Source organism: Vitis vinifera, chromosome 13 (genome assembly GCF_030704535.1).
Source record: "Vitis vinifera cultivar Pinot Noir 40024 chromosome 13, ASM3070453v1".
NCBI classification, from domain to species: domain Eukaryota; kingdom Viridiplantae; phylum Streptophyta; class Magnoliopsida; order Vitales; family Vitaceae; genus Vitis; species Vitis vinifera.
Window position 1 is genome coordinate 8,718,230 of NC_081817.1, and position 57,600 is coordinate 8,775,829.

The window sequence follows — 57,600 nt, forward strand, 5'->3', positions numbered from 1 at the left end:
CACGCCAATCAAAGTAACCCTCGTCACCCATGGCTGACGATCGACTTCTGGAGGGTGTTGACATTTTTGTTATGTTTCCTACAGATGGCGCCAATGTTGATACCTTGTCAGCAGATGATGGATTCCTCTTTCGAGGCGGTAGTGAAAGCTCCTGTTTAGATGCTGGAATCTGGGCTTCTTGCTTCCCTGCACCTAGATGTCTGGACGGGTTGTCGGATACGCTTTCCGAAGCTTAAGTTAGATTAGAAACCCTTAGAGAGAAAGAAAGAGAGAGAGAATTGGTGAGATAACTCACCGTCTCCCCCTCGTGTTCTATTACAATAGGGTTTTTATAATGTTTCGTGGTGAAGAAAAGCTTAGAAGTGCTAAGTTGGCCCTTGTAATGAAGATTGTGCAGTAGTGGCAGGGCAATCATCACATTTGCAGGGCAGTTGAAGGTTGTGTCAGGCTATGCGTTATGATACAGTTTGCCGCTCCTCCAACCTTGCACCTACTGAAGCAGACGTAAGGATGGGAAGAGTCCCATCAGTCAATTTGGTGTCAATTGGGCAGGGTCTCGCATATTAGGATAGATTTGAGGCTATGGAGGAGGTGATGGCTGCTCGGCAGCTCAAATAATCTGGATAGGATGCTCTCGGGCACCTTGAAGGTCGTCCGAACAGTGATGAAAGATGTGACACGTGGCCTAGTTGGAAGGATGCCACGTGGACAGACACATAGAAGTATTTGTGGGTGGACACGTGGGATAAGGCCCCTACAGTTATTATAAGGGTAATAAGTTTTATTATGCATAAATGTAATTGTAAGGATGATAACTGTTTACCTCATTTGATGAATCACTATGTTAAACATGCATCTACAATCCTACAAGAACGTATTGAATTTAATTTTGATATCAAATCAGCACTATTGTGGTATCGATTTTGAACCACTGGGACCTTATTCTTTTAAAGTGGTATCAAATTAAACGGAAATTCAGTAGCATATGGTATCAAAATTCATTGTTGATTAAGATTATTGGTTTTTCAATTTAAATCAATAAGCAAAATGATATGGTAGAGGTATCAAGGTTATCAAAGTTGTACTGAAATAAACATATTCTAAGAATTTTTGGTATTGAAATGAAATTGATACAAGGGATTGCATCATGATGTATCGCAATAATATATATATGTATGTATGTATATGTATGTTTATATATGTAGATGTATCTTTGTGTGTGTGTTAGAGATCATTCGTATTTTGTATGACACTACAACACACCTTGTTTCTTTGCATATTTGCTCAAGAGCTATGGGTTTTGTAACTCTACTCCTTTATTTCTTGCCTTTACGACCAAGTGTGTATATTACTTTCCTATCATCTCAAGTTTCATTTTTTTTTTTTTTTTTCATTTTCATTAGATTTTGTTTTGGGTCTCTTTATTTCATTCAATTTACATAAGGTTACTCATTTTTCGTTTTAACTAGTTGCTATATTCAAGCTACATTCTTAGTTTAGCTTTGTTATTGTTTTCTAGAGAAAATATCTGCTTTCACTTAACGCTTGGTACTTTGAATAGTGTACAGTGCGGAACTATGGGGAAAGACAAGGGTAAGGCTGTTATGGTAGAGCAAACAGATTCTTTAGATTCCAATTAGGATGCACCTATCAATAAGAGAATGAAACAAATGTTGGCTAGTCCACTTTCTAAGTTACAGTCAACGCTAGTGATTTCTGACACACCCAAGACTCGATCATTTGCTAGGACCATTGGTACTCCAACTGCTTTTGCAGCTAAGTCTTCGGCCAAGAAACTACTTATTAAGAAGACAACTACTACACCAAAATAGTTAGCACCTCAAGTTGATTTGTTTGCAACTGCAAACTTGTTTGAAGTTATTCAATTAGCTAAGCACATTGATACTTCAGCAACCAAGTCAAAGGAAAAAAAGAAAATTGCACTTAAGAAAACTACTAAATCACTTGCTTCTAGGAAGCCAGGAGCCATGTATAAAGATAAACTGCATTTTTGGTCAAGCTTGAGCATGTTAAGGTGGACTTTTCCTATTTTCGGAATACTATTTGTGCTTCTACACTATTGCTGAAAATGGAGTCAAACCATATATGAAACTTTTGTCATACTTCTATCCAGATGGAGTTTGTGATTTTTATGCTACCTTGACATGGGGCAGAGATATGAGTAACAGTCTACAGTTTATTATTTTAGGTTGGTCTGATATGATTGATAAGATCATTTTTGTTGAGATATTTGGTCTTCCTATTTTGATGCTAGATGAAAGGAGTTTTCTACCATTTAATCATATTAATTTTCCAATGATGATAGTAACACTATGCAACAAGGGTCATAGTTCATATATTGTAATCTACCATTTAGAGATGCATTTGGACTATTGGTTTATTGATCAGGTTTTAGGACAAAGTTCTTACCCTATCGACATGTTACTGAGTATCGAGACTTAACTTTGGAGGTTGTCTATTGTGTGTTCACTAGCCAGTGGTGTTCACTCAGGTTGATCGCGGAAACTTTGCTCTATTTTGTACATAAGCTGAAGGAAAAGAAGACCAAGTCGAGTAAGCGTAGTCAGGGATGGAACATATTAAGAAGAAAATGACTAGAGCCATGTTACTAATAGATAGTGAGGTCTCCCTTAACTTCTCTAACTTCTACTTCCCCATCACCGATGATTGATCCCTCTACTACACCACCAACTCATTCAGATTTCTTTACTCTTAGTGATATTGCACCGACTCATATTCGACACCTATTATTAATTGCTTTTGTTTGGCCACCACCATCATTGTCAGTTCCTAACTGTACTATTGCGTTATTGACTGCTGCTTTTTCATTAGACACTCTAATGCAGATTACTTTATATAATTTCTTGTCAGCACATCAATATGAGAATTGCATTTGTCTATTCCATCTATGGAGCATATTTTTCCTCAAGTTTCACTACCTAAGACTAGGCATTCAATAGACCCAACTTCTAATTTACCTGATCCCATAATTGTTTAGCCTAACCTTCTAGCTACTACAGATGCTCTTGTGGATGTTACAAAGGCTACTGTGGATGTTACTGCAACTACCATGGATGCTAATGAGGAAAGCATTAAGAATGGTATTGAGGAGGTTATTCCACTATGGAGTTATTCAACTATAGGATACCACTATGGATGCTCCTAAGCAGATTGATTGTCAGATTTCGCCTTCTATGGTTCACTAGGACAGTATTCCACATTCTACCCAAATTCCTACTTATAATGATGACCTGACCATTAGTCAGCTGATTCGTACTCTAGTAAAACCTTCAATTGATATCATCACTATTAAGAGTGATGACACTGATACTGAGATAAATGTACTTGAGGCTACTCTTCCTTCTCAAGTGAAAGAAGAACTTGAGGGTAGTATTCCTTTCGACATTGATGAGGGAGTAACCATTGGGGAGTTGTTGGGCTCCAAATGTTGAGAAACATGCTGAGCTTTAAACAAGAGAAGAAAGTATATCAGAGAAGAAAAGGTTCTCGATCTGTGTTGTCATTACATCTACAGCCTGTGTTGTCATTACATCTACAGTGATTTTTCTTTATATACATTTCACAACAACAAAAGAAAAACAATAAACACTCGTTATCCTACACACACCACTCTTTTATTTTGTTGACATTCAGTTGCACGTACTACTAACAGATTCCATGATCCAGAGCAGCAGCCCCCAGACAGGCCTTAAAAAAAAACACGCTCAGACTTAATAATCAAGGAGTTCATTCCAAACCATCAGTGTCTGGAAGATATCAGCCTAAAGTTCAGAGGGATTACCTTCAATTATCTTTGTTAGCTTGCTGATAGCCACATCTTACGATATCATTACATGCAAAACTCAAGTACCAGAGGTACCCTGCTAATAACCACATCTTATTTGAGTCTTTTTGGGAATTTGAGACTATGTGAGACCACACTGGCTAATGCATCCTCATTTATTGGACCCTTTCAAGGTTTTCTTACCATATAAATAGCTTTTGCACAAAGGATGATCTAGAGGGAATTTATACTTTTCAGTACATTAACATTACCTAATCATATTGTGTTACCCATCAAAAGCCATAGTTTTTCAGCTTTCTAAAGTTAATGAATTTTAGTTCCAATCATCATTCTACCTTCCTCTCCTGTTTCAAATAGTGTCAACTCCCTACTCCTCGGTGTCTTTATGTAACACCATTCAGGTTATGCCTCTGAAGCTCAAAAGGAAATTTCTGATTCTTATTGTGTTGATTTCATCAATTTGATCGACCCTGTTAATGAAGTTAAAGTAGCTAGGGTCCATGACTATTAGCTGCTACCTAACTTATTGACATCAAAAGGACTGCAACTGATGTCCAAATCTAAAACTCCTAATTTTGATGTCATCTTTCTGCCTTTCTCTCATATCAGTTTCAAACAGTGTTAGATCCCTACTTTTTAGTGCATGTGTTTCATATATATTAGACTATCTCAATTTTTTTCAATTGTAATCAAAACCTTTGTCCTTCACATAGTATTTTCACAATATTCCTAAGTCATAAATCTTAACCTCTATACATCTCCTTTAAACTCTCAATCTATTTCATATCATCCTTTTCAATCTCTCTCTTTTATTATTGATAGTTCCCAAAATTGTAAGCATAAAAGTAGAGAAAAAAAAGTCATTATGAGGCATATGTTAGTAATAAACTCTTTCCTAATGTCCAATCTTGATTCAGGCTCTCACTAGGCTTGCAATTTATGCAACTCTAGTTGTGCATCTATTTTCCTCACAAACATAAACCTTTATAATTTGCAAATAACAATAGAGCTCATATATAAACTATTAATTAATTTAAATCAAAAGTGCCTTATTTGCTTATTAAATTATCAAACAAAGCAAGATTGACTACAATCAAGTTTTTGCCCTTACTACTACAAGCTTATATAACTTTTGTGAGCAGGTGGAAACATGATCAATACAAGAATGGTGCATTGTGTATTTAACAAGAATAAGTTTACAATGATAACATTACATGGAATTAATTAAACACAAAGAAAACAAAGAAAATAATCCACTCCTAATAAAAAGCGTAGGAGCAAATTTTTTATGACAAATTTTAAGCACGCGTTATGGAAATAAAAGTCTTGTAATTAGTGAAATCTTGTTGGTTTAACGAGGGAGGAAGCTAATACTCGTTCTTTATAATGTTGCATTGAGAAGCCAGATGAACTAGGTAGGCATTAGAACCCTTTTCCAAATACAAATCCTGAAGTCAATACATATGAGACTGATTGGGGACATGTAAATGATTTGCTTCTAGCCAAAAGTAATAGATGTGTTCAAGCCCAGATATTCATCAAAGATTTTACTACAAGCACACCCCAATAAAACTTTTTCCAGATGTAATTCAGACCAACAAGAAGCTCAGTGGTTATTGCCTCTGTTCTTTCCTGATTTGTAAAGTAAAGAGTTTGTACTAAAAGCACATTTCTCTTTGAAATTAACTTTGCTTTTGGATCTAGGTAGTTACAATTGTTCAGTTTTCCCATAAAAGATTCTTTTGCAGTGGGATATTAAGTTTCTGTGGCCTTTTTTCAATACTTCCAAGTAAGGAATTTCCAAATACTATTCAATGATCATCAATTAAACCACTATATATCTTAATGATTTTGTTAGGACCCTTCCCTTTCTTTTGAGTTCTCTGCAGAGGTCTTTAGATTACAATAAAACTCATTAGTTTTATTTATTTTAATAAAATAGAAAATATCTGATAGGAGATAAAATAAAACAATGATAAACTATTAGAATGAATCGATAAAAGGATTCACTTCAATATGTAGCTATTCAAGGAAAAAAAAAACTAGTCAAGAAAAATGTCTGCAAACAAACAAGATCTTATGCCTTGGCAAATAGGAATGGATCTTAGGCAACCCTAGGATTTCTAAATGTACACCTACTTACACATCTAAAATGTGATTCAGGCTTTAGGAAACGGTAAACTAGGAGCAGTAGAAATTGTTGGTTTTATTTATTCTCAATTCTTTATACAAAAATCACCTAAGATTGACCGTGCTTAGAATTGAATTATTTCACCTAAACTGGAAAAATCCTTCTTTATATTTAATAAAAGATTTACATATGGACTGTTCTTATACAAACTTTTGTCCTGTCCTAGTAGTCAAATTCCCAATTAGACAACTTTAAAATTGACCCAGTATGAACATATCTGGTAATTGCATAGAGACGCAATTTGCAATAGTAAATACACTTACTTTGCATGTCCCTGATATCCATATCAACTATCCAGGATGCCCCTTAATGAACGATTCCTAGGATCATCTTGTAGTCTTCTCTTTACAAGAGTGAAACCCAACTTGGACTTGATTCGAAAATACCAGAGCTGCACCGTTTCATCTTCACTCATGCTATTCCTCCATACAACCGAATTCCAATTAGTCACCAACACATACATTGAGCTAGAATTTTCGGAAGCTTTCTTCATGTCCCACTTCCTCAAGCTGATGGTTTCCCGATGAAGGGAGGGCTCAATCAACATCACTTCCATATCTGCACATTTTTTTCCGTTTCTTCCTGAGTTCAACCTCTCACTCTCTTCAGGTGTGAGGAAACTTTTTTGGATCTGGTTTACGGGTATGGACAGACGGTTGTGACCGGTACTCACATCAATCTTGAAAAGAGGTTTCTCGATTACAAACATGACATCAGAACCCCCCAAAGCCTTGATCTGATTCCTGAGAATGACAGGGAGCTCTGGTGTTGCATGGGGAGACGGAAACCTTGCCTTATCCATTATCTTCTTCATCCTTCGCTTCTTTTTCTCCTGAACACACCCGCCCTCATCATCATCATGGCACCATGGGGCTCGCTTCTTGATCCTGATCGATTCTTGCGGACACTGATCACCGTCATCTTCAAATTTGTCGATCGTTTCTTGAAGAGCCTGATCGCCTTCATCTTCAAATTTGTTGGTCGTTTCTTCGAGAACCTGGTCGTGTTTCTTCTCATCTTTTACAACAAAATCCATTGTAGCTCTTCGATCACAGAATGCGCAAACTATATAGCTTCAGTGGTTTCTTGGTCTTCTTGGGATGGCAAGATGATGACCTAGAGAGAAGTCTTTCAATTTGGAAAGTTACAAGTGGTTTCTTGTTCTTGTTGGTATGGCAGGAGAGAGCTTATATATAGATAAAGTCCCTAGGAGACGAGTCTTTCAATTTGGAAAGTTACTAAATCCTAATCAAATACTACAACCTCCCTATATTTTCGGAAACTTGGATCGACCATTGGCCTCCAAATTCTATTTCTTTTAGTGTTTAAACAAGTCCAATTATCTCCTTTTTTTTTCTTTGTCTTTTTTTTGTTTGTTAAGAACAACAAAAATTAGAACTTACCAAACATGTTGAATTGAAAAACTTTTATGTTTCTCATTTTTAAAATTATTGTAAATGGAAGAGCATCCAATGCCACCTCATAAGTCTTTTTTAAAATGTATTAAAAATTTATCATTACCCCAAAATTTAAAAATTTTAAATAATTATAAAAGCATAATAATTCCTACATTTTATTTAGAATCTACTATTTTTAAAAGGCAATATACAGATCTTTAAAAATTCAAGGAAAAATAAAGAAGAAATCTGGAAGAAAAGAAAATGTTAAAATAAAATAAAAATTGATTTAAATTTCAAAAAAATTGAATTATCCTCCCCAAATTTTTTATTTTTTGAAAACATTTATACAATTTGTTATGAACTACACTCTTTTGATTATTTATTTATTTATTTAAATGTGAAATTTATTGTAACCTAGTATTTATTTGGAATCTTTAAATATCAATTTTCCTTATAATTTCCTATTGGAATATTTCCTTCAAATTATTAAAATTTTTAGAATGAAATGTATAGTTGAGTAAGAAGTCAAATGATTAATGATAGTCTTGATAATATTTAATGGAAATAATAAATGATGATAAGATCAAAATATAAAGGATAATAGAAGTACAAATATGTAATTTCCACCTACTGCCTACTTCCAAACCTGCATGCAAAGGATAAGGCTTTGTTTGAAACATGACAACTTTTGAAACTTCCAGGTGATATTTGATACATTGGAATAAGAATGACTATGTTGTTTCCATTTCCATGTCCCCTTGAATATGAATAAATTTGGTGATTCTATTTTTTTTTGTATATGCTAAGAATGTAAGGTTGGAATAATATTTTGTTTTCATTTCAATATTAAGTAAAATTAGAAATGAAAATAAAAATAAATAAATTGATAATAATATGTGTACTTATAGTTTAAAATAATTTTTTATTTTATTTTTTAAAAGAAAAATTCTCACACTCTTTAAAATATCTTTTTATTTTCATTTAAAAAAATCCTTGAGAGTTTTTTTTGTTAAATGATAAAAACCTATTTGGGTGTGTGGTTAAAAAAAAAAATTGATTTTAAAATTTTAAACCATTGTTTAGTTGTTTTCTAGAAGCAATTTTTAAAAACAAAGTAAAATAGAGAATTGTTCTTCCAATTTTTTTTTCACTAAAGAAAATGAATTTCAAATCAAATAAGACTTTGTATTGAATTTATTAATAAGTTTAATAACGGTATAAAATAATTTAAAATTCAAATATATATATATATATATATATAATAAACATAATTAATGCTTTAAATTCTTTAATAAATCTTGTAATTTTAAGAATAATTTGAAATTTAAAAAATTGATTAATTAATTATAGATTAACAAAATAATTCAAAGTGTCATCTTCGTAATTGAGTAATAAATATATGCATATAATGAAAATTTTGACTAATTTATACCTTAAAAATTAGATTTGATTTTTTTAAAATTGATTTAAAATATAATAGTATTAGCTATTATTAATTTTGAATAATTATTCTTTATTTTTGACAAAATAAATTAATTATGTTTTTATAAGATGTCAATATCCATATTTTAATAATATTTATGAAATATATAAAATAGTATTAGAAAATATTAATTTCGAATTGTGATTATTTATTTTTAACAAAATAAATCAATTAATGTTAATATCTATAACATTTATTAAAAATATAATTTATAATTTTATTATATTATTAATTTTCATATTTTATTAAAAACTATTTATTTTTTAATTTATTTGGAATTATAAAATTAATTTTATTTTTAATAAGACATGAATTAAATTAAGGTTATATTACATAAATTGAATTTACAATTTCAAAATTAAAAAAAAAATTAAAAATAACTTATCTAAAAATGTTTTTAGTTGTGTAATTTTTAAAAACTATTTTTAAAAATAGGGACTGTCAAAAGCTAACTTATTAGCCTGACAAAATCTAATAGCACCCCAAAGAAATGGCATTTTTCCTTCCATGGAAATGATGCCTTAATTATCATTCTGTCTCTGTTTCCATTTAAAATGAATACAAAGAGAGGCAGGTGAGGAATAGACCTTCTTTCTCCTTTCTTGCAATAGCATCAGCAGCAGTAGAAATCATCCAAGGTAGAACAAGCTCCACTTGTCTCCAATATGTCAATTCCGGATGAATAACTCAACTCCCCATTCATTAACCAATAAAGGCTTGTCTTCTTCGCGATTGGAGGTTACATCCTGCTGCAATGCACTCTGGATTGACTTCAAGCACAGAATGAGAAACTTTGACGGATAATCCCACCCTTCCCTGGCAGAAGAATCTTACCTTTTTCTGATTTCTCTTCCACATTGTCAAAGGATGGAAGAACCTCTTTCTGCTCATTCTTTATAGTTTTGACATGCATTTTCAGTTCTTGATGATTTACATTTACATGATTCCCATCCAGAGTTCTATTCTTCAGAGCAGTATTGTTCCCATTGCATTTGAATTAATTCTTTTCCCAAATTTTTAAACAAGAAAAATGGAGTTTCGAAATGTACAAGTTTTTCTCTAATTTCCATTATATCTTCAAAATTTACACACGCTTACACATGTAAAATGTGATTCAGGCTTTAGGAATGGTAAATTAGGAGCAATAGAATCAGATCAGTCATGCGAGAATAGCCAGAGAAATGTCAAAAACAATAAACATAGCAATGAGAGCTTAATTGTGCTCACATGCTGGAGCCGAACACTCTGTCCACCACAGCTTCTTGCTAATTTTATTGGTTCATATTGGGCCTGATTTTGTTGTAGAGACCTGGATAGAAACTGTTGGTTTTATTCATTCTTAAGATTGGTCCTGACCTAGTAGCAAATTCCCAAAGGGGTCTCAAGCAAATCTAGCTCCACTATTCTAAGATGAATGAACTGAAGATAGCATTATTGCAGAAACTGACAGGCTGTGTATTTTTAGTTACAGCAAGGGTGAAAAATCTCAAGACTTCAGAAAAGACGCTCAAACCATCTGGAGAGAGTTTCAGCTAGAACAGCTCAAACTCCACACACTTTGTTGTGTCCTTCAAGTCCTTATAATCAAACTTAGCACTCTCCTTTTTCTGCACACTAATTGCAGTGCTACCAATTCCAGCATCACAGAAATTAGGCAATTCCAAGGGTACTGCACTGTGTATTAGAGCCCAATTCAAGCCTTTAAAGGGAGTGTTTCTTCATATCTACCCTTTAAATGTTTCTAACCAATCCTCTGGCTCCTTTACTAACAGCCCCCTGGTCAAATCTCTTGCATGAAAACTAACCATAGGGTTATGTGATACCACACTGGCTAATGTATCTTCATTTCCTGAACCCTTCAAGGTTTTCTTACCATATAAAAATTTTGCACAAAGGATGATCTTGACGGGATTGATACTTTTTAGTACATGATCATTATTCAATCATATTATGCTACCCATTAAAAACCATAGTTTTTCAGTTTCCTCAAATTATTGATAGTATCAACTCCCTACTTCTAAGTGTCTTTGTTCCATATATTTAGACTACCTATGGGCTTTTTCATCTACTATCTAAACCTTATTTTTATAGTATCTTCACACCATTCCCAACTCATAAATCTTAACCTCTATATATCTCCTTTAAATCCTCATTCCATTTCATATGATCCATTTCAGTCTCTCTCTTTATTATTGACAGTTCCCAAAATTGTAAACATAGAAGTAGAGAAAAAAAGGCCACTTTGAGGTATATCTTAGTAACCAACATGAAGCTCAATGGTTATTGCCTCTGTTCTTTCTTGATTTGCAAAGTAAATAGTTTGTACTAGAAGCAAATTTGTCTTTGAAACCAAGTTTTTATTTTTTTGGACCTAGGTAGTTTTACATCTGTTCAGTTTTGTCATAAAAGATTCTCTTTGTAGTAGGATATTAAGTTTCCGTGGCCTTTTTTCAACACTTCCAAGTGAGGAATTTCCAAATCTGTTCAATGTCATCAATTAAATCACTATATATCCTAATGATTTTGTTAGGGACCCTTCCTCTTCTTTTGAGATCTTTGCATAGGTCTATGGATTACACTAGATGGTATGGTAAACATCTAAATGATGCAACGAAATTGACTATGACGAATGCAAATTATTGCTTCTTGCTAATTTTATCGGTTCCAGATGTTGAGCCTGATTCTGTTGCAGTAGAGGACCTCAATAGATATTGTTGGTTTTATTGATCCTCAAGATTGGTCTTGCCCTAGTAGTCAAATTCCCATGTGGACAACTTTAGAATTGACTCTGTATAAACATATCTGGTATTTGCAATTAGTTAATACACTATTAGTAGATAAGCAATATATATAAACAGACACTCTGTTTCTTGGAGTGATATGATAGATAGATAAATGAATTTTTTTAAAAAAATATAAATCATATTATAATTAAAAAATGAAAAATAGCAATAGAGAAAGGGAGATAGAAGGGAATGGCAATGTTTCTATTAACATTCAACCAAAATTAAAATTCTACATTAGCGGGGAAAAAAAAAAGGAAAATCAATTTAGTGACAATTATTATCCAAGGAGATTTATCATCTTCTACTAAATAGTAAATACATCTACCTTGTCCCTAATATCCATATCAGCTATCCAGGGTACCCCTTAATGAACAATTCCTAGGATCATCTTGTAGTCTTCTCTTTACAAGAGCGAAACCCAACTTGGACTTGATTCGAAAAGACCAGAGCTGCACCGTTTCATCTTCCTTCATGTTATTCCTTTCCGTAACCGATTTCCAATTAGTCACCAACACATACATTGAGGTAGAATTTCCGGAAGCTTTCTTCATGTTCCACTTCCTCAGACTGATGGTTTCCCGATGAAGGGAGGGCTTAATCAACATCACTTCCATATCTACACATTTTTTTCCGTTTCCTCCTGAGTTCAACCTCTCGTTCTCTTCAGGTGTGAGGAAACTTTGTCGTATCTGGTTCAAGGGTATGGATAGTCGATTGTGACCGGGACTCACATCAGTCTTGAAGAGAGGCTTCTAGATTACAAAAGTGACATTAGAACCCCCCCCCCCCCCCCCCTCCCCCAGAGCCTTGATCCGATTCCTGAGGATGACAGGGAGCTCTGGTGTTGCATGGAGAGACGGACACCTTGCCCTATCCATCATCTTCTTCATCCTCAGCTTCTTTTTCTCCTGAACACACCCCCCATCACCATCTTCATTGTCGTCATCATCATGGCACCGTGGTGGCCGTTTTTTAATCTTGATCGTTTTTTGAAGACACCGATCACCTCCATCTTCGAATATCTTCATCGTTTCTTCAAGACGCTGATCGTGTTTCTTCTCATCATCATGGCACCGTGGTGGCCGCTTCTTGATCTTGATCGTTTTTTGAAGACACCGATCACCTCCATATTCAAATATCTTCATCGTTTCTTCAAGACGTTGATCGTGTTTCTTCTCATCTTCTACCACATAATCCATTGAAGTGAATGCGCAAACTATATAGCTACGGGGGTTTCTTGATCTTGGTAAAGAAGGAAGTGGTTTCTTGGTCTTCTTGGTATGGCAAGATGATGAGCCAGAGAGAAGTCTTTCAATTTGGAAAGTTACAAGTGGGTTCTTGTTCTTGTTGGTATGGCCAGAAGAGAGCTTATATATAGATGACGACCCTAAGAAACAAGTCTTTCAATTTGGAAAGTTACTAAATCCTAATCAAATCCTACAACCGCCCCATATATTCGGAAACTTGGACTGTTGGCCTCCAAATTCTATTTCTTTTATTGTTTTAAAATTTAAACAAGTCCAATTATCCCCATATGTTTTTTTTTTTCTTTTTGTTAAGAGAAACCAAAATTACAAGTTACCAAACATGTTGAATTGTTTATTATTTTGAAATTACTATATATAGAAGAGCATCCAATGTCATCAAATTCTTTTTTGAAATGTATTAAAAATTTATTTTTCCCTCAAATTTTAAAAATAATAACAAAATATTAATTAATACTATTATACTAAAATATAAAAATAACAAAACTTATCTGATGAAATCTCTCTTCCAAATTCTATTTCTTTTCCTTCTTCAAAAGTGGCGGTGCATTTCTTTCCCTTCTAATGTGAGCTTAGCTTATCATTAGGATATTTTGTCAAACAATATTATGAGATGAGTTTGAGTCATTCTTTAAAGAAATGCTTCTGCATTATACTTTAATGCTTTGATACAACTCTCGAACATAATAAGCACTTCTTATGGTGGGTGGGCACAAGAAGAAATATCTATTGCAATCTTGTTTAACATTTCATCTTTTGCATCTTCTTGCTATTGAATTCCCTTCAAGATGGAAGTGTTGTTTGAGTATTGAATTCTAATTTAGTATGCGAAAATGTGGAGTGGGAATGAACATCTCATTTCTTTCCTCATTCATTCTTATGTTTAGATAACTAAAATACTTATGGGAATAAAATTAAGAATGATTCCAAAGGAAATGAAATCCTTTGTAAGAGGTATTTTGATTCTCTAGAGTAAGTTATTTCAAAATAACTTGCACTAGAGAATGATATTTTGTTTCCATTTTAATGTCAAGTAAAAATGGGAATGAAAATGAAAAAAAAAAAGAAAGAAATAAATTGAGAATAATATCTATAAATATAGTTATATATATATATATATATAAACTCTCACATTCCACATAGTTTAAAATAATTTTTTTTATTTAAAAAATTCCTTTTTTTTTTATAAAAATAAAACCCTATTTGGGTGTGTGATTTAAAAATAAAATTGCTTTTAAAAATTTATACCGCTATTTGGTTGTTATTTTTTAGAAATAATTTTTAAAAATAGTAAAACAGAGAACTATACTCCCGAATTTTTTTTTCACTAAAGAAAATGAATTTCAAATTAAGTGAGCCTTTGTTTTGAATTTATTAATAAGTTAATAATTTAAAAAAATAATTTAAAACTCAATATATATAATGACTATAAAAAATAATAGACATAACTAATACTTTAAATCCTTTAATAAATCTTGAAGTTTTTAAGAATAATTTGAAATTTTAAAAATTGATTAATTAATTATAGATTAATAAAATAATTCAAAATATCATCTCTAATTGAGTGATAAATGTATACATGTAATGAAAAATTTAACCTTAAAAATTTAAATTTGATTTTTTAAATTGATTTAAAATATAATAGTATTAGCCATTATTAATTTTAAATAACTATTCTTCATTAATTTTAACAAAATAAATTAATTATGTTTTTATAAGATGTTAATATCCATATTTTTATAATATTTATAAAATATATAAAATCATATAAAATAGTATTAGAAATTATTAATTTTGGATTATTATTATTATTATTAACAAAATAAATCAATTAATGTTAATATCCATATTTTTAAATATTTATTAAAAATATTATTTATGATTTTATTATATTATTAATATTCATATTTTATAATAAAAACTATTTATTTTTAAATTTAAGAGGTGGTGCACTACAATCTCTACTAGATTGACCAAATGCATGAATCGACTATGGACAAACCTATGACTTGTATCTTCTATGCAACTCTTAATGCACACAAGTCATGTACAATGTAAGAGACATGAGTTGAATGTTCAAATCAATGTCAATACACCAAAATGATAGGAAATAGATAGTTAAGTCTTACTTTATTACAGCATATCTTGCTTTTAGGGGTTCAATCCCAACATAAATGGTATCAGAATCCCCTATTTTGTATCAAAATGCTTCTTCCTTCCTTCTTTCATCTCCTCTTATGCATCTAGGCTTCTCCATTTTGTTTCCATCATTTTTGTTTCGTTAAGTTGCCATGCACTCACATTTGCACCCATTTTATTGTCTCTTTGCTGCATTCTCCACTATATGTAAACATTAGTCCAACAATAAAGGCTAATGTATATTTAAGTTAAAATGGTAGGGTTGAGGTCATCAACGGCTTTGAACCTACAAATAAGACCCTAAGGTGTCATATATTTCCTTTCAATTAGGTCACTTATGACTAAGGCATGTAACAATAGGTATTCTTAAGATAGACACTCTAATATTGTTGGAAATTATGGATTGCTTTGTTTCTCGACCTTAGATCGGATAACAAGCATGCATCTATCCTTAGGTTTCTCTTGATCCAATCAAAGTGGTTATCAAAACCAATAAGATTAATTGATCTAGAGAAAAATAGCTCATACATATGATCTAGATGTTCTTAAATCAATTCTAGTGAAGTTGTCTAAGAAGTCGTAAGTCTTGTTTACCTAGTGTCCTTCTACCTAATCTCTCATCACATGGATCCAAACATGAAAGAGAAGTGTGTGCTTCTCTTTCTTCTTGAGGGTGGTTAGGGTTTTCCTGTAGAAAATCTTTTTTGAAAGAAAAAGTGTCAAAAGTCTTAACCCTAAACCTTTAAGGGGATTTATATAGGGTTCCTTATAAGTTTAAGTGATTGAGCCTAAATTGGGTTGGGGTCACCTAATCCATCCCACTTGGGTCCTAATTAATTAATTAGTGATATTAGGTTTCAATTAATTAATTAATTAGCTCAGTCTAAAAAAATAATTCGTAAGATCTAATGCAACCTTCACTTTTACTAAAACACTCGTATACACACTTATAAATCAAAAACCCAAATCTCTCCAAATTTACATGTTATATATCTCAAACCCATGAGATATCATAGTGTCTATCTTAAGTATACTTGTTGCCACCAACTTCTACCAATAGTGATCAAATCCATAGAGAATATATGATCACCTTAGGGTCTTATTCATATGTCAAAGTCATTGAAGACTTTAGCACTAATTCAGTATCCTTTCATGGTTGAGAGCTCATATAGTATAACAACTTAGTGATATCATAATTACTGATAGTTAATGTTATGACCCACTGTAGATCTTGTCCAATATGTAATCATATACATTAGTACACTCACCATAAGAATCATATCCTGATGACCAAGACTCTTCATCCCTTCAATTAGAAAGTAGTGCACTACAATCTCAATGGATTGCCTAAGTCCATGAGCAAGTTGTGAACCAATCATTTATTTGCAAGAAACTCATGACTTGGATCTGTCATACATCTCCTAATGTACCTAACTCATGTACAATGTAGAAGGTGCCAGGCTTAAATGCTAAGAGAGTATAATACTTGAATAGGATAGAAGAAACTAGGAAATTGGAATCATATCATTAAATAATAAATATTACATCATGTCATACTTTTAAATGTTCTATCCTAACAGTGTAATCATATACACTAATGCAATCATCATGAAAAACTTATTTTAATGACCATAACAAGTCATCCTTCTAATTAGAAGGTAGTATAATACAATTTCCAATAAATTACCTAAATCCATGAACCAGTTATTAACAACTCATCAACTTGCAAGAAATCTATAATTTTGATATTCTGTATAGCTCCTAATGCACCTAAGTCATGTGCAATGCAATTGATGTAGACCCAAATGCTTAAATAAATATTAATGCAAATATAGATGAAATAGTGAAAATAAAAATCATAGTATATATATTAATGAAATCTTATTTAGTTACATTATATCATGTTTTTAAGGGTTATATCCCAACACTTTGCATTATTTAATTGCTTAAACCTTTGGTTTTGTCCCTCAAAGGCACTAAGATGGTTCTCATATGTCTTTTTAGTTTCAATAAGCTCCAAAACATTCCACATGGAAATAAAAGTCTCCTACCTTCCCTTTAACTTAAAAGTATTTCTTACATTTTGTAAGAATATTTTGTAATATAAGTCACCTACATAAAAAAATGTGAGGAGGTTGGAAACACATTCTATAGTTCATTCATAAGAGCAGGTTCCCTCTCCCCATCAATGACAAGTACTCTTGGAAAGAAGTCTTCATGCATCAAATTTCTCAAATTTTGTAGACTCATATGTACTTATCCTCTTTTTCACCCCCAAGATATGTAAAGGCAATATCAAATATCTTATCCATTGATGTTATACCAACTATCTCATGCAAAAGCATTCAATACCTATTCATCTTGTAGGCAAAATCCATGATCAACAGCATCGAAAAGGTTAACAACAAATAAATGGATATTGACTAACATTAAGTTTATAATATAGTCATTTTGTTCATCCCTTCTATGTCATTCGATGTAGCTCAACTCCATTAATTTATGCATCAATTGTTGCATTTATGACCTCTCACCATATTCATTTACTTTATGTTTATAATTTGCATTATATATTATCCCAATGTGCTACAATTGAGTTCATTCCTCTCCTTTAAACTATTTATTATCTTCTTTGGCTTAATGTCACTCTTTAGTATTTTTATTAAGATACTCATTTCTTCTTAATTTAAATGATTAGCACAAGAATATCCTTTAAGATATTGTGCTTTAGCGTAATTATGTCTTCCACATTTAACAGCCAATATCTAATCATCATTAGTTAGTAGTTTTATACCCTTAAGAGTAAATGGACACCCACATTTCTTTGTTTCTATCAATCTCCTTTTCTTTCTTTTTACTCTCATATTCAAAATTAGCCTTTCTTGAATCCCTATATACTCCATTTCATTCTCAAGTAAAAGTAATCCTAGGCTTTTGTCCATGAAGTTCCCAAATATATCCTTTACTAATTATAATAACCATTTCATTTCTTTTACCGATCTTTAATATCCATTTGATTAATGCTTTCCTAGTACAATTAATTATATATGTTGTGAAAACAATCGAGTAGTTTATCATTGTTGAAGCTTATAAATGCTCTATCCTATATAAAAAAATTTAATAAAATTCAATTTTCTTTTAGATAAGAAATAAAGAAAAGGTTGTTGGAATGTATGGTGTTGGAAGTCTTTATGAGTGTCCCTTAGGAATTCCTTAAGATTGTTTAGAACTATACTTCTGGATGCACATTAGGGCGTCCAGGGGTATAGTTCTAAACATTTTAAGGATGTTTGAAATTATAGGATTAAACAATTGTAAGTCATCAAACCCTTGCAACTTTGAACACCTTTAGCAATACCTCATTCTTCTAGTTCCAAGAAATCCAAAAAATATTGTAAAAGGCTCTACCCTTGTAGGATCATCAAAGATGATCATTTTGCTTATTCATTGGTAAAACCCATAACTTTCTTTCAAAAAATTTGTTAAGATTATGGAGAGATTAGAAAATAAAGAATGGAGGAAGAAGGTGATGAATGTGTATTTCTCCTTAAGAATAATGTAGTTATTTCATTAAGGATTAAGGACAATTTTTTATCCTAAAAAAGTTCATTATTTATATGGATGCGAAAAGAAATCCGGTGGGTGGAAATATATGTTTTGTTTGGAAAGTGTTTTTGAAAATAGTTTTTGAAGACTATTCATGTTTTATAGAACAAAAGTTAGAAACTCAAAATGTTTTAAATATATTTTTTATGTTTCCAGGCATTTTAAAAATAATTTTTATTTGTATATTTGTATACCATAAAAAACAAGTGAATACAATGTAAACTGTTTTTAAATGTTATCTAAAGATACATTATGCTATTTTTCTATTTTGAAGAATAAAAAACTGGTATTAATATGTTTATTTATTTATTTATGTTTTGAAGAATTGTTTTAAAAAAACATTTGAGAAGTGTGATATAGGACCTATTTGAGAATTGTTTTTTAGAACAATTCTATGTTCTCTATAATAAAAAACACTAAAAACACTTTTGATAATAAAAAATTGTTTTTTATTTTTAGTTTTTAAAAACAAAAAACACGTCTTTTAACAAAACATCTTTTAGTTATTTTTTATTATTTTATCTTTTTTTTCGAGGATTGTTTGAAAAAATAACAGACATATAGAATGATTAAAAATAAAATACGAAATTAAAAAATTATTTTTAAAAATAGTAAAAATAGGTTAAAAATATTTTATATTTTCAAACAACTTTTATTTTATGAATATCAGAAAATAGTTTAAAAAAATTATTGTTTAAAACTATTTTTCAAAATTATTTTCGAAAATTAGCATCCAAAACCGTAATTTCTCATTTGTTGTTTCCAAACACGCCCTCGCACTCCATAAACCTCAAGTATACTTCGAACCCTCCACTCCCAATAAGAAAGTACCGCCATTTTCCAAGGCATTCACGCCCTCACGGCCAACAGCCGCCTTAGATCCTAGGAGTCTTCTCTTTCTCGCAAACGCTTCTCTTCTCTTGGGTGTGGTTCTGATGGCGAAGGGTGACGATGCAATACAAAGAAAGAAGAACAAATCGAATCGGAAGAAACTCCACAAGGACTCATCCTCCTCTGCTGTCTCTGCTCGTGTTGCCGCCATTATCGCCTCCAAGAAGCGTCGCAAATCCGGAAAACGCCGCATCTGCGAGGTAGTCTTCCGTTAATGCTTGATGCGCTTTCTGGGTCTTTTAGGACAAATTGACTCTTTTTATGCGCTGTTTGTTTTCTGAGAAAAAAAAGTGAAAAGAGAGCAAAAAAAGAGAAATTTAAGTGTATGTCTTTCTTTTGGGTTAGTTACTTGCGATAATGGAAAAAGTTCAAATAAAAAATAAAAAATCATAGTAGTAGTCTAAAGAAAGGCTAGTTGATCGATTAAATCCTAATTAAGTACTGGACAAATATTTTACATTGGAGCAATTTCTACGAGAACAAGCAACGTAATGGATTGTAATGTGACCCATGGACCATATCTGGTGCTTTGAATAATCATTCATAATCAGTTGTGCAAAATATCATGTTCTTTAAATGAGAATTTTAATTGAGATTGAGCCTAATGGAAGTTTGGATTGATTTCAGTGAACATAAACCCTCGAAGTAATATGGAGTCAGGGGGATTTGCTCACTGAATCGCTTAATCTTATACAAGGATGAGTATTTGTTTTGACTTAATTGGCTTTACAAAAGTGTCCTATTTTCTGAAATTATTTTTCAGAATATTTTATATCTTAGAAAATCCTTTTTAAAATAATAATATTCTTATGTTATGAAAGATTTGCCTCCAGGTTTGTTTGCCTATAAATAAGAGTCATGTGAACTTGTTTTGTGCAACTCTTCCATCTGCATTAAGAGTTGATAATTATTGGAGTTTTGTTTTTTTTCTTTTTTTTGTTTCTTTTAAGAATTACTATGTTCATGCATGCTATGTGTTGATTTCTGAAAGTTTTGAAAATTCTTATTGTTTTATAATTATTTCATCGTTTGATTTGCTTCTGGTGGATTATGTGAAACGTGCTTTTGGTGGATCCCATGAATGATTGACAGTCTGAAGGGAGATTGCTTATCCATGGTGGCTTGTGAACTTGTTGCTTGGATGTAGGATGCATTTTGAAGAATAATATGCAGTTATTTACTTATTTAATGTTGAAACCTCAAGATAATTACTACCAAATCATTTAGTAATTGGACAGTCCTGTGGATTTTGACTCGAATAGTGGTTGGTGATTGGTATTTGGGGTTTTCAAGTAAAAAGGGAAAACAATTAGGTGCTTTTTTTTTATTATTATTATTTATGTTTCCACATTATATATTTTTTTGCTGGTCTGGAAGCCAATGAATAGTATTGCTTTGTTTTGGATGGTTAATTAAATTAAAATAAAATTGAAAAAAGCTGGAAAAAAATATAGATGAGTCCATTTCAACCCTCTCTAGATCTATTTTTAATGTCGTTCTTTTATAGGATTGCTAAGTTTGAGACAATCAAGGAAGAATGAGGTATTTTGGAAATAACTCATGAGTTTTGTATTGCTATTAAAATTTTTAAGTTTCAAAATTTTACCGTTAAATTTGAAATAATAGTTAGAAAATTTTCTTATATCTTGAACCAGGAGGTTCTCAAGTGATTGATATTAAGAAGAAATAGAACATTCATTTTCTAAAACTTGAGGAATTAGTAGGTTCCCCCTAACTTTTGAAATGACCTTTCCACCATCTATGAGTTGTAAAGTAGCTGCATCTTCTTAATACATTATGCTTATTAACCTACCAAAAATCACAAAGAAAAAGAAAAAGAAAAAGAAGAAAGAAAAAAGGAGTTCAAGGGAACTCTAATAAACAAAATAATAAAAACTACAAAAATATGGGTGATCTCAAATAGAAGAAAACACATCCTAGAGGAACAAAGAAAGAAAAGTCACTCATAAGATATACTTGGTTTGGGTGTTAAAATTGTCACAAGTAGGAGATTATCTTTGGATTGTCTTTTTTTTGATAAATATATATCTTTGGATTGTCTTAATAAGCAAGTGAAAAGGAAAAAGATTATTATTGTGACTTTCTTTCAGTTTTTTCCCGTTTGACCTTTTAACTATGCTTTGGGTTTCTTAGGTGATGACATGGTCATTTCAAAAGTTTGGAGTGAATCAACCAACTTCTTTATTATTTGGAAGTCAATATTCTTAGTTACTTCAATGGCATTCAGTTTAGGTGTGGACCTCCTTGTTATTGTTCTAAGGTGTTCTCTAACAATTCTAGATTCATGAATTCTCTCTTAAGTTGTGGCATAAATTGATAAGTATCACATGATTATGCCCTTAAATAAATGTGATTTGAGTTGTTTAAAGGTTATCCTCTCTTTGTGAATCCATTCTACCAACCGTATGTTCAAGCATCACTCAGATTTTTAAGCCTTTGTATGAATCTACTAATGCTCTGGTAGGAATAGAAAAACACATTTGGTGGTTTATTTAACTTTTTTTTAGGTTTTTTTCAGTTTAATTTAATTTAATTAATTGCCCAAAATAAGTAATTTGTATTCAATTCAATCCAACCAAACAAAAAATATGAAGTGCAGAAACATAAATAACAAAGAGAGACACAAGATCCTTCTTTATGAGAAAACAACTTGATGGGGAAAAGCCTTTTAAAGTTTATTCAAGGAAGAAAGGGAAGACCTAAGTAAACTTTAAGTAGGATTAATATAATTAGAATTTGAGTCATGATAGGTTATTAAAGTCCTAGTAGAATAGGTTATTAGAGTCCTAGTAGACTAGGTTATTAGAGTCCTAGTAGAATAGGTTACTAGAGTCCTAGTAGACTTTGGATTTCTTAGAGAAGCCTATAAATAGGCTAATCAATGTAAATCAAAGGAATGAATTTTGATGAATAATATTATACTTTCTTTCATTGCAAGGTTGCAACCCTCAATGGTGAGACTCCATTGATTTTCTTCTAGGTGAGACTCCTAGAAGGCCTTAGTGAGACTCTAAGGTTTTCCATCTTTTCTTCATTGTTTCTTCTTTCTCTCTATTTCTTATCTTATAATTTTCTCTACCATAAAGTTTATTCCTTTTTTCCTCTCCTTACACCCTAAAAATAAAACCCTAGCCCACCTACCCTTGAGTGTAGACAACCATCCTAGGGTTGTCCTACATCACAACTATTCATGGAGAAAACCATAGGACTATCTAGTCCACTAAATTGTCTATTAGAAGTTATTTGAAGTGCCAGGAATGTTGAACAAGTTCTTCTCCGCATGCAATCTATATGCACAACCTTACTCTTCAATAATCCTCCTACCTGCAAACATTGAATCCATAAAGTGTCAGAAATGAATTAGAAATTGCCTTTCAGCATTTGCTCAATACTTCAAAATCCACCTGAAGCGTTATTCATGGAATCCATTTTTTTTTATATAAGTAAAAAGGAAGTATATTAATCAAAAAGCGGAAACACCAAAAGCCAATGCCCTCAAAGTATATAGGGAGTATACACACCGCCTTCCCTTACTAAGAGTCTATCCAGTGTACAAAACTTACAAGAGAAGAAGGGCTCAAAACTAAGAAAACCCTGACCCAAGACCAAAGATTACATACAAAAGAATATTTCAATCTTTGAAGCAAAAGCTCTTCATTCCTGAAAGCTAATTTATTCCTCTCCTTCCAAACTAACCATAATATACATAGAGGAGCCATTTGCCAAGCATTATTCATGGAATCCATTAGATTCAGAGAATGGATTAATTTTGAACATGATTAGTTTTGAAAGAAAAAATTTGCCTAGAATTTTCAATTCTTAATGCAGGAGAGAATCATTGCAGAAAAACAACTCGTCTTTTATTTATATGCAAACAGAACTTCAGGGTCAGGTTTTCACCTGGTAGAAATTTTCTTACTTACCAAAGAAAATCTGGTCACAACCCTCTATGGTTTATTTGATCTCAGTGCAAATCCTTAGATTTATTGAACTCGCACTTTAGATTGATCTAAGGGTTAATTTTACTGGTACCAATCCAGAATTCACTTGTGATAAGTCTTAGGTCAAATTTTTTGTCAAAAATAATTTTAATGTTTTGTAAAACTAAAATTAAAATTTTGGAAAACCCATTTTAATGTCCAATGTTCATATTTCGTCCATGGATTTTATTACCCTGTATAAGTTTTCCTCTGAAGAAATTTCTCTGAAACTGATTTTTTCTAATTCAATGGAGAATTGATCTCAAATGACTACAATTACTTTGCATTGAATTCCCAACTACTATTGTGGACACAAAATCTTTCACATTCAAATTGTTTGAAATAAAAAATGTAAAAATAAAATCTTAAGTTGGTTTATCTGTTCAATATTTGGTTATTTGTGTTGTTAAGCATGCATCTTTAATTAGGATATATTCCTTGGAAACAAGGAGTTAGGGGTTGTAAATTTAATTCTTAAAAAGGGGAATTTGAAAACCCAATATACAGTTAGTTTGTCTAATTCTTATAAATTGTTGGATTGTTGTTGGTGGTACTCATAACTAGGAGTTATATTTGTGAATTTATTGTAAAAAGAAGTGTTGCTGGTGGGGCCCATATCTTTACCTATCATAGTTAAGGTATTTTTCTGCTCTCTTGGTCTGTGTGTGTTGGCTCTTTCATGCACGTGTTTTCTTTGTTTTTCAAGTTCTAGTAATATGTAAATTGAGATCATTGTTAAATCAACCAGTGTATGAAGTTGCAAACTGAGAAACAATGTTGCTCTTCATTTCTTTATCTTTTCAGTTGGAATTAGTGATTTTATTTTTGCCCCTGGTTCGTTCACTTATACAACATTGTTATTGCAATAACAGCTTGATGTTGATCTCTTTCTAGTTTCATGATTTTATTTGAAGTGTTTTTGTTAATGTGCACAATTTCATTTCTTTGGTTTCCTGAACTTGTTGGCACCCTCTAGTGCTATAGTGTGCTTTGAACTGTGTGCTTTTTGCCAAGGAATTTGTTATATGTGAATCTATCTTGACTTGTACAGGGAATGTGTTTTAGCCTTCCTACTCCTGAGGATCCATTCAATGAGAGACATGAGAAAAAGGATAGTAAAAGACAAAAAACAAAGAAGCTTGTGCCTTCACGGCAAGATGGTGGACTTTCCTCCAATGGGACCAATACAGCTCTGACGAATGGAACTCTGGATGGGAATCATGTAAATGTAGATCATCAAGAACTGAAAAGGCATGTCAAAAATATAAAGAATGAGCAGAAAGAGGTTCTTCCGTCCATTGATAATGTGGGAGGGAAATCAGAAAAAGGTAAGATTCCTCTGCCAGGGAAGGGTAGGATTGTCCATGGTCAACAACAACAGTCCTGTGAAAACTCAGATTGTCCATCAAAGTTTCTCATTCTGTGCTTGAAGTCAATCCAGAGTGCATTGCAGCAGGATGTTATCTTCAATTTCAAAGAAGACAAGCCTTTATTTGTTAATGAATGGGGAGTTGAGTTCTGGAAGTGTTATTCATCCGGTATTAATATATTGGAGACAAGTGGAGCTTGTTCTACCTTGGAGCAAATTGCTTGGATGATTTCTACTGCTGCTGATACTATTGCAAGAAAGGAGAAAGAAGGTCTATTCCTCACTAGCCCCTTTCTTCTATTCCTTGTACCATCCCAAGAGAAAGCTGCCAAGGTTTGTAAGACTTGTACATTCTTTTTATATGCTGCTTCATTATTGTTATCTTGTTTTGACTCTTCAGACTCATTTACTTAGAATTACTTTTATATTATGCCTGCCCAAATACTTTTGAAGCTTAATTCAGTTTAGAGGGCACTCAATATCTGTGTGAATGGAATAATTCCATCATGCTTTTCATAGTATTTGAAAGCATAGTATGTGTCCTTAAGAATTGAGTCACTGCACATAAGAAATGTAGTTTATCGCAGAAAATTTGAAACTATCCTCACTTGATCCTACTCATATTTTGGAACATCCTTCGCTTTAATAATATGAAGAAAGGGCAACTCACCTGCCTCCCTTCGTTTAATAAATATTTGCATTTTAATTAAAAAAAATTCAAAGTGGACTCATTTTAAATGCAAATAGAGACAAAATGATGAGTCGTCATTTCCATGGAAGGAAAAATGCCATTTCTTTGAATTCTTATTCATTTTTTTGAGCAACAAAGAGAATACTTTTAACTTATCTTCCTTTGAGTGCTATTAGATTTTCTCAGGCCAGTAAGTTAGCTGTTGACAGTCATCTTTTATTATGCTCAGGTCCGTGCAGTGTGCAAGCCTTTGAAGGCTCTGGGAATACATACAGTGAGTTTACATCCTGGTGCCTCCTTGGATCACCAGATTCATGGGTAAATATAGACTTTTAATATTTGTATATTTTATTTGTTATTTTAAATCTTGACCTCTATATCTTTCACACACATGTGCACATGCACACATGCTAATGCTAACACTACTAGATGTGTTTGGTGAAGGTAGAAAAATCTAATGTATGGTCAAGTTTGCCCATGCATCGGTAAAAAGGTACTAATAAAAAATAAAATCCTGTGTAAAGATCATAATTTTTGTTCTTGGGTCAGAAGGACACCATTGCTCTTGCATTATAAAGTTAGCCTTTACCAACTTGATGTTTTCTTAGCCCTTTGTGGTAGTCTTTTGGGGGATTTTTCCCTTTATTATTTCTTCAGATATTTTCTTCTCTTTAAAAGAGCTTCTTACGTGCTCTTGCATCCATTCCTTTTCCCCTTTACTGAAGTTGCTTTTAGGTTTCCATCTGATAATAATAGTTGTATTTTGTTCCTGGACTTCTTTAGCAGTGTCTGGAGTGCATACTGTACTTTACTGTGCCACTTCATTGATTTTGTTATGAAGTATCTATTCCAACGTCTATGATGAATGTGTCAGGTTGGCTTTTGGTTTTGTGTCATGTGCATTGTGTTAGAGAGCCTAAAAACTGGAATACTTTTTCTTATCATTTTAACAATTGCATTTGGCATTATGTACACTCAATTATAATGAAGAAAGAAGAGAGTAGAATATCAAGGTTAATTTCTTCCTAAGTAGCTTAATCGGATGCGTTCCTAAGCAAATCATTCAACTGTTGCCATACATAAATGGAGAGAAGAAATACAAGCAAATAAATCAGTATACATGGAAACAAATTAACAACTAATTTAGGAATATTTTGACACTCCCCCTCAAGTTGGTTCAAAGATATTTTCCATTCCTAGCTTGCTCACCATAAACTTGAATGTAGACTTGAAGTACCCTTTGTTTCTTTGTTAGAATAAAGGGTGTGCATATTTGTCCACTCTCAAATTTTCCTTACTAAAATGTTGTTCTAGTTTAACATGCTTAGTTCTATCAAGTTGTACTGAATTTTGTGCAATGCTAATTATTGTCCTATTATCATCATGTATCCTCATAGGTTACTTGAGAAGAATCTTGGGCCACAATAACTCATATATTCCAAGAGCCATTGCATGAAATTCAGATTTTGTACTCAATCTTGCCACTGCAAGATAGTTTTTGTTTCTCCAAGTGACTAAATTTCCTTGTATAAATGTGCAATATCCTGTCATTGACCTATTGTTTGTAATGGACCTTGCATGATCTGCATCCATGTAAGCTTTAACCTACAAATTATTGTTCTTTAAGAATAATTAATCTTTATAGATATGGACTTAAGGTGTCTTAGGATCCTTTGAACAACCTCTATGTGACACTCTAAGGGTGAATGCATTAACTGACTTATCAAGTTCATATCATAGACTATTTTAGGTATTGTGTGTGAAAGGTGGATTAACTTTCCAACAAGTCTTTGGTATCTCCCTTTTCCGCTGACACTCCATCTATGATAGCTCCTAATTAATGATTTGGGTCAATAGGAGTATCTTCTAGTTTACAACTCTTCATTTTGGTCTCATTGAGCAAATCCAAAACATACTTCATTTATGAAATAAATATTCCTTTATTAAACCTTGGCACTTCCATCCCAAAAAGTATCTTAAAGTCTCAAGTCTTTTATTTTCAAATTCCTTTACCAGAAGATTCTTTAGATCCTTCATTTCTTCCACATCATCGCCTTTCAAAATTATATCATACACTTAGACAAAAAGTGTTGTAATTTTGTGTGATTCCATTGGCTTTGACAATACCCAAATTTAAGAATGGACTTGGTGAACCTATCGAACCATGCTCTAGGAGACTATTTCAAACCATACAAAGATTTTCTCAACTTATAAACCTTCCCATAATTTAAGTTGTCTTCATAACTAGGTGGTAAATCCATGTGAACTTCCTCTTCTAGGGAGCCATGCAAAAAAACATTCTTTACATCAAATTGTTGTAGTGGTCAATTTAAATTTCCTACCAAAGATAAGAGAATCCTAATGAAATTAATTTTTGCATCATTTGCAAAGGTTTCTTGATAGTCAATTCCGTTGGTTTGTTTGTACCCCTTGGCTAGTAATCTAGCCTTGTGTCTCTCTATTGAACTACCAGTTTTGTAGTTAATGGTGAAACCCCGTTTACATTCAACTATTCTTTTCCCTTTAGGTAAATCCACAATTTCCTATGTATCATTCTTATACAAAGCTCTCATTTCTTCAAATAGCCTCTTTCCACTTAGGATTTTTTTTCAAGCATTTGATATGTTTTGTGGGACAAAATCAGAGGGAAAATTAGTTTTAAAACCTTTATAATTGAGACTAAGTCTATGGAAAGACAACAAATTTGAGAGAGGACATTTAGTACAGGTTCTCATTCCTTTTCTAATGACAATAGGAATATGCAAATCTATATCACACATTGGGTTAGAAAAAGGAGAGGGAAGAGAGTCAGAATTAACTAATTCCGGGATTGATGACTGGTTGTGCTTGAGAGAGATGGGACCTTTTAACTTCTGCTGCTTCTTCCCTGAGTAAGCCAACAGATCTGGTCTATTACCAGCTGCTGGCAGATTTGCAACCATTTTCCTTGGCCTTGACTTGATTTTCTGACTCAATTCCTTGCAACAAACTTTGTCCCCAGCCTGGCTATTGCTTTGGTCATAACGCTTGCTGGTATCATTTAGGATTGGAAGAGGGAGTGGGCTATTTGTCTCCCATAACTGATCTTTGTTATAACTCTTCTAACCTTGAAGATCAGCCATTGGAAAGTTTTCTTCATCTTCAGAGACTAACATCCATAGAGACAAGCACTTTTGAGGAAAGTATTGCAAGACAATGCACTTTAGAGCTTTAGGAACAAGTTTGTCCTCTTTTTACGGTGGATATGAAAAAAGCCAACTCACTCAAATATTCTTGGTGAAAGGGATCCAATGATATGTAAATGAGGGAAATAATGTTTCAAGGTGTTAATAGGGATTTGGAAATTCAAAATCTTTAAAGGCATTCGATTTATTAGGTATGCAGCCTTAAGAATTGAATTCTGCCTAATAGTGTTTAGGGACATTTCTAGAAAATATCAATGCCTAACAAGGGCTTTTTTATGTTTTTTTTTTTTTTCTTCCTATTACCCCATTTTGTTGGGGTGTATCAATATAAGAAGTTTAATGCACGATCCCATTTGTAAGGAAATATGAACCAAGGGTGTTGCTAGGATATTTCCATCCATTATCAAATCTCAACACTTAAAATTTTTGCATGAAATTGGTTTTCAATCATTTTATGAAAATGTTTGAAGGTGGTGGTAGGATCGGGTTTATCCTTGAGGAGATAGATCCAAGTATCATGAGTACAATCATCAATGAAATTAATGAACCACTTAAACCCTGAAAGACAAATAACTCTTAAGGGACCCCAAAAGTCATTGGGCACCATAAAGGAAGGAGTTTCAGAATTACTTGGAGAAATCTCTTATCACTTGGAGAAAAGGACACCTGGTGATTTTTGGACACAAGCTTCACATTTAAACATAGACAGACTAGGCTTGAGAACATTTTGGGATACAATGCTTTTGATGACATAAAATTGGGATGACCAAGTCTTTGATGTAAGTAACCAAACCTCTCCCTCTTAATCCCTACAATTCCTTGTTTGATAAACTTGCATATGATTATTTGCCTTTGGCTCTAAGTAGTAAAGTCCCTCTCTCTCTTTAGCATTGCCAATCATCTTCCATATAACTAGGTCCTCAAAAATACAACAATTGAAAAAAGACTGTTATTAAGCAATTTTAAGACTTTGTTAATTTATTGATGGACAACAAGTTACATGAGATATTTGGCATATGAATAATAGAAGGAAGAGTTATAAAAGGTGAAACAACAACCAAACCTTTGCCACTAATAGGGGTTATACACCCATTAGCAACTTTAACTTTTTCTTTTTCTGAACAAATGGTATAAGTTGTGAACAAATTTGACTCCTTTGTCATGTGATCAGTGGCCCTTGAATCAATGATCCAAGGACTTCAAGATGATAAAACATTAAGGGCTACATGAGTTTTACTTGATTGTGTTAAGATACAAGAAGAGGAGGAAGGAACCTCAGATTTGCCTATCAATTTGTACAAGAGGTCTAGCTGTTCCTTGGTGAAAATAGGCCTTTCTGAAATGGAGGCAAGGACTGGTTTTTCCTCAAACGCAGTTTCCATGGAAGCTCCTTGGTAGGCCTTGCTATTTCTATTAGCTAGTTTGTTTCCCTTTCCTCCATATTATGGTTTTCCATGCAACTTCTATCAAGTCTCCTTAGTGTGTCTTGGTTTGTTACAATTACCATACCAAAGAGTCTTTTTTTCTTCATTCTTTATTGATCCAAACTTTTGTGATCTAATAATGGAGTTTCCTTGAATGGTGTTTAGGGTTGAATTCTCTTGTGAAGGAGGCCCTAACATCTACTTTCTTCGCAATGAACACGTGCATGCACTTTTTGTAGAGATGAAAGGGATCTAAACAAAGGATTTGAGCCCTAACCTGGTCCGGCTCTGAATGAAGATTATCTATAAACTCAAATATCCTTTCTTGCTCCATCCACCTGCTTAGCTTTAAAGTGTCTTCATCATATTCCATTTCAGAGTGTTGATAATGGCCAAGCTCCTGTCATAGACTTTGAATTTTGTTGTAGTAAGCTGTCATTGAAGATTCCCTTTGCTTTGTGTAATGGATCATATTTTGCAAACCATAAATCTGGGTAATATTCCGCAGATTTGAATACATTTAAATCACCTCATCTCAAACCTCCTTGGCTGTCGAGAGAAACAAGCAAGTCCTGCTGGTTTCTGATTGCATAGAATTCAGCAACCAAGACATGATCTTGGAGTTTGCTTCATACCATCATTTGAAATCTGGATCCACAGATTTTGGTCCTTCACAGTAGTGAGAAATCACCCCATTTTCCCTCTACTTTTGCTGAACAAATTTATGGATTGAGATCACTCTAGGAAGTTTTGTCCATTGAGTTTCTGTGGTAATTTGAAGAGTAGAGTTGTCACCATGAGCTAAAGTTCATGATTGGCCCATGGCCTTCACTAATTGACTATTTTGAGACACTTCCTGACATTGTTTCATGTGAAAGAAGGCTCAACAAAGGGCAAAAACAAGAAAAAGATCTCTGAGACTTAGCAATGAAGGCCAATGAGAACTTTATACCAATTTAGGTTTCAACAATGAATGCTGAAAGAAGTTAGTGCCCTGATACCATGTTGGAGAAATTAAAAATTGGAGTACTTTTTCTTACCAATTTCAACAATCACATTTGTATTTATATAAACTCAGTCATAAACAAGAAAAAGGAAAGTAGTCTATTGAAGTTAACTCTCCTGATGTTGGATAATTGGTATGTGGAAGGTAGTTGTGACCATTGGAATGGAAGGCTCATTAGGGGATTATATCATTAGGAGTTAGAAATGGTAGAACCCTTTTTCACTCGTCTCCAAAATGTGCTTGTGCATGTATGTAATGAGGATAATTTAACATGAAAATATGCTAATGATGGAAGATTATAGGGTATTGAGTGCATATTGTAATCTCCCTTTCTCATATAGAAAGGTCTGGGGTTCACCAGCCTGCATATTCTTTTGTTTGGGAAATGATTCTTACTTAATGCAAAAGAGAAGGGCTTTAGTCCAGAAGTGTTGTTAGGGTAAACAGGAAGAAGAATGGGCCAAGCACTTATCCATTTTATGAAGGTATAGAGTTCATGGTATTTTATCATTCTCAACTTTAGGTATTATTTGGGTGCTTCTTGATACAATTAAGAATACCTTAACTAGTTGGCATGCAGGGATTGTGAGGAAGGAGAAAAATGGAAGTATGGCCTTGCAGCTCCATTATGTTTATTTTGGTGTATGTGGAAAAAATGAAATAGAAGGTCTTTAATGGCATAGATTGGTTAGAATTGTAGGTGAAAAATGTTTGTATGGATTCTTTAGTTGAATGGACTGGAAGATCATTAGGAGATGAAAGACTTCCTTTTATAGACTTCATTGATGTTCTGGGTAGTAAAGGAGTGAATGATATCTTTCATTCTGTTTTCATTTGTCTTCTTGGTCTGTGTATATAACATGTGTCCAAGGGTTGACCCACTCCTTAAGTGCTTATTGTTTAAAATTTTACATATCAAAAAGAAAAAAAAAAAAAAAAAGAATTTAGGCTAGATTTTTGTCTTTGCCTGCTTTTTCCTACTCTTATAAACAACTGTTTATTGTTCTACAGCCTAAAAAGTTGTGAGCCTGAATTCCTTGTGGCCACACCTGAGAGACTTTTGGAGCTTATTTCCTTGAAGGCCATTGACATATCTGGTGTCTCCTTATTGGTAAGCATTTTACCCTTTTCATAACTACAAGTTTCTTATCTTGCTTGCTTTTAATTCTCATAAATGTATTTGACTTATTTCTTTTACGATTTACATTTTCAGTTGTGCCTATTATTTTGGAGTCTTGACATTTAAAAGGGCAGACTTAAATAATGTATAGGCCAAAATATTTCACTTGTTTAATGGACATTTTGATTTAAGAGGAAACTATAATAAAGTGCATATCAAAATATTTCACTTTTGTGTTACAGATTCTGAATTTGTTATCTACTAGTTCTCATAAAAATAACAAGAGGAATACAGGACTTACCGTTTATGAAGGTCCTCTGATGCTTTCTTGCAAATTTGTCCTTGGTTGTTGATTATCTGTTTATTCTATTCTACTGGTACTGACCATTAATGTCTGATCATGCTTTTGAATATCATAAATATACAATTTACTCTCTGAACATCATTGACATATATTTAGGTCTATCTGCTTCTTAAGATGTTATGAAGAATTTTATAGATCTTTATCTGGGAAGCTCCTGTTATTTACTATATCAAGTTTTCGTTATGGATGGACATGCTTCACGTCACTACATTTCCTAGGCTCACCTAGATAACTACTTCTCATTTTAATGTGTGCTGATGTAGGACAACCCTAGGATGGTTGCCTACACTCAAGGGTAGGTGGACTAGGGTTTTATTTTTTAGGGTGTAAGGAGAGGAACAAAGAATAAATTTTATGGTAGAGAAAATTATAAGATAAGAAATAGAGAGAAAGAAGAAACAATGAAGAAAAGATGGAAAACCTTAAAGTCTCACTAAGGCCTTCTAGGAGTCTCACAATTGAGAGTTGCAACCTTGCAATGAAAGAAAATATAATATTATTCATCATATCAATTCATCCCTTTGATTTACATTGATTAACCTATTATAGGCTTCTCTAAGAAATCCAAAGTCTCCTACGACTCTAATAACCTATTATGATTCTAATTATAATTATAACATCCAAAGTCTACTAGGACTCTAATAACCTGTCATGACTCAAATTCTAATTGTATTATAACCTAACTAGCTAATCCTAATTAGACTCCAACAGATATTAATCCTAATTTAATTCCAAGTAATATTAATCATAATTTACATTTTCAGTTGTGCCTATTATTTTGGATGGACATGATTCACGTCACTACATTTCCTAGGCTCACCTAGATAACTACTTCTCATTTTAATATGTTCTGATGTAGGACAACCCTAGGATGGTTGCCTACACTCAAGGGTAGGTGGACTAGGGTTTTATTTTTTAGGGTATAAGGAGAGGAACAAAGAATAAATTATATGGTAGAGAAAATTATAAGATAAGAAATAGAGAGAAAAAGAAACAATGAAGAAAAGATGGAAAATCTTAGAGTTTCATTAAGGTCTTCTAGGAGTCTTACTTAGAAGAAGATCAATGGAGTCTCACCATTGAGAGTTGCAACCTTGCAATGAAAGAAAATGTAATATTATTCATATCAATTCATCCCTTTGATTTACATTGATTAGCCTATTTATAGGCTTCTCTAAGAAATCCAAAGTCTACTACAACTCTAATAACCTATTATGATTCTAATTCTAATTATAACATCCAAAATCTACTAGGACTCTAATAACCTATCATGACTCAAATTCTAATTATATTATAAATTAACTAACTAATCCTAATTAGACTCTAACAAATATTAATCCTACTTTAATTACAACTAATACTAATTCCCTTTCTTGATATATATCTTGAAGATTCATCCTTATCATGTGCATTAGTCCTTTTTCAGTGATTTGTCTGAAATATGAGCTATTAGATAGCTGTTAGTTGGCATCTTTTATATTAGTGCTCACATTTTTCATAGGTTTGTTACTTTTGGCATCATTACTTTCTGATTCATTTTTGACATTTAAATAGGTTGTTGACGGACTGGACACTCTCTGTAAAGGAGGCTACCTTGATATGATTAAATCTATTAGGCAGTCAATTTCTGGAAATCCCCATGCGGTTGTTTTCAGTGAACGCTCAAGCTGTACCTCTGTTCCAGGTGTAGAAGATCTCCTTAGAGGATCATACTGTAGATTACCTCTTAAAGGTTCAATTAATAATCAAAGTGCTTGCATTGCTCAGTCTATACATGCGTGAAGAAAAACTACTAAAGGTATGCTTATCACTTGGTTTTTATGCAAAAATTGTATGATCAAATTTTGACAGCAGAACAACTCAGCCGTTGGTGATTGATTCAGAGCACATGAGCACCACCTAGAATAGTTCGTGATCTTGACTTCAAATTGGCCATATCCAATTCTCGCAGAGATGGGCGGCTGCACTTTCAATTGTTTGTTACATAGCTGTTTTTATAGCAAGAGAAGATGTTGCACCACTTGCAGGACCATGGATTGATATTGTGAATGAGTGCAGGAAGCTCTATCTGACTGAAGCCCCCGGGATATTTATGACACTCCACATCATGGCTTTTGAGATGCTGGAGTTACAATTCTCTTTAAGAATGTTGTATCATTCGCATTTTTGCCTGAAAATGCAATTAGATCAAATATCATGAACCCTTATATTTTGTTTTTCTGCATCATGACCCTTCCTAACGTCACTGACCGGGCTAAATTTTGTTTACAATTTTGGCATTGTGCGACTTCAGGTATGTCTCCTGTAACACACAATCTCAGCATCCACATGAAGATAGTGAGTATTAGTGCTATTGTGTAATTTATAATGTTTTCAGAACCAAGAATTGATAAAGTTCATGATTCATTATTCGGATCCGTGATTGAATTACGGTTGAATCTTCGTTGTCATAATTATATAATTTTTATATTTGATATATTAAATTAACTTATATAAATATATTAATATTTTAAAATTTATTAAATAGAAAATGTATAATATTTACGTATGAAGATATGTTTAAGATAAAAAAAAAAAAATCATAGTATTTGATTTGATTTTTTTGTCTCTGTATTTTATTATTTTCATAATTATTATTATAAAAATAAGTATGAATATAAATATTTATATTTGTTCAAAAACTTTTATACGGAAAGTTTAAGGGCATATGAAGAAACCCATTAAACTATGAAATGAGACGTTACTGATTTCTGTTACACATCCACACAGGAATCCCTGCAATGAAGAATACCAAACGCTCATATTTGGAAAAAAAATGACGTCGTTTCAACATTTTTGAAGCATTTTTATTTTCTTTTTCAAGCTTGGGACATTTTCTCCGTTTGGTTGCTGAGAAAAATGGACCCATTTCCATCCAGTGTTTTGTTCGGTTCCATTATTTTCCCGAGAACCAAACAGAGAAAAGATGATAGCTTTACCGGATCCGGCGAACCCGATAACGAAAGACAGCGGGGGGCGAGCGTAATCGATGACGAGTTTGAAAGGCTTGGTTTTGGGGGGTGAGAAGAAATGATCGAGAGTCCATTCGAGAGCGTAGAAGCTGTGAGAGCTGTCATCGATGTCGATCACTAGCACAGGTCTCTCTGTGGTCTCTATGGAAGAAAGCAAAAATGCTTGAAAAGGACTCGTTCCCAAAAACGACGGCGTTTTAAGAATCGCTGAACATTGATCGTCTCTAGGAGACTGGTTTCCGTATTTTAAGTTGCGCCCCACGTGATGTTTGGTAAGTTTCCGAATATATGGGGAGGTTGTAGGATTTGATTAGGATTTAGTAACTTTCCAAATTGAAAGACTCGTCTCCCAGGGAACTCATCTATATATAAGCCTCTCCTGCCATACCAACGAGAACAACAAACCATTTGTAACTTTTCCAAATTGAAAGACTCGTCCCCCAAGTTTCCGAATATATGGGGAGGTTGTACGATTTGATTAGGATTTAGTAACTTTCCAAATTGAAAGACTCGTCTCTCAAGGACCTCATCTCTATATAAGCTCTCTCCTGCCATACCAACGAGAACAAGAAACCATTTGTAACTTTTCCAAATTGAAAGACCTCTCCGGGCCATCATCTTGCCATACCAAGAAGAGCAAGAAACCACTTCCTTCCTAACCAAGATCAAGAAACCCCCGAAGCTATATACTTTGCGCATTCGCTTCAATGGATTCTGTGGTAAAAGATGAGAAGAAACACGATCAGCGTCTTGAAGAAACGATGAAGATATTTGAAGATGGAGGTGATCAACGTCTCCAAAAAGATAATCAAGATCAAGAAGCGGCCACCACGATGCCATGATGATGATGATGATGATGAGGGGGGAAGTGTTCAGGAGAAAAAGAAGCAGAGATGATCAATGTCTTCAAAAAACGATCAAGATCAAGAAGCGGCCACCATGGTGCCATGACAATGACGACGACGATGATGATGAGGGGGGTGTGTTTAGGAGAAAAAGAAGCTGAAGATGAATAAGATAATGGATAAGGCAAGGTGCTCGTCTCCCCATGCAACGCCAGAGCTCCCTGTCATCCTCAGGAATCGGATCAGGGCTCTAGGAGGTTCTGATGTCACTTTTGTAATCCAGAAGCCTCTCTTCAAGACTGATGTGAGTTCCGGTCACAACCGTCTGTCCATACCGTCGAACCATATACAACAAAGTTTCCTCACACCTGAAGAGAGCGAGAGGTTGAACTCGGAAGGAAACGGAAAAAAAATGTGCAGATATGAAAGTGATGTTGATTAAGCCCTCCCTTCATCGGGAAACCATCAGTCTGAGGAAGTGGAACATGAAGAAAGCTTCCGGAAATTCTACCTCAATGTATGTGTTGGTGACTAATCGGAAATCGGTTACGGAAAGGAATAGCATGAAGGAAGATGAAACGGTGCAGCTTTGGTCTTTTTGAATCAAGTCCAAGTTGGGTTTCGCTCTTGTAAAGAGAAGACTACAAGATGATCCTAGGAATCATTCATTAAGGGGCATCCTGGATAGCTGATATGGATATCAGGGACAGACAGGGTAGGTGTATTTACTATTTAGTAGAAGATGGTAAACCTCCCTGGATAATAATTGTCACTAAATTGATTTTCCTTTTTTTTTTTTTTTTTTTCCGATTACGTAGAATTTTAATTTTGATTGAATGTTAATAGAAACATTGTCATTCCCTTCTATATCCCTGGGTAGCACAATATGATTGAATAATGATCATGTACTAAAAAGATTAGCAAGAAGCTGTGGTGGACAGACCGGCAAGAGCAAGGATGATCTACTAAGTTACGAATCTTTAACAGAAAATCATTCATTCCTAAAGTCTCTTTCTTAATTTTCTGAAGTTGAGTCTTGTATTGATTTACCTTGGCTTGATTTTGTGCCACAGTATTGTTGCAGTGTTTTCCAAATCTGAGTTGTTGTATCACAATTAACCATTCTAGAAAGAATTGTTTCAGTCATTGATGACAAAATCCAAGATACAAGAAGTTGATCTTGTTGTTTCCAATCCAGAAAATCTGGATTTGTCCATTCTAGAAAGAATTTACTCATGGAGCTAATCAATCAACTTTTGTACTTCTATGTCATTGCTTCTTGTTACTAAAATATCATCAGCATAGACTAAGATAAAAAAAACCGTGAAATCACCTTTTTAAATAAAATTGCAAAATTACTTTTTTAGATAAATATTTCCTTTTAATAAAAATTGCAATTTAAAAAAAAAATAAAAGTTTTAAAAATCTTTAAATTGACTTACAACATTACTTTTGTAAAAACCCATTTTTTAATTATTATTATTATTTTAAAAAAAATCACATTTTCTATATAAAAGTTATGTGGAAACATTCTTTTACAAATAAAATAATAAACTTGACATCCATCCTCCAACTTAAGAGAGTGTATTAAAAAATTATTGCAACGCTTATGTAGCGTAAAGCGTTGTATATTTCCTAAAAAATTAAAAATTATTGCAATAAGTAAAAAATGTTTCAACTCTCTAAAAGCTAGTTTACATTATCATTTTACTTTTATTTTATTAGGTAGATGATAAAATTTATAGTGGGGTTTTTATCTACTCATGCCTTAATTTATTACTTAAATTTTCTTAAGTGATATTAATCTTAAAATATAATCAAATATCAAATAATTTTTTATTAATATTTTTCATTAAAAAAATTGAAAAAAAAAACAACTATATTATATAAAAATTCATATATTTGTCGCATGGGTTTCTCTATCCATTTTTAAAAAACTTCTAATAGAATGTCTTATTTGTTATTAATAATTTAGTTTTAACATTGTTGAAAAAATTAGGGTCTAAATTTAACATGGTGGAAGTATGAATTAATGTATAAGTTATTCTATTTATTTATTAAATAGAAAAGGAGTGGAGTTTGGCAAGTGAATGTTTTAGTACTTGTATGGGCAAATATTGGGTTGGTTAAGAGGAAATAAAATTTTGGAGAATATATTTAGAAATAGGGTATATAAGTATATATAAAACTCCTCATATAAAATATGAATTTTTAAATATAAAAATAAAAATAACCTTCATAAAGGTTTTTTTTTTATGCCCGTATCACCGTAGAGAACCTTATGAAAAATGGGGGGAAGGACAAATAAAAACAAGGGACGCTAATGTGTAATTGAGGTTTAATTTTCAAAAAGTGAATTATTTTTATGAATAGTCTTAGTCTTTTTGTCTAAATATTTTAATAAAAAAATTTAAATTTAATAAAACAAATTGACACATTTCTTCATTAAAAAAAAAAAAAAAGATTTTAAAGCTACTTTATACTTATTCTTTTGTTTCCTCTTATTTTGTAGAGCATGAGACTAAAAATAGTTACCAATTAAAATAAGTCTAGATGTCACCTACACTTCAATTTAAAGCTACTTTAAATCTTTTTTCAGTCCTTGAATTAAAAGTGAAGAAAATAAAAAGGAAATATAGAATGGAATAATTAATTATTTATAAAAAAAATCGAGAAAAAAAGTCAATGCCTAAAGGGGCATTGGGAAAAAAAAATTATTTTTTGAAATCTCTCATTGAGGATTTGGATTTGGCTTAACTCTATTCAAATATTTTCTATTTTTATTTTTAAAAATTAAAAAAATAATTACAATTTTCATATAAAAATAATAAACCTTTTTACAAAAATTCTAACCGAGCTTATATCCTTAAAATATTGAAACAATGATAAATCACATTAGCACAAAAAACAATACTCTATTTACAAAAATAAAAAATAAAATAAAATACAAACAGAAGGGATAATTGAACTTGTTTAAATTTTAAAAGAAATAGAATTTGGAGGCCAACGGTCCAAGTTTCCGAATATTTGGGGAGGTTGTAGGATCTGATTAGGATTTAGTAACCTTCCAAATTCAAAGACTCGTCCCCCAAATTTCCCAATATATGGGGAGGTTGTAAGATTTGATCAGGACTTAGTAACTTTCCAAATTGAAAGACTCGTCTCCCAGGGAACTCATCTATATATAAGCCTCTCCTGCCATACCAACGAGAACAACAAACCATTCGTAACTTTTCCAAATTGAAAGACTTCTCTCTGGGTCATCATCTTGCCATCCCAAGAAGACCAAGAAACCACTTCCTTCCTTACCAAGAACAAGAAACCACCGAAGCTATATAGTTTGCGCATTCTGTGATCGAAGAGCTACAATGGATTCTGTTGTAGAAGATGAGAAGAAACACGATCAGGTTCTCGAAGAAACGACCAACAAATTTGAAGATGAAGGTGATCAGGCTCTTCAAGAAACGATCGACAAATTTGAAGATGACGGTGATCAGTATCCTCAAGAATCGATCAGGATCAAGAAGCGACCACCACGGTGCCATGATGATGATGAGGGCGGGTGTGTTCAGGAGAAAAAGAAGCGAATGATGAAGAAGATGATGGAGAAGGCAAGGTACCCATCTCCCCATGCAACGCCGGAGCTCCCTGTCATCCTCAGGAATCGGATCAGGGCTCTGGGGGGTTCTGATGTCACTTTTGTAATCCAGAAGCCTCTCTTCAAGACTGATGTGAGTTCCGGTCACAACCGTCTGTCCATACCGTTGAACCAGGTACAACAAAGTTTCCTCACACCTGAAGAGACCGAGAGGTTGAACTCGGGGGGAAACGGAAAAAAATGTGCAGCTATGGAAGTGATGTTGATTGAGCCCTCCCTTCATCGGGAAACCATCAGTCTGAGGAAGTGGAACATGAAGAAAGCTTCCGGAAATTCTACCTCAATGTATGTGTTGGTGACTAATTGGAAATCGGTTACGGAAAGGAATAGCATGAAGGAAGATGAAACGGTGCAGCTCTGGTCTTTTCGAATCAAGTCCAAGTTGGGTTTCGCTCTTGTAAAGAGAAGACTACAAGATGATCCTAGGAATCGTTCATTAAGGGGCATCCTGGATAGCTGATATGGATATCAGGGCAGGGGAGGTGTATTTACTATTTAGTAGAAGATGATAAACCTCCCTAGATAATGATTGTCACTAAGTTGATTTTCCCTTTTTTTTTTGTATTTGATTTTTTCTGATTGTGTAGAATTTTAATTTTGATTGAATTTTAATTGTGAAAATAATTAATTCAAATTCAGTCATTCTGTTTTTTTTTTCCATTCTTTGTTTTCCCCATAGTTTCTATAAACCAAAGGGTTAGAATGTTGTCCTTTTGAGTTTCTTTTACTTGAGATAGTCTAATACATATGAAGCACATGCACTAAAAAGTAGGGATCTAACACTATTTGAAACTGGTATGAGAGAAAGGCAGAAAGATGAAATCAAAATTAAGGCTTATCCGGGGGCTGCTACTCTGGGCCATCCAATTCCTCTTCTTTCTTTTGCTGCTGATCTCACATTGGGAGCAGTTCCTTCTCGTTAGGGTCATCAAATGAGAGATGGTCCTCCGACTCCAAGAAGAAATAGATATTAAACTACCAAATCCACATTATTGAAACCTGCTTAGTGAGGCTGCAACATAAGGACTGCAATTAGTGTGCAGAAAAAGGAGAGTGCTTAGTTTGATTATAAGGACTTGAAGGACACAACAAAGTGTGTGGAGTTTGAGCTGTTCTTGCTGAAACTTTCTCCAGATGGTTTGAGTGTCTTTTCTGAAGTCTTCAGATTTTTCACCCTTGCTGTAACTAATGATACACAACCTGCAAGTTTCTGCAATAATGCTATCTTCAGTTCATTCGTCTTAGAATAGTAGAGCTAGATTTGCTTGAGACCCCACTTGGGAATTTGGTACTAGGTCAGGACCAATTTTGAGAATGAATAAAACCAACAATTTCTATCCAGGTACTCTGCAACAAAATCAGGCTCAATATGAACCAATAAGATTAGCAAGAAGCTGTGGTGGACAGAGTGTTCTGCTCCAGCATGTGAGCACAATTAAACTTTCTTTACTATTTTTATTGTTTTTGACATTTCTCTGGCTATTCTTGCATGACTGATCTGATTCTATTGCTCTTAATTTACTCATGGAGCTTATCAATCAACTTTTGTTATTGCTTCTTGTTACTAAAATATCATCAACATAGACTAAGATAAAGGTAGAATGTTGTAGAGTGATGCTTAATAAGAGAGATTGATCTGACTTTGTTGACTTGAATCCAAGCATGAGTAGAGCTTTATACAATTTTTCAAACTAAGCCCTTAGAGTTTGTCTGAGACCATAAAGGAATTTGTGCAAATGACAAACCATTGTAGGTTGATTGGGATCTTGAAAACCATATGGCTGCTGGATATGCACTTCTTGCAAATCTCCATTGAGAAATGCATTATTAACATCCAATTGTTTAACCACCCAATTTCTTGCTGGTGTAATTGAGACAATTACTCTGATGGTAGTTGGTTTCATTACAGGACTAAACATTTCATTAAAGTCAAAGCCTGCAACTTGATGCAAGCCTTTAGCTACCAACCTAGCTTTGTACTTGTTAACAGTGTTATTAGGATTCTCTTTAATTTTGAAAACCCACTTGCATCATATTTCTTTTCTGCCTTGTGGTAATGAAACTAATGACCAAGTTCCATTCCTCATTAGTGCAAGATGCTCATCTCTCATTGTTGCAGCCTAATTTTCATTCTATAGAGCTTCATCAACAAATTCAAGTTGTACAACAGCAATATAGACTTTAGGCTTGTAAATGCCAACCTTGGATCTTGTAATCATGTTGTGTGAATTTGTGATATGCAACCTGTCCTTATTAGGTAAAACTGGATCAAACAAGTCAGCAGCACCAACACAAGGGGCTAAATTAGACTTAGGAACACCAATAGGTATAGCAGAGTCTAGAGATTCAGCTTGATGACCAAGAGTTTCTTGAAAATTTGGTTGAAAGCTGGAAGATGAAGAAGTGAACTTGGATGGTTTTATGGAAGAAGATGTAAAAATTGGAAGTTGGGTTGGTGTGTTATGTTGAGTAAAAGCAGAGGTAGCATAGGGTTCAATATAATTCTTTTTAGCAAAAGGGGGGACTTCTCATTAAAGCTGACATCCTTGAAGATAAAAATTCTGCCCGAAGCATCTAAACACTTGTAACCCTTGTGATTGATGTTATAGTTAAGAAAGGTACATTTAGTGGAACAAAGGGCAAGTTTATGATGATTATAGGGTTGAGTATTAGGATAGCATGCACATCCAATTACCTTGAGAGACTTATAATCTGGCACAATATGAAACAATTTTTCTAGGGGAGATTTATTGTTAAGAAGAGGTGTGGGCAGCCTATTGAGTAGGAAAGCAGAGGCTCTAAATGCCTCGTCCCAATATTTTAAAGGCTTGGATGATTAAGCTAAAAGAGTTGAGCCATTTTCAATAATGTGCATATCTTTTCTCTCAGCTACACCATTATGTTGGTGTGTGTGTGAGGGCAAGAAGTGTGATGAACAATTCTACAACATAGAAGATAATCGGTAAATGCTCTATACTTCCCCCCACCCCAATCAATTTGGATTGCCTTGATCTTATAACCAAGTTGCAATTCAACTTAAGTTTTAAAATGAATGAAGGTTTGCAAGGCATCAGATTTGTTCCTTAGCATATAGATCCAAGTGAATCTAGAGAATTCATCAATGAAGTGAATGTAGTATTTATAACCACTAGATGACTGATGCGGTGTAGGACCCCTAGATCAGAATGTACAAGTTTTAGTGGTTTAGTATAGATTATTTCAGAAGCTGAAAAAGGAAATTTATGAATCTTCCCAAAACAGCAAGATGAACAGAAAGAAGTATAGTTTTATGTATATGACAGAGGTTACATTTGGACAAAACAAACCATACAATATTATCATAAGTGTGGCCTATTATGCCATACACTGCAATCAGAAACTGAAGAATAGGCTGTAGGTTGTACAAAAAAAGAACAAGCTGTAAGTTGTGGCATAGAAGAAAGAAGGTCTGAATGACTAGTAGAAATATTGGAAGAAGGATGAGATTGTCACTTGTTCTGAAGATTCAGTTGTGTCTGATCAAAAGCATGTAGGCCATCTTGAAATCTTCCTTTTAGTAGAATGGATTTGGTATCCTAATCTTTCACAAAGCAAAAATGAGGACGAAATTCAAAGAAGACATGATTATCAAAAGCAAATTTGGAGACACTAAGCAAGTTCTTGGTAATTGCAGGAACATGTAAAAGATGTTGAAGGGACAATAGTTTGGAATTGTAAGGAGAAAAGAAACTGGATTGACCATCATGTTTAATAGCTAGACCCTTACCATCACCCATGTGAACCTTATTGTTACCAAGAAAATCAGTTTTTGTTATCAAGTTCCTTGCATCTGTTGTAACATGATTGGAAGCTTCAGAATCAGGATACCAATTGGTATCACAAACTGTTCCAGGTGTGGCAAGAATGGTTGTCATAGGAGAGTGTGAATTTGATGTATTCTAAAAATGGCCTTAAAACTGAGATGAACCAATGAACGTTTGATCAAACCTATAAAAGCATTGTACATAGCTGACATTGAGGTTTTTTGTTATTCTAAGAGCCACGACCACCATATTGACTACCATGTCTTCCTCGACCACCAAATTGACCATTACCTCTTCCTCTTTTACAGTTGTGACTATTCTTATTGAAAGTGAAGTTGAGATTTCCACGAAAACTGCTAGGACTAGAAAAGAAACCTTGGCCTTGGCCATATTGAGAGTCAAAACCTCCAAATGGATTATTGCTGAAATCACCAAACTTCTTCTTTCCAGTGTTCCAAGACTACCAGAATTAGTATTCATATGTGCAACATTAACAATTGCTGAGTCCGACCTCTGTTAATTCTTTTTAATCCGAGCTTCTTGTGAAAGAAGAAAAGATTCAACCTCATCTATTGTATATGAATCTATGTTTGAATTAATTGATGTAATGAATGTGTCATATTCTGAGGGTAAAGCCTCAAATATAGCATCAATGTAATCTTTTGGTGAGAGTTCATGACCAACAAGAGCTGGATGATCTACTAAGCTACGAATCTTTAACAGAAAATCATTCATTCCTAAAGACTCTTTCTTAATTTTCTGAAGTTGAGTCTTGCATTGATTTACCTTGGCTTGATTTTGTGCCACAGTTCCTACGACCTTCTCTCGCTGGTCTTGGACCACCACGCTCAGCAGGGCAATCACCAGCTTCGTTTCCAGGACATGGCTACAGATATTTTAGGTGGGTGATAGCTTCTCTCTTATGGCCATATAATGTTGAATCAAATGGACTCTTTATCCATCATCTATTGTATTAAATATTATTGAAATACTCCTTGAAATTGATATTATGGTTCATGTAAGTATGTAACTGGAAAAAGCATTACTGAAATTTGATAGGTTCAGGACGGGGAAGGTATTTAGTGGGTCCAATTCAATTTGGTCATGTTATGCTACAGTCATCCCCTGTATTCTCGTTCTGAGGTTGGGCATGTTCTTTCATTGAAGATTTTCATCACAACTCAAATTATCTGGAATGATTTCCTTCTTGCGTTTTGGGGGCAGTTTATTTACTTGCTGTCAAGACCAAATGGGAGCATGCAGCTTTGCCAATTTGTGATTATTTCAGGGTGCAAATTCCGTCCTTCCACTCCTTAAGGCACATTAACCTTGTCTCTCAAATCCTCTGCCTCTCCTACACTGCTTCCCACTGCTGGTTCCATATACATCGGTAAGCAATCACATCACGATTAAATGTGATGAGTTATGCTAGATACTTGTTTCACCCATTTCCCTTAAAAATAAACACGAGTGGATATTTAAATAAAAAACACAATATAATTTGTATTAAAGCCAAGATGAGAGAAGCTTGTGGAAACAAGTGAGTTGTGATTATTCTATTCAAATTTACTTCAAAATTGTATTTCCTCCTTCTCTGTTTTTCTTTTGGTGAAATGAATTTACAATTTATAATTCAATAAGTATTTTTTATTTTTTATCTATAAACTCAAATATCCTTTCTTGCTCCATCCGCCTGCTTAGCTTTAAATTGTCTTCATCATATTCCATTTCAGAGTGTTGATAATGGCCAAGCCCCTGTCATAGACTTCGAATTTTGTTGTAGTAAGCTGTCATTGAAGATTCCCTTTGCTTTGTCTAATGGATCATATTTTGCAAACCATAAATCTGGGTAATATTCCGCAGATTTGAATACATTTAAATCACCTCATCTCAAACTTCCTTGGCTGTTGAGAGAAACAAGCAAGTCCTGCTGGTTTCTGATTGCATAGAATTCAGCAACCAAGACATGATCTTGGAGTTTGCTACATACCATCATTTGAAATCTGGATCCACAGATTTTGGTTCCTTCACAGTAGTGAGAAATCACCCCATTTTGCCTCTACTTTTGCTGAACAAATTTATGGATTGAGATCACTCTAGGAAGTTTTGTCCATTGAGTTTCTCTGGTAATTTGAAGAGTAGAGTTGTCACCATGAGCGAAAGTTCATGATTGATCCATGGCCTTCACTAATTGACTATTTTGAGACACTTCCTGACATCGTTCAAGTGAAAGAAGGTTCGACAAAGGGCAAAAACAAGAAAAAGATCTAAGACTTGGCAATGAAGGCCAATGAGAACTTTATACCAATTTAGGTTTCAACAATGAATGCTGAAAGAAGTTAGTGACCTGATACCATGTTGGAGAAATTAAAAATTAGAGTACTTTTTCTTACCAATTTCAACAATCACATTTGTATTTATATAAAGTCAGTCATAAACAAGAAAAAAGAAAGTAGTCTATTGAAGTTAATCTCCTGATGTTGGATAATTGGTATGTGGAAGGTAGTTGTGACCATTGGAATGGAAGAAGGCTCATTAGGGGATTATATCATTAGGAGTTAGAAATGGTAGAATCCTTTTTCACTTGTCTCCAAAATGTGGTTGTGCATGTATGTAATGAGGATAATTTAACTTGAAAATATGCTAATGATGGAAGACTACAGGGTATTGAGTGCATATTGTAATCTCCCTTTCTCGTATAGAAAGGTCTGGGGTTCACCTGCCTGCATATTCTTTTGTTTGGGAAATGATTCTTACTTAATGCAAAAGAGAAGGGCTTTGGTCCAGTAGTGTTGTTAGGTAAACAGGAAGAAGAATGGGCCAAGCACTTATCCATTTTATGAAGGTATAGAGTTCATGGTCTTTTATCATTCTCAACTTTAGGTATTATTTGGGTGCTTCTTGATACAATTAAGAATACCTTAACTAGTTGGCATGCAGGGATTGTGAGGAAGGAGAAAAATGAAAGTATGGCCTTATAGCTCCATTATGTTTATTTTGGTGTATGTGGAAAAAATGAAATAGAAGGTCTTTAATGGCATAGATTGGTTTGAATTGTAGGTGAAAAATGTTTGTATGGATTCTTTAGTTGAATGGACTGGAAGATGATTAGGAGATGAAAGACTTCCTTTTATAGACTTCATTGATGTTCTGGGTAGTAAAGGAGTGAATGATATCTTTCATTCTGTTTTCGTTTGTCTTCTTGGTCTGTGTATATAACATGTGTCCAAGGGTTGACCCACTCCTTAAGTGCTTATTGTTTAAAATTTTACATATCAAAAAGAAAAAAAAAAAAAAAAAGAATTTGGGCTAGATTTTTGTCTTTGCCTGCTTTTTCCTACTCTTATAAACAACTGTTTATTGTTCTACAGCCTAAAAAGTCGTGAGCCTGAATTCCTTGTGGCCACACCTGAGAGACTTTTGGAGCTTATTTCCTTGAAGGCCATTGACATATCTGGTGTCTCCTTATTGGTAAGCATTTTACCCTTTTCATAACTACAAGTTTCTTATCTTGCTTGCTTTTAATTCTCATAAATATATTTGACTTATTTCTTTTACGATTTACATTTTCAGTTGTGCCTATTATTTTGGAGTCTTGACATTTAAAAGGGCAGACTTAAATAATGTATAGGCCAACATATTTCACTTGTTTAATGGACATTTTGATTTAAGAGGAAACTACAATAAAGTGCATATCAAAATATTTCACTTTTGTGTTACAGATTCTGAATTTGTTATCTACCCTTAGTTCTCATAAAAATAACAAGAGGAATATAGGACTTACCGTTTATGAAGGTCCTCTGATGCTTTCTTGCAAATTTGTCCTTGGTTGTTGATTATCTGTTTATTCTATTATACTGGTACTGACCATTAATGTCTGATCATGCTTTTGAATATCATAAATATACAATTTACTCTTTGAACATCATTGACATATATTTAGGTCTATCTGCTTCTTAAGATGTTACGAAGAATTTTATAGATCTTTATCTGGGAAGCTCCTGTTATTTACTACATCAAGTTTTCGTTATGGATGGACATGATTCACGTCACTACATTTCCTAGGCTCACCTAGATAACTACTTCTCATTTTAATATGTTCTGATGTAGGACAACCCTAGGATGGTTGCCTACACTCAAGGGTAGGTGGACTAGGGTTTTATTTTTTAGGGTATAAGGAGAGGAACAAAGAATAAATTTTATGGTAGAGAAAATTATAAGATAAGAAATAGAGAGAAAGATGGAAAACCTTAGAGTTTCACTAAGGCCCTCTAGGAGTCTCACCTAGAAGAAAATCAATGGAGTCTCACCATTGAGAGTTGCAACCTTGCAATGAAAGAAAATATATTATTATTCATATCAATTCATCTCTTTGATTTACATTGATTAGCCTATTTATAGGCTTCTCTAAGAAATCCAAAGTCTATTATGACTCTAATAATCTATTATAATTCTAATTCTAATTATAACATCCAAAATCTACTAGGACTCTAATAACCTATCATGACTTAAATTCTAATTATATTATAACTTAACTAGCTAATCCAAATTAGACTCCAACAAATATTAATCCTACTTTAATTACAACTAATACTAATTCCCTTTCTTGATATATATCTTGAAGATTCATCCTCATCATGTGCATTAGTCCTTTTCCAGTGATTTGTCTGAAATATGAGCTATTAGATGGCTGTTAGTTGGCATCTTTAATATTAGTGCTCACATTTTTCATAGGTTTGTTACTTTTGGCATCATTACTTTCTGATTCATTTTTGACATTTAAATAGGTTGTTGATGGACTGGACACTCTCTGTAAAGGAGGCTACCTTGATATGATTAAATCTATTAGGCAGTCAATTTCTCGAAATCCCCATGCAGTTGTTTTCAGTGAACGCTCAAGCTGTACCTCTGTTCCAGGTGTAGAAGATCTCCTTAGAGGATCATACTGTAGATTACCTCTTAAAGGTTCAATTAATAATCAAAGTGCTTGCATTGCTCAGTCTATACATGCGTGAAGAAAAACTACTAAAGGTATGCTTATCACTTGGTTTTTATGCAAAGGACACTCTCTGTAAAGGAGGCTACCTTGATATGATTAAATCTAAAGTCATATTCTAAAATTATATAGTATTAAAGAGGCAATTGTGATAGGCTTGTTGATGGGCTGAGCCCAAAGTAACGAGAGAGCGCTTGTTTTTTGTTTTCTCTTCTTTTCTGTTTGCCCGTTGGTGCCTATCATATACAATGTATGTATTTTGGTGTGTCATTTCTTAGGTGTTATTAATATATTTTCTAATATTGCCTGTAAAATAGTAATAATAATAATGGAATCATGCAAGTTTGAGATACTAGAAGCCATCCTATGCCTTTACTTAACCCGTCTCTGATCCAAGGGCCGAGATTTTTCTTCATGTCCATATTGCTCCCTTTGGCTGGATATATTCTGGAATGTTGACCTATGAATTATGGCGCAGTTAATAGGTCATATCTTCTAGTAATACGGTTATGAGTCCCAATATTTGTCCATCATCTTCCTGCTGCTGGTCTCCGTAAACTTACTGAGGTTGAGAGTGAACCTTTTCCTACAATTCTTAGGCAAGTGACTCTGAAGATTCAATATAATTCTTAGAAAGATATGAATTAGTGCTGTTTGATTTTTGTTGGTGGTGGTCTATGGCTACAGCCATTTTACTGTTGATTCTGTTGATATTCATATTGCAGCTCTCCCCATCCATAACCATTTATTATACAAGAATCCCAGTGCTTGTCTTAATCTTGAAGGCCAAAAGTTGACTACTTAACCTTTGAACCCAAAATCGCGGGCAGTGTCATATAATTGTTCATACTTTAGGTTTGACCTAATGATTTCTTCCCATCAGATTCAAGTTCTCTATTCTTGTGTTTTCCTTTCTGTGCAGTTAAAGTTATTTTGTCTTTGCCATTTCTTCGCCATTTCTTCTCATTTTCTTTGGGCAGTTTGCTTTGCTTGATCATAAACAAAAAGCTGGAACTCATCTGGATGCTTAGAAGATGGGAAAGGATGAAATTTTCGATGAATTTCCCATCTTCTCAGAAAACCAGAGGACAATTTTTTCACTTACAAAAGGAAAGGTAGAAGTATCAGCATGGGTTTTGTTTCCCTTCTGCTGTTTAACACTGGCATGCTGCTCATTTGAGGTCAAATTTTGACAGCAGAACAACTCAGCCGTTGGTGATTGATTCAGAGCCCATGAGCACCACCTAGAACAGTTCGTGATCTTGACTTCAAATTGGCCATATATCCAATTCTCGCAGAGATGGGCGGCTGCACTTTCAATTGTTTGTTACATAGCTGTTTTTATAGCAAGAGAAGATGTTGCACCACTTGCAGGACCATGGATTGATATTGTGAATGAGTGCAGGAAGCTCTATCTGACTGAAGCCCCCGGGATATTTATGACACTCCACATCATGGCTTTTGAGATGCTGGAGTTACAATTCTCTTTAAGAATGTTGTATCATTCGCCTTTTTGCCTGAAAATACAATTAGATCAAATATCATGAACCCTTATATTTTGTTTACAATTTTGGCATTGTACGACTTCAGGTATGTCTCCTGTAACACACAATCTGAGCATCCACATGAATGATAGTGAGTATTAGTGAAATTGTGTAATTTATAATGTTTTCAGAACCAAGAATTGAAAAAGTTTATGATTCATTATTCGGATCCGTGATTGAATTATAGTTGAATCGGTGTTGTCATAATTATATCATTTTTATATTTGATATATTAAATTAACTTATATAGATAAACATAAATATATTAATATTTTAAAATTTATTAAATAGAAAATGTATAATATTTAAGTATGAAGATATGTTTAAGATAAAAAAAATCATAGAATTTGATTTGACTTTTTTGTCTTTGTATTTTATTATTTTAATATTATTTTCATAATTATTATTATAAAAATAAACATGAATGTAAATATTTGTATTTGTTCAAAGTTTCAGGGCATATGAAGAAACCCATTAAACTTTAAAATGAGACGTTTCTGATTTCTGCTATCTCATATTTGTACCAAAATGATGTCGTTTCAACCTTTTTGAAGCATTTTTATTTTCTTTTTCAAGCTTGAGACATTTTCTTCGTTTGGTTGTTGAGAAAAATGGACCCATTTCCATCCAGTGTTTTGTTTGGTTCCATTCTTTTCCCGAGAACCGAACGGAGAAAAGACGATAGCTTTACCGGGTCCGGCGAACCTGATAACGGAAGGCGGCGGGGGGCGAGCGTAAACGATGACGAGTTTGAAAGGCTTGGTTTTGGGGGGTGAGAAGAAATGATCGAGAGTCCATTCGAGAGCGTAGAAGCTGTGAGAGTTGTTGTCGATGCCGATCACTAGCACAGGTCTCTCTGTGGTCTCCATGGAAGAAAGCAAAAATGCTTGAAAAGGACCCGTTCCCAAAAACGACGGCGAACGCTGATCGTCTCCAGGAGACTGGTTTCCGTATTTTAAGTTGTGCCCCCCATGATGTTTGGTAAGTTTCCGAATATATGGGGAGGTTGTAGGATTTGATTAGGATTTAGTAACTTTTCAAATTGAAAGACTCATCCCCCAAGTTTCCGAATATATGGGGAGGTTGAAGGATTTGATTAGGATTTCGTAACTTTCCAAATTGAAAGACTCGTCTCTCAGGGACCTCATCTCTATATAAGCTCTCTCCTACCATACCCAAAAGAACAAGAAACCATTTGTAACTTTTCCAAATTGAAAGACTTCTCTCTGGGCCATCATCTTGCCATACCAAGAAGAGCAAGAAACCACTTCCTTCCTAACCAAGATCAAGAAACCCCCGAAGCTATATACTTTGCGCATTCGCTTCAATGGATTCTGTGGTAAAAGATGAGAAGAAACACGATCAGCGTCTTGAAGAAACGATGAAGATATTTGAAGATGGAGGTGATCAACGTCTTCAAAAAAAGAATCAAGATCAAGAAGCGGCTACCACGATGCCATGATGATGACGATGATGATGATGATGAGGGGGGTGTGTTCAGGAGAAAAAGAAGCATAGATGATCAGTGTCTTCAAAAAACGATCAAGATCAAGAAGCGGCCACCATGGTGCCATGACAATGACGACGACGATGATGATGAGGGGGGGTGTGTTCAGGAGAAAAAAAAGCTAAGGATGAATAAGATAATGGATAAGGCAAGGTACTCGTCTCCCCATGCAACGCTAGAGCTCCTTGTCATCCTCAGGAATCGGATCAGGGCTCTGGGGGGTTCTGATGTCACTTTTGTAATCCAGAAGCCTCTCTTCAAGACTGATGTGAGTTCCGGTCACAACCGTCTGTCCATACCGTTGAACCATATACAACAAAGTTTCCTCACACCTGAAGAGAGCGAGAGGTTGAACTCGGGAGGAAACGGAAAAAAAATGTGCAGATATGAAAGTGATGTTGATTGAGCCCTCCCTTCATCGGGAAACCATCAATCTGAGGAAGTGGAACATGAAGAAAGCTTCCGGAAATTCTATCTCAATGTATGTGTTGGTGACTAATCGGAAATCGGTTACGGAAAGGAATAGCATGAAGGAAGATGAAACGGTGCAGCTCTGGTCTTTTCGAATCAAGTCCAAGTTGGGTTTCGCTCTTGTAAAGAGAAGACTACAAGATGATCCTAGGAATCGTTCATTAAGGGGCATCCTGGATAGCTGATATGGATATCAGGGACAGGGTGGGTGTATTTACTATTTAGTAGAAGATGATAAACCTCCCTGGATAATAATTGTCAAATATCATGAACCCTTATATTTTGTTTTTCTGCATCATGACCCTTCCTAACGTCACTGACCGGGCTAAATTTTGTTTACAATTTTGGCATTGTACGACTTCAGGTGTGTCTCTTGTAACACAGAATCTGAGCATCCACTAATGATAGTGACTATTAGTGCAATTGTGTAATTTATAATGTTTTCAGAACCAAGAATTGAAAAAGTTCATGATTCATTATTCGGATCCGGGATTGAATTACGGTTGAATCGGTGTTGTCATAATTATATAATTTTTATATTTGATATATTAAATTAACTTATATAGATAAACATAAATATATTAATATTTTAAAATTTATTAAATAGAAAATGTATAATATTTAAGTATAAAGATATGTTTAATATAAAAAAAAAATCATAGTATTTGATTTGATTTTTTTGTCTTTGTATTTTATTATTTTAATTATTGATATTATTTTTATAATTATTATTATAAAAATAAACATGAATATAAATATTTATATATGTTCAAAAACTTTTATACGGAAAGTTTAAGGGCATATGAAGAAACCCATTAAACTACGAAATGAGACGTTACTGATTTATATTACACATCTACATGGGCTATAATATCAGGAATCCTTGCAATGAAGAATACCAAACGCTCATATTTGTACAAAAATGATGTCGTTTCAACATTTCTGAAGCATTTTTATTTTCTTTTTCAAGCTTGGGACATTTTCTCCGTTTGGTTGTTGAGAAAAATGGACCCATTTCCATCCAATGTTTTGTTTGGTTCCATTATTTTCCCGAGAACCAAACAGAGAAAAGACGATAGCTTTACCGGATCCGACGAACCCGATAACGAAAGACAGCGACGGGCAAGCGTAAACGATGACGAGTTTGAAAGGCTTGGTTTTGGGGGTTGAGAAGAAATGATCGAGAGTCCATTGGAGAGCGTAGAAGCTGTGAGAGTTGTCGTCAATGCCGATCACTAGCACAGGTCTCTCCGTGGTCTCCATGGAAGAAAGCAAAAATGCTTGAAAAGGACCCATTCCCAAAAACGACGGCGTTTTAAGAATCGCTGAACACTGATCGTCTCCAAGAGACTGGTTTCCGTATTTTAAGTTGCGCCCCACGTGATGTTTGGTAAGTTTCCGAATATATGGGGAGGTTGTAGGATTTGATTAGGATTTAGTAACTTTCCAAATTGAAAGACTCCAGGGACCTCATCTATATATAAGCTCTCTCTTGCCATACCAACGAGAACAAGAAACCATTCGTAACTTTTCCAAATTGAAAGACTTCTCTCTGGGTCATCATCTTGCCATACCAAGAAGAGTAAGAAACCACTTCCTGCCTAACCAAGATCAAGAAACCCCCGAAGCTATATACTTTGCGCATTCGCTTCAATGGATTCTGTGGTAAAGGATGAGAAGAAACACGATCAGCGTCTTGAAGAAACGATGAAGATATTTGAAGATGGAGGTGATCAACGTCTTCAAAAAAACGATCAAGATCAAGAAGCAGCCACCACGATGCCATGATGATGACGACGATGATGATGATGAGGGGGGTGTGTTCAGGAGAAAAAGAAGCAGAGGTGATCAGTGTCTTCAAAAAACGATCAAGATCAAGAAGCGGCCACCACGGTGCCATGACGATGACGACGACTATGATGATGAGGGGGGGTGTGTTCAGGAGAAAAAGAAGCTGAGGATGAATAAGACATGGATAAGGCAAGGTGCCCGTCTTCCCATGCAATGCCAGAGCTCCCTGTCATCCTCAGGAATCGGATCAGGGCTCTGGGGGGTTCTGATGTCACTTTTGTAATCCAGAAGCCTCTCTTCAAGACTAATGTGAGTTCCGGTCACAACCGTCTGTCCAACCGTTGAACCAGATACAACAAAGTTTCCTCACACCTGAAGAGAGCGAGAGGTTGAACTCGGGAGGAAACGGAAAAAAATGTGCAAATATGGAAGTGATGTTGATTGAGCCCTCCCTTCATCGGGAAACCATCAGTCTGAGGAAGTGGAACATGAAGAAAGCTTCCGGAAATTCTACCTCAATGTGTGTGTTGGTGACTAATTGGAAATCGGTTACGGAAAGGAATAGCATGAAGGAAGATGAAACGGTGCAACTCTGGTCTTTTCGAATCAAGTCCAGGTTGGGTTTCGCTCTTGTAAAGAGAAGACTACAAGATGATCCTAGGAATCGTTCATTAAGGGGCATCCTGGATAGCTGATATGGATATCAGGGACAAGTAGGGTAGGTGTATTTAGTATTTAGTAGAAGATGATAAACCTCCTTGGATAATAATTGTCACTAAATTGATTTTCCCTTTTTTTGTTTCTTTTTTTTTTTGCCGCTAATGTAGATATTTGGCAATCACCACGTTTTTCATTGTTGCCATATCCGGGTATTGGGCGTTTGGCAATCAGGCCAAGGGAATTGTTCTTGCTTACCTTAATTTCTTTTAAAAATAATTTAGATGTCTATTATTTTTTAGATGTTGTCTTGGACTTGAATTTTATTTTGGGCTTTACATATTGAGGTTGCTTTAAGATTCAATTATTGTTTTGGTGTGGGCTTGGTGTATTTGGCTATGGGCTATGCTTGTGGGCCTCAGGCCATCAAATTTATTTCTTTGTTTGGGCTTAACTTTTGATATATCACTTGGGCCTAATTAAATTTATTTGACATTGGATTGGTCTTGGGTTGTAGGATTTTTGTTGGGCCAAATTGAATTCATTTGACTTGGATTTTACTTGGGCCTTTTTACTTATTCTTATTTGGGCCTGTCTTACTTTTATAGATGGGTCAATTCTACTACACCAACCTTTTTTCTCGGAGCTTTGGATAATCACCACGTGGAGGACTAGATTAGACACGAAATCTCTTTAATAATCTTTAAAAAAAATTTTAAAAAAAAACTGTAAGGCATTTTTTCTAATAAAATTGTAATTTTTTTTTAATAAAAACTATAAAATGTTTTTTAAATAAAAAAAATACAAAAATACTTTTTAAATTAAAACTGCAAAATATTTCTTTAAATAAAAACAATAAAATCACTTTTCAAACAAAAAATGTATATAAAATCCCTTTTTTTCAATAAATACTATAAAAACTTTTTTTTTTCAAATAAAAATATTAAATTAATTTTAAAATTATTTTTTTAATGAAAATTGAAAATTTATTTTTTTAATGAAAATTGAAAAATTACATTTCAAATAAAAATTTCAAAACTCTTTTTTTGAATAAAAACTGAAAAAAATCACTTTTCAAATAAAAACTGCAAACTTTTTTAATAAAAAAAAAACCGTGAAATCACTTTTTTAAATAAAATTGCAAAATTACTTTTTAGATAAAAATTTCAAAAATATTTCCTTTTAATAAAAATTGCAATTTTTAAAAAAATAAAAGTTTTAAAAATCTTTAAATTGACTTACAACATTACTTTTGTAAAAACCCATTTTTTAATTATTATTATTTTTTAAAAAAATCACATTTTCTATATAAAAGTTGTGGAAACATTATTTTACAAATAAAATAATAAACTTGGCATCCATCCTCCAACTTAAGAGAGTGTATTAAAAAATTATTGCAACGCTTATGTAGCGTAAAGCGTTGTATATCATATTTCGTAAAAAAAATTAAAAATTATTGCAATAAGTAAAAAATGTTTCAACTCTCTAAAAGCTAGTTCACATTATCATTTTACTTTTATTTTATTAGGTAGATGATAAAATTTATAGTGGGGTTTTTATCTACTCATGCCTTAATTTATTACTTAAATTTTCTTAAGTGATATTAATATTAAAATATAATCAAATATCAAATAATTTTTTATTAATATTTTTCATTAAAAAAATTGAAAAAAAAACAACTATATTATATAAAATTTCATATATTTGTCACATGGGTTTCTCTATCCATTTTCAAAAAACTTCTAATAGAATGTCTTATTTGTTATTGATAATTTAGTTTTAACATTGTTGAAAAAATTAGGGTCTAAATTTAACATGGTGGAAGTATGAATTGATGTATAAGTTATTCTATTTATTTATTAAATAGAAAAGGAGTGGAGTTTGGAAAGTGGATGTTTTATTACTTGTATGGGCAAATATTAGGTTGGTTAAGAAGGAAATAAAATTTTGGAGAATATATTTAGAAATATATAAAACTCCTCATATAGAATATGAAAATTTAAAATTAAAAATAAAAATAACCTTCATAAAGGTTTTTTTTATGCCCGTATCACTATAGAGAACCTTATGAAAAATGGGGGGAAGGACAAATAAAAACAAGGGACGCTAATGTGTAATTGAGGTTTAATTTTCAAAAAGTGAATTATTTTTATGAATAGTCTTAGTCTTTTTGTCTAAATATTTTAATAAAAAAAATTTAAATTTAATAAAACAAATTGACACATTTCTTCATTAAAAAAAAAAAAAAATTAAAGCTACTTTATACTTATTCTTTTGTTTCCTCTTATTTTATAGAGCATGAGACTAAAAATAGTTACCAATTAAAATAAGTCTCGATGTCACCTACACTTCAATTTAAAGCTACTTTAAATATTTTTTTCAGTCCTTGAATTAAAAGTGAAGAAAATAAAAAGGAAATATAGAATGGAATAATTAATTTTTTATAAAAAAAAATCGAGAAAAAAAGTCAATGCCTAAGGGGGCATTGGGAAAAAAAAAATTATTTTTTGAAATCTCTCATTGAGGATTTGGATTTGGCTTAACTCTATTCAAATATTTTCTATTTTTATTTT

At 33.4% G+C, this 57,600-nt stretch overlaps 5 protein-coding genes across 9 annotated transcripts; 3 read left to right on the forward strand and 2 right to left on the reverse strand.

Moving 5' to 3' along the window:
* Nucleotides 1–6,303: 6,303 nt before the first annotated feature.
* Nucleotides 6,304–7,053, reverse strand: LOC104881184 (putative B3 domain-containing protein At3g24850). Its single transcript, XM_010660442.1, has one exon. It carries the CDS (start codon nt 7,051–7,053, stop codon nt 6,304–6,306), a length of 750 nt encoding a protein of 249 aa, XP_010658744.1.
* A 4,977-nt stretch (nt 7,054–12,030) lies between these two features.
* On the reverse strand, nt 12,031–12,885 carry LOC109123654 (uncharacterized). The gene is made up of 2 exons (XM_019224051.1): nt 12,493–12,885; nt 12,031–12,375 (listed from the first exon to the last, which is right to left on the reverse strand). The coding sequence occupies exons 1-2, from the start codon at nt 12,883–12,885 to the stop codon at nt 12,031–12,033; spliced, it is 738 nt and encodes a 245-aa protein (XP_019079596.1).
* A 6,577-nt stretch (nt 12,886–19,462) lies between these two features.
* Nucleotides 19,463–35,182, forward strand: LOC100260841 (uncharacterized). 5 transcript variants are annotated; one of them, XM_010660410.3, is made up of 6 exons: nt 19,478–19,784; nt 24,637–25,287; nt 25,875–25,963; nt 32,272–32,371; nt 34,299–34,542; nt 34,596–35,182. In XM_010660410.3, exons 1-5 carry the CDS (start codon nt 19,629–19,631, stop codon nt 34,524–34,526), a joined length of 1,224 nt encoding a protein of 407 aa, XP_010658712.1. In that variant the 5' UTR covers nt 19,478–19,628; the 3' UTR covers nt 34,527–34,542; nt 34,596–35,182. The 5 variants fall into 5 exon arrangements, with proteins under 5 accessions (XP_010658711.1, XP_010658712.1, XP_010658713.1 ...); XM_010660411.3 differs by having other exon boundaries at nt 34,599–35,182; XM_010660412.3 differs by having other exon boundaries at nt 19,479–19,784; nt 34,609–35,182.
* Nucleotides 35,183–39,968: 4,786 nt separating this feature from the next.
* LOC104881176 (B3 domain-containing protein At2g32645) lies at nt 39,969–40,718 on the forward strand. Its single transcript, XM_010660414.3, has one exon. It carries the CDS (start codon nt 39,969–39,971, stop codon nt 40,716–40,718), a length of 750 nt encoding a protein of 249 aa, XP_010658716.1.
* A 3,602-nt stretch (nt 40,719–44,320) lies between these two features.
* On the forward strand, nt 44,321–50,720 carry LOC109123768 (uncharacterized). The gene is made up of 4 exons (XM_059741890.1): nt 44,321–44,576; nt 44,827–44,962; nt 47,433–47,532; nt 48,849–50,720. Exons 1-4 carry the CDS (start codon nt 44,321–44,323, stop codon nt 49,074–49,076), a joined length of 720 nt encoding a protein of 239 aa, XP_059597873.1. The 3' UTR covers nt 49,077–50,720.
* Nucleotides 50,721–57,600: the final 6,880 nt, after the last annotated feature.

Excerpts from the sequence above, each read along its gene's own strand:
- LOC104881184 (XM_010660442.1), bottom strand. The coding sequence starts at position 7,053 with ATGGATTTTGTTGTAAAAGATGAGAAGAAACACGACCAGGTTCTCGAA.
- LOC109123654 (XM_019224051.1), bottom strand. The coding sequence starts at position 12,885 with ATGGATTATGTGGTAGAAGATGAGAAGAAACACGATCAACGTCTTGAA. Across the intron at positions 12,376-12,492 it reads TCCTCAGGAATCGGATCAAG|ATACGACAAAGTTTCCTCAC; the intron begins GCTCTGGGGGAG and ends CCCTTGAACCAG.
- LOC100260841 (XM_010660409.3), top strand. The coding sequence starts at position 19,629 with ATGGCGAAGGGTGACGATGCAATACAAAGAAAGAAGAACAAATCGAAT. Across the intron at positions 19,785-24,636 it reads GAAAACGCCGCATCTGCGAG|GGAATGTGTTTTAGCCTTCC; the intron begins GTAGTCTTCCGT and ends TGACTTGTACAG. Across the intron at positions 25,964-32,271 it reads TTGGATCACCAGATTCATGG|CCTAAAAAGTTGTGAGCCTG; the intron begins GTAAATATAGAC and ends ATTGTTCTACAG.
- LOC104881176 (XM_010660414.3), top strand. The coding sequence starts at position 39,969 with ATGGATTCTGTTGTAGAAGATGAGAAGAAACACGATCAGGTTCTCGAA.
- LOC109123768 (XM_059741890.1), top strand. The coding sequence starts at position 44,321 with ATGTCTTCCTCGACCACCAAATTGACCATTACCTCTTCCTCTTTTACA. Across the intron at positions 44,577-44,826 it reads AATTGCTGAGTCCGACCTCT|TTGAGTCTTGCATTGATTTA; the intron begins GTTAATTCTTTT and ends AATTTTCTGAAG. Across the intron at positions 44,963-47,432 it reads CATGGCTACAGATATTTTAG|CCTAAAAAGTCGTGAGCCTG; the intron begins GTGGGTGATAGC and ends ATTGTTCTACAG.